General features: G+C 45.2%; 1 protein-coding gene across 1 annotated transcript; it reads left to right on the top strand.

The window, feature by feature from the left end:
* The first annotated feature begins 23346 nt into the window (after nt 1-23346).
* On the top strand, nt 23347-45711 carry TBC1D21 (TBC1 domain family member 21). The gene is made up of 11 exons (XM_087877925.1): nt 23347-23613; nt 27220-27327; nt 31648-31751; nt 32829-32923; nt 36502-36612; nt 38893-38993; nt 39112-39208; nt 40136-40233; nt 43081-43197; nt 44401-44490; nt 45471-45711. The coding sequence occupies exons 1-11, from the start codon at nt 23521-23523 to the stop codon at nt 45513-45515; spliced, it is 1059 nt and encodes a 352-aa protein (XP_087734051.1). The 5' UTR covers nt 23347-23520; the 3' UTR covers nt 45516-45711.
* The last annotated feature ends 25423 nt before the right edge of the window (nt 45712-71134 follow it).

Consider the following 71134-nt stretch of genomic DNA (forward strand, 5'->3'; position numbering starts at 1 on the left):
CCCACCGTCAATCAGTCCAAGTTTGCAGGCTCTCAAAGGAACCCACAATTCTGGCAAGTACCAAACAAGGCAATCTAAACAGCATCGGAAATTCTGCCTGGCTGAAAACAAGAATGAAAGACTGAGCTAGCTAAACGTTGGTTATGCATGCAAGGAAGCAGGCCTAAACAGCCACCTCTCCTGCTCTTTGCAAGCTGCTTTGATCTTTACTTTGTTGTTACTATGGTGACAGCTCAAAAATACAGAATTGCATGTCATGGTTTACTGTAAGTGACAATGTTTTATCTCTGTTGCAACGCTGAACACAGATGCTGCCCGTCCAGGCGCATCTACAAATCCAAAAATCGTATAAAAACAGGGAACACACCACCAGTTCTGCTCTTTTTCCTGCTATCTACCTTGTGCCAAAAGTTAAGGCTCCTCAACCTATTTTATTTATTTTATTTTATTTATTAGTTTGTCAAACATGTACAAGATAGCAGGCATAAATATGAACATGGACATGAACGAAGGAAATGAGTACGAATAAATGGGGACAGTAGGACAGGGACGGAAGGCACGCTGGTGCGCTTATGCACTTTACGGATCTCTTAGGAATGGGGCGAGGTCCACAGTAGACAGTTTGAGGTTGAAGCTGTGGGGGTTTGAAGATGTGACAATGGAGTCCGGTAGAGCATTCCAGGCGTTGACCACTCTGTTGCTGAAGTCGTATTTTCTGCAATCGAGTTTGGAGCAGTTTACCTTGAGTTTCTATCGATTGTTTGACCGTGTATTACTGAGGTTGAAGCTGAAGAAGTCGTTGACAGGTAAGATGTTGTAGCAGATAATTTTGTGTACTATGCTTAGGTCAGACCGTAGGCAGCATAGTTCCTGGTTGTTCAGGCCCAAAATTTCAAGTCTGGTGGCATAAGGGATTCTATTGTGAGTAGAGGCGTGGAGTACTCTTCTCGTGAAATACCTCTGGACCCGCTCAATTGTACTAATGTTCGATATGCAGTGTGGATTCCAGGCAGACGAGCTGTATCCGAGAATTGGTCTGGCAAAGGTTTTGTATGCCCTAGTTAACAATACAATGTTACCGGAGAAGAAGTTTTGCAAAATTAGATTAACTCACTTACTTACTCTGAGATTCATACAACACTTTGACCTAGAGTAAAGGGAGTTTGAGTAGTTTCTGCCTCAGCCCAGGATCCAATTTTAGTGATCAAGTCATCTAATTATGGGGTCCTTGGTGTTCTCTGTTGATGTTACCTACTGTAGTTAGGTAATGAAATGTCTCCAAGCTCAGAACTGACAATGACCCCACAGTCGTTCTCCTCTTCCTCTCCTCCTCCTCCTCATCATCATAAACCTACTCCCTTCTAGCTCTGATTGTGTTCCTTAGCTATGTCAATGAAACAACCCAGCTCAGAGAGCACCAAGGACCCCTCAGTTCAACTTTGATCTACAAATAATCTCTTGTATGGGTACCATTCTTATAAGAATTTATCCCACCAGAAAAACACCTTGGGCCAGCTTGAAGTTCACCTCTTTGGACTTCCATTTAGAGTCCATCCATCTTCCCGGAGATAGTTGCTGTTTTAAAATGAGTTCTGAAAACTGCCCACTACTCACTCACTTCAGAGAATCCCCCCCCCCCAATCATGCATGTCAAGAACTTCCAACCTTCATGTCCAAGTCATGAACTCATGTGAGACTGCCCAAGGTATCAAGGATATGCACATTCAGAAAGCCAGCAAATACTCAAAGGGAAGGAACTCTTAGAAGCACGGCATTCCATTCCAGTGAACGAGAATATTTGGAGCTGACGGTTGAAATGAGGGCTCCTTGGTGCTCTCTGAATTGGGTTGTTTTCTTGCAAACGTTTCATTACCCAACTAGGTAACCTTATCAATACTAGAAGGGAGTGATGTTTGAGGAGGAGGATTGCGGGGTCCTTGGTGCTTTCTGGACTGCCTCCATAATGCACAGATCCACCTAGGAGTTCCCCTCCTCCAGCCACATTGAGGGGATCCTCCCAGAAAAGGAGCAAGATTGTCCCTTCAACCAGAAGAAGGCCTTGCTCCAAAGAAGAAGATTCCCCCCACCCCCCAAAGAAATGGATTGATTTGAAACGAGCCTTCAATGTGAGGCTTCCAAGAACTGATCTGATGTCCTTTCCTCCCTGTGGCTGATGTTCCCTTTTCACAAATGATCTCCCTCCTCGTAGAAGGAGATAAGAGACAGAGCTTCTTGCAAAACTGTTATGTTCTACTGCTAGGGTGTTCCAACTCCCCTTTCTGCTCCTATTAGTAATCGCTGAAGAGACGCGGTGCCCCCCAGCTACCATGTGTCCTCAGACGCACCCAGTGTGTTCACTCCATTACCCAAGAGATCACGTGTCCTTGGGATTGAGAATCTCTCTCTCTCTCTCCTCACACTGGCAGGGTGTGTGTTTAAAGGCTTCCATTCCCAGAAGCAGCTTTCACTGCTGTCAATTACTTCCTCCTAAACTGGCAATAGACATACAAGGAGGAGGAGAGGAGAATATGGGTCCTCGAGGCCCTTTGGTTGCCCTGGGAAAGAGGCCAGCCAGCTTCTTGTTCGTTCATTCAAACATCATTTCAAAACTCCCATTCATGGGTCAGGTTTCTGTTCCTTTCTCCTCCCCAACCCAGTGAAGGTCTTCTGTCTATTCTATTTTTTTCAAAAAGGATGTCACAGACCTCGAAAGCATCCAGTTGGGAAGCAACCAAAATGGTTGATGGTTCGCTTCTTTTTCTTCCTCTTTGTCTTGCAAATCCAAAGTTAGAGAGTACTTTACTTATTTCTTTGCTTCCTTCCTTGCTTCCTTCCTGGCTTCCTTCCTTCCTTCCTTCCTTCCTTCCTTCCTTCCTTCCTTCCTTCCTTCCTTCCTGGCTTTCTTGCTTGCTTGCCTCCTTCCTTCCTGGCTTCCTTGCTTGCTTGCTTGCTTCCCTTCCTTCCTTTCTTCCATCCTTGCCTCCTTCCTTCCTTCCTTCCTTCCTTCCTTCCTTCCTTCCTTCCTTCCTTCCTTCCTGGCTTCCTTGCTTGCTTGCCTCCTTCCTTCCTTCCTTCCTTCCTTCCTTCCTTCCTTCCTTCCTTCCTTCCTTCCCACCTTCCTTCCTGGCTTCCTTCCTTGCTTCCTTGCCTCTTTCCTTACTTCCTTGCTTCCTTGCTTCCTGGCTTCCTGGCTTTCTTCCTGGCTTCTTTGCTTGCTTGCTTCCTTCCTTCCTTCCTTCCCTTCCCTTCCCTTCCTTCCTTCCCCCTTTGTCTCTTTTCCTTTCTTGTTTGTTTCCTTCCTTTCTTCCTTGCTTGCTTGCTTTTCCTTGTTTCCTTGCTTGCTTGCTTGCTTGCTTGATTTGAAGGTTTTGGGAAAGGGGAAGGGAGAAGAATAATTACACTGAGAAACATACGAAGTGCCTTAAAATGTAGGCATATGCTAGATTAAGGAAACGGAGTAATTTACCTTTTTCCTCCTTCCTTTCTCATATGATGCCGTCAGGATTTAGAATCATGCAACGGAATGAGTCACCGCACAACTGTCATTGTTTATTCATCCCCGGCTTATCTTCCAAAATTAAATGTGGTTTTACCTGAATGGGAATCCAGAACTGTGAACCAGAGAACACCTCCTGGAAGAAAGCAATGACAGCCCACCTCGGGAAGGTTGCCAAGAAAACTGGCATCAGTGTATCGTGCCGTCTCAAGGACTCCATCCCAATTCCAGGGAAACGCAACCTCTGACAAAGGAATCGATTTGGCAGATTAGAAAAAGGCGATTCATTAGATAATGCATGTATTTATGGAGTCTAGGGCCACAGGGGTCAGATGGTAGCACGATCCTATTCCTCCACTCTGCAAACCCTACTCCCTTCTAGCACTGATGAAGTTATGGGCCTTTGAGGTAAAGGTAAAGGTCCCCCTCGCACATATGTGCTAGTCGTTCCTGACTCTAGGGGGCGGTGCTCATCTTTGTTTCAAAGCCGAAGAGCCAGCGCTGTCCGAAGACGTCTCCATGGTCAGGCGGCCGGCATGACTCAACGCCAAAGGCACACGGAATGCTGTTACCTTCCCTTCCATTTCTTCTCCGCAGACATTTTCCATAGTCATGTGGCCAGGATGGCTATATGCCAAAGGTGCGTTGTTACACTGTCACCTTCCCATCAGAATTGTACCTATTTATCTAATCGCATATGCATGCCTTCGAACTGCTAGGCTGGCCCATCCTACACCCGCATCCTGCAAGTTCGTGCACTCACGATGGGAGATGTGCATGACACAACTGTGTACTCCAGTTCTTTGAACAACTCCTGTGCAGAGGAAGTGTCCACTCCTGAGTCAAATCCATCATCCTATCCAGCTCATCATTCATCAAACTGGACTTGATCGTGGAGCTATGGATCCTTGACATCTTCATGGTCGCTGACCACCAGATGAGAGAGGCCTGGGATTCCAAAATCATGAAGTACCGACGTCCTGACTCCCATCACAGACCTCTGTTGCTGGACCATAGCTTCTGCTTCTGTTTCGGTACACCATCTGCCCTTCATCTTGTAGGATGTAGTCACACCTAAGGCAGGGCTGGAATTCAGGGTCTCCCCATTTCTAGCCCAAGGCTTTTAACCACTTACACCAAACTGCTCCTCGCTATGGCCTTTGCAGTGTTATATATCAGATGCCACTTTTGAACATATTCCACAACTGCACTCTGGAGAAAAAGTACATACAGTTTCCATTGAAGCCTGTAACTTATTGGATTTTATCTGAGATGGTTATCCTGAGAGACGCATGGAACAGAAAAGGAATTAATCGAAGCAGGAAATTTAGAAAGAAGGAGGGGGATGTTTTTTAAGAGGCTGCGTAAAAGAGACACGCAGGATAGATCAATGAGGAAGAAAAGGAAGACACAGAAAGACGATCAGGCAGGGAACTAAGTGGAAAGAGATGAAAGAATGTTGAAAATTAAACCCGCTTAAATGAGCAAAAATCGAAGAGCAGAAGGCATTGCAAATTCTGCTAATAGTTGCGAGCTGAGGAGGAACTAATATTTATGGTAAACTCCCAATATGTATAAGTGGTTTGCATTCTACCAAACCAAGTTTGCCTCGTTCCTACAGGGAAATGAATAATTCGGCAAGCAAATATTTTGATCATTCTGTTCCTGAGTGGAAGTGGAAACTCACCTGAGAATATATAAACCAGGGAGGAGTGTTAAAATTCCCTGCTTGCATCGAATTAGTACATTTGTAGGGTTTGTTTATTTTGCTCACATGGCTGAGATTTCTCTTCCCCGAGATCTCACACGTGATGAAATCCCTTAAGGTCCACTGGATCTACTTACTCCCAAATGTCTTTTCAAGGACACTTTAAGAAGCTCCTTAGTGATAAAGCCAGATAGGTTAAAGAACTGGTTAAATGCTTGCTAGGATCCAGACTGGTCCCAGAAATTGCATAACCATTACTGCAAAATTGTACTTTACATCTCGTTACATAAGTTGCATGCAAATTCAAGAACTGTGGTGGTGCAGTGGTTAGAATGCAGTATTGCAGGCTAACTCTGCCCGACTGCCAGCAGTTGGATCTTGACCGGCTCAAAGTTGATTCAGCCTTCCATCCTTCTTAGGTTGGTAAAATGAGGACCCAGATTGTTGGGGGCAAGAGGCTGACTCTGTAAACCACTTAGCAAGGGCTGTAAAGCACTGTAAAGCGGTATATAAGTCTAAGTGCTATTGATACTGCCCTTCCTTCCTTCCTTCCTTTCTTCCTTCCTTCCTTCCTTCCTTCCCTCCCTCCCTCCCTCCCTCCCTCCCAGTGGTTAGAATGCAGCATTGCAGGCAAACTCTGCCCACAGCAAGCAGTTCGATCCTAACCGGCTCAAGGTTGACTCAGCCTACCATCCTTCCAAGGTGGGTAAAATGAGGATCCAGATTGTTGGGGGCGATAGGCTGACTCTGTAAACCACTTAACGAGGGCTGTAAAGCACTGTAAAGCGGTATATAAGTCTAAGTGCTATTGCTGTTGCTATTGTTGAGAAGCAGCGTGGTGGCCTAGAGGTAAATATGTTCGCTTCCCACTCGGAAGGTTGGGATTTCAATCCTAGGTAACGACAATGGTTTCTCTATCAGGGCACAAAAAGAAAATATCTGCCGTGAACTCTGTGTAGGTGTCAGGAAGGGCATCCGGCCAGTAAATGCTCGGCTCCATTCAATTACCCCAACTGCACTCTGAATTTTATAGAAAAGAAAGAGAAAGAAAAAAAAAAATCAGAGCCAACGTGCTGAAAAAAATTAACAATGAGACTTTAGTGATATAGCTAATATTTATCCCGGCCTCCTGATTTCTATTCTGGCCAGAAGGAAAAGAGAATTAATACCACTCTTTCAAATTACCGCCTTTGTGATTCTCTTCCTTACCATCTCATCGGCACAGATCAGGCTGTGTTCCCTTTCAAATTCTTTCTCTCTTTTCGATTGTTATTTTGTACTTTTATTTTTTTCTTAAAATTTAATAACGTTAGCTTTCTTTAAAAAAAAAAAGATTGTTTTCCGTGAGCAATACTTTAAAAGTGCAACAGGAGCTGGGGGAAAAAAAAAACACTTACAGGTTTTTAATGGGGAAAAAAAAAAAGCAGAATAAAAGGCAGATTGCAAAATTCTTCCCCCAGCCCAGAACACTAAATATCTCATTGTCTTTTTTCCTTTTTCTTCTTCTTTTTGCATCCTTACTAAAATTCCTCCGGCGAGTCTTCAGCCACCCAGAAATTCCCCACTCTCTCACAAAAATACAGTTTAGATTTATTGCCAGGCTATCAGGTGCTAAAAAAGAAATAGCTCTCACCCATTTTTTTTTTTTTTAAAAAGAGGCAGTTTCCAGAACTCATATTTGAGAGGAGGAGGTGGAGGGGAGCGGGGGAAACCTGTCCAACTAGAAAGAAATTGTTTTGTTTTTATTTCCAGGTGTGCTTTGTAGCCCTGTGCAATAGCTGCAAAGCTCAAAACTTAATCATCTGTTTAGTGATCACATTTTCAGTGCAAAGTGCAGAAGGGGATTAAAAAAATAAAATAAACATGCAATCTATTTCAAAGCATATTTTTTTAAAAGCAGGTAAAATTGATTCCCCTCTAAATAGGTTTACATTTCAAGCAATTATTATTAGTAGTAGTATTATTACAGTTGGCCATGCGGTCAGCCAGATGTTTAGATCGAATTTGGCATGTTTGACAAGGACCTGGAATAGGCAGATGTGGTTGTTTGATGGTGTTAAAAGTTACCCTTGCAGAATGTAAGCTGTTCTGGGTAAAGCTGCCTTTTGCAATTGACCGATGGTGATTTTGTCAATGACGATGGCGTTTTAAGTGGTGCGCCAGATGTTTGGGGATTTGTTGTGGTCCGCCAACAGCCTGTGGAGCTGGCAGCAGAGTCAGACAGTGAGGAGGCTGGGGAGGACAATGGGCCAGTCCTGGAGGCTGGGGAAGGCCCAGATGAGGGCTCTGCGTCGGAGGCAGAGATGGGGCCAGGGCCATCTGGGAGCGATGTGCGGACTCCAGAGCCTCCAGAGGCGGATAGCAGAGAGGCAGAGGAACAGGAGGAAGGAGGCAGGAGGAACAGCGGGAAGGCAAGAGCAGCTAAAGCAAAAAGGACGACTCGGGAGTAAGGCCAGGAGATGATTGGCCCGTCCCAGAAGGCTTAAAAGAGCAGCAAAGGCTCTTGGGATTTTTGTAGGAAAGCAACGTTGCTACATTTGTTTCTTGTCAGTGTCTCTTGCTTCTGAACTTTTGCCAAGAAAGGCCTTTGGCAGGGTGCCAAAGTAGACAAAGGTTGGTGATAAGGCCAAAGGACTGTTTACAAAGAATTTGTTTTGGACTTAATTTGGACTAAGCTGAGAATGAAGTCATTCTCAGCTGTTCTAATAAAATATGTTTGTTTAGGACTGATTGTGTCTGGTAATAACTACTTGGGCCTAGGTCACAACAGGATTGTTATTACTGTTGGTCACCACAGTCGGACAGATTTTAGACTGAATCTGCCCTTTTAATGCCACCTTTCGAATTCTTCCCAAGGACCTGGAACAGGCAGAAGTGGTTGTTTGATAGTGTTAAAGGTACAATTCATTGCAGGATGTAAGCTGCTCCAAGTCAAGCTGCCTTTCACAATTGACCGGTGATGATTTTTGCCAATGTCACCCGATTTTATTTATTTTTTTGCAAATGATGGCCACCATTCAACACAGCTTTAAATGAATATTATTGACATCTGTGGCCCTCTCTCATCCTTTCAATGCAATTTTATTTTTAAAATGGATAATTGAAAATTTTCATATACAGGTAGTCCACGACCTGGTAGTCAACCAATAGAACAGAAGTTGCCTTCAGAAGTTGTGGGACCTTCATCACTTGAGATGTCACTGCATTTTTGTATTTACCAGATGAGCTCATATTTTTGGACTTTCAGACTTACCGTAGCTTGCCAAGTTTCTTATCTTTAAGCTAACTGCGCATGTCTACATTCCTTCATTTTCTTCTAACTTTCTTTGTTCTCCTGCCAGGAAAGAGGTCCGGCAGGAACGTTGCCAAGATGTAACCAACTAGGCTAGTGAGATGTTTTATTTTCTTTATAACAAATAAATGAGTTTTTCTTAGAAAACATATCTTCGGGTTTTATTTTCTTAGGTATACACAAGGAAAATGCCACGATTCACCTCTAACTCAGGCAATTACCCCAGGAAGGTAACGGGGCTGATTGCCACTCTGACATGAGACTTTCAAGAAGAGATTGGACTGCCATTTATCAGAAATGGTGTAAGGTCTCCTGCTTGGGCGGGGGGTTGGACTAGATGACCTACAAGGTCCCTCCCAACTCTGTTAATCTATTAAATATACTTCAGCCCGACACGGGATCCCCCAGAAACGGAGCAAGGGCTTCCATCTTTTGCGAGGTTGTTCTCTCTCCAGAATGTCAACCCCTCCAGATGAGGCCGGCCTTTTAAAGAGGCCTGATGGGTTTTATCATCGGCAGGTCTCACAGGTCATCCTCTTCTTCCAGTCCATAAAAACAAGCGCTTCAGAGCTCTCGGGAAGGTGAAAAGTCTGAATAAATGCACTCCTGGCTTTCTCGCTTGGCCTTTCTGATCTCTAGTTGCCCGTCTTGTAGAGTTCACACATACTCACCCAGCCCTGCCGCCTTTGGGGAAATGCAAATGGGAGAAGAGCGAGATAATTAATTCTACAAGCCCTCAAATCTCCTTGAGTCACCTCCTGGGATGCGAAGAAAAAAAGTAGAAAAGCTTCACAAAAACGTCTTTTCTCCTCCACCCACCCACCCACCCACCCACCTCTCTTTTTCCCCCCAACAGGCCAGGAACACGTGGGGAGACCAGAGGTATCATCCCCCAAAATAGATCCTTCAACATACGCTGGGAAATTCCAGCCCAGGTTTAATTGCAGTTAATGATGATTAAAGGCATTTAATGATCTACAGTGACGGTGGCTCTAGACAGGGGCTCATTAAGATATCTTTACTCCTTTTTTTTTTTTCTTTCTTTCTTTTTTTTTTTTTTTTGCAGAGCGATGATTTATTCATAAGCCTATTTTTCATCAATATTTATTTGGAAGGGTTGTTTATGGCGACTGCGTAATAACTGCAAATGCTCGGCTCGGAAATTAATTTGCCTGCCGAGAGTCAGGCGTTCCCATTCGGGGGGCACAAAAGTACCGGGCTCTTTAGAAGCTGGAGTTTAAGTTTTTTTGTCGAAGGCGTTCAGGTCATGAGGCTCTGGGATTGTTAAGCTACTTTTAGAATTAAGCTCATTAACTCCCCCCCTCCCTTTTAAATATATATATATATATTGGGAGAGAGAGTCCGCTTTCTGCACTCTAGATTTGCTTCTCAAAGCATGCATGGAGAACTCACATACATCTAAGGTTGCCCAGTTCGGCTGAGAATCCTACCTTCATTTAGGTTCTCTGGAGCAAGGTAGGCACAGGAAATGTTCCAGAAAAAAGAAGCCAAGGAGATTCTTAAATGAGCTAGCTGTCAATCACACGGGAGCAAACTCCACTCCCTTCTAGAGCTGATGATGTTAGCTAGTTGGATAATGAAATGTCTGCAAGGAAAGCAGCAAGCTCAGAGAGCACCAAGGAACCCAAAGTTTTACTCCTCCTCCTCCTCCTCCTCCTCCTCCTCCTCTGTCACTGCGTTTTTGTATTTACCAGATGAGTGATTATTTTTGGACTTTCAGACTTACCGTAGCTTGCCAAGTTTCTTATCAGTAAGCTAACTGCGCATGTCCACATTCCTTCATGTTCTTCTTACTTTCTTTGTTCTCCTGCCAGGAGAGGTCCGGCCGCAGAGAGGTGGCTGGCAGGAATGTTGCCAAAATGTAATTAATTAGACTAGTGAGATGTTTTATTTTCTTTATAACAAATAAATGAGTTTTTCTTAGAAAACATATCTTCAGGTTTATTTTCTTAAGTATGCTTCAAGGAAAAACCTCGATTCATCCTCTAAATCAAGGTGCGATTACCCAAAAGCAGAATGGAATTAATTAGCACCCTGACACCTGGTAGCAGAGGATGGTTTCGATCCATCGACCTTTAAATCAAGGTGCGATTACCCAAAAGCAGAATGGGATTAATTAGCACCTGACATCCTCCTCCTCCTCCTCCTCCTCCTCCTCTTCCTCCTCCTCCTCCTCCTCCCCCTCCTCCTGCTTTTCACAAACCCCACTCCCTTCTAGCGTTGATGGTGTTACCTAGTTGGGTCATGAAATATCAGCAAGAAAATACCACACCCAGAGAGCAAAGTCCAGTTTCCTTTTGAAAATGCACCTTTGGGACAACCATGATCTGGATAATGGAGAATCTCCATAGACATTCATATGGATTAATTATATGCCATCAAGTTGGTAATGGAGCTCTTAGCAACCACACAGACAGGTTTTCTCCATGACGTTTTCACCTGATCCTTCAGCTCTTCCATCAATGGACTGAATTCTTGCTCTTGGACATCCTCTTCTCTTTCCTTCCACCTGTCTCACCATTAGAGCTTTTTATGGAGAGCTTGATATGTCTAAAGCCTGGCCCTCCGTGCCTTAAGTGAGAACGGGGTTGATTTGTTTAGTGATCCATTGCTTTGTTTTTTTGGCTCTGTCTAGTGTCAATATGGAGGGATAGAATCAAGATCAAGTGTTAATACCGCTTTATAATGCCTTGGTAAGGCCACACCTGGAGTACTGCATCCAGTTTTGGTCGCACGATGTAAAGAAGATGTGGAGACTCTAGAAAGAATGCAGAGAAGAGCCACAAAGAGGATTAGGGGACTGGAGGCTAAAACATATGAAGAACAGTTACAGGAACTGGGTATGTCTAGTTTAGTGAAAAGAAGGACTAGGGGAGACATGAGAGCAATCTTCCAATATCTCAGAGGCTGCCACAAAGAAGAGGGATAAAGCTATTCTCCAAAGCACCTGAGAGTAGGACAAGAAGCAGTGGGTGGAAACTAATCAAGGAGAGAAGCAACTTAGAACTAAGGAGAAACTTCCTGACAGTGAGAACAATTAATTAGTGGAACAACTTGCCTGCAGAAGTTGTGAATGCTCCAACACTGGAAGTTTTTAAGAAGCTCTTGGATAACCGTTTGTCTGAAGTGGTGTAGGGTTTCCTGCCTAAGCATGGGGTTGGACTAGAAGACCTCTAAGGTCCCTTCCAACTCTGTGATTCTATTCTAATACTACTCCTATCCTGCTTCAAAGGAAGGAACCCCTCTGGAATGGAGAAGACCTATCCTTCGATAGGCATGCATCGTTTTGCAACTGCAGCAAACTTGCACCTTGGCTGGGTAGCTTCACTCTGAAACCCTCTCGACCTTGTCCTAATTTCCTTGTGAATTGGTCTGTCTGCATTGTGCGAGATCCAATTAGAAAGGGATCTTTCTGAGCAATCTTTCAGCCTAGGGGGCTTTCCGGTTCTTGGTTTCTTCCATCCTGATGTGTTTATTGTGTATTTGGAGCATTTAAGTGGCCATTTTTCATACGTCAAAATGTTCGGTGATGATCCATCAACGATCCCCCAATGGGGAACGTTTCTGGGCCACGATGATGAATAGCAATTTACTGGGTTTATTATTCTCCAGTGAAATGATGTCACTTACTGAGAGAGAATTCACCATGGCCCAAGCGGGCATGAAAAAACACAACCTCTACCAGCATTTTTCTCCAAACGTTTCTCACCTTGCTTATTTATTTAATCAAGGAGAGAAGCAACCTAGAACTAAGGAGAAATTTCCTGACAGTGAGAACAATGAATCAGTGGAAGGACTTATTTCTAGAAGTTGTTTAAGAGTTGTGGACTTCAACTCCCAGAATTCCCCAGCCAGCATGGTGTAGACTTTGGTGTAGGGTCTCCTGCTTGACCAGGGGGTTGGACTAAGATTCTTACGTCAAGACCCCTGAGCATTTGGTTCCAGTTTAGGAGATATCAGGAGGTTCATAGATATTAATAACATTTGGGTTGTGTGGCACTGCTTGGACATTTAGAAGGAAGGAGCTGACATGTTGGCTAACGCCATGCTCCTGAAGTGTCATATAGCAGCATCAAACTCACAATCACAAATTGCTGACAAATTTAATTTTGTCAGCAACCCAAGGACCCTGCCAATTAGTCACTGGCAAGAACAGCAGCTTGTCAAAAATTAATATGTTGCACTCCTACGTTTGCAAAACATATTCTTCCGTTGGAAGAGGCCTGCTCTATCTATCTATCTATAAAATTTTGGAAATGGATAGCCCTTTGTGGCATGGATCTAGGCCAGGGGGTCTCCAACCTTGGCAACTTTAAGACTTGTGGACTTCAACTCCCAGAGTTCCTCAGCCAGCTGGCTGGAAGTCCACAAGTCTTAAAGTTGCTAAGGTTGGAGACCCCTGATCTAGGCTGACCGAGGAACCATGTCACCCCAATGGGATTGGTCTGCCCCACCTGGGCCAGCAGAAATGGCATGCTGTGGAACATGTCAATCAATAAATTTTGACTGGCAGGGTCCAAGAGAAGAGCCTTTTTTTGGCTGTGGGATGTCATCTCCCTCCAAAGTGAGATCTGCTCCCATTCTTCTGACTTTCCATAAGGGCCTGAAGACCTGACTCTGCCTATTGGCTTGGGGCACCAATGGGGGGATTATCATGCTGAAGGTGGTTGGTGGATTAAGAGAAAATCCCGCCTTACCCCCAGACATCCTGTCCCTTCCCTGCCCATCTTTCAAATGTCAGTTATGATTCATTCCACGGTCAGCCAGATGTTTATTACACAGTCAGCCAGATGTTCAGACTGGGTTGAGCATTTTTATCATCCTATCAAGCCTTTCCCAAGGACCTGGATAGGTGGATGTTGATGCTTTGTGGTGGTGTGATTTATTGTTTTATCGTAGAAGAGAGGCACTACCTAGAACTAAGGAGAAATGTTGTGACAGTTAGAACAATTAATCAGTGGAACAACTTGCCTCCAGAAGTTGTGAGTGCTCCAACACTGGAAGTTTTTAAGAAGAGATTGGACAACCATTTGTCTGAAGTGGTATAGGGTTTCCTGCCTGAGCAAGGGGTTAGATTAGAACAGGGGTCTCCAACCTTGGCCACTTTAAGACTTGTGGACTTCAACTCCCAGAATTCCTCAGTCAGCTGGCTGAGGAATTCTGGGAGTTGAAGTCCACAAGTTTTAAAGTGGCCAAGGTTGGAGACCCCTAAACTAGAAGACTTCCAAAGCCCCTCCCAGCTCTGTTATTCTATTAATGCTTGTAAGCTGCCCAGAGTCACCTTTCGATGAGAAGGGGAAGCACAGAAATCTAATCAACAAACACATAAGATTAGCCACGAGTGGTTTTAAAAGACTGTGCTAAAAATATAGATCACGGGGAGGGAATTTTCTAAGAAACTATCTAGCTAATTGCATCTCTAACATCTTCCGAGTTAGAGATGTTATTGGTAGCTCTGTTGGGATCGTAGCGCAGGCTTCTATCGGGATCAATGCATTCATCTGTTTCTTCCAATGCTTTCTGGTGCCTAAATTTGCTCAGAACCTTTATTCTCCTCCTTTGAATTCCATTTTAATTAAGAGAAATGTTAATTAAAGCAAGTCAGCTCAACTTGAGTTTGGTATTTTTCTCCCATTACATCCTCGCGTTGATAAAAAGATTGCTGGGGGGAAAAAAAACTGTCTTGACTTGATCGTTGGAGGCATTGGCCCAACATTCATCTGGACTGGGAGTATTCAGCCGCCCAGAGTCCCTTGGGAGTTGGGTGGCATAGAAATGCGACAAAAATAAATAAATAAATAAATTACGTTTAATTGATCCACAAATCATTTTAAAAGAAGAAGGAAAAGTAAAGTTTAACAATCCACAGCTGTCACTCTTTTTATTTTGTACGTTAAGAAAATGCCGATGTTCTTTGCAATAAATCAGTTTCTACTTTTTTTTCTGCACAACTACAGTGAATATTGCTTATTTTCCTATAACATGCCTTTTTTTTTTGCCCACCAAGCCACACCCACCAAGCCATACCACGCCCACCAAGCCACGCCCACAGAACCGGTAGTAAAAAAAATTGAATTTCACCACTGCCTTAAAGTCAAAGCAAGCAACAAGTGATATGTTAACTCTATAATATCTGGGGAGTTGAAGAGGTGATCCATAACCTTTCCCATCCCAGAGTAGGCAGGAAAATAATAATAATGGGGAGGAAAAAACCCAGGCTCTTATTTATTTTAAACTTTATTGGAAAGGCAACCGAAAAGGATATATGAAAAATCACCTGTTCGCCCTCAGACAAAGACACATGAGCTCGCAAAATGACTGCGGAGATTTATTGAACGTCTGCTGCTGTGCAGAAAGCCGAGAATTTCCATAAAACTCCATTTATTGATATGTATCCCCTTGTCAGTCTTTTGTCTTCTTTAGACTTTCGCTTTCTGTGATTCTTTTACAAGAGAATTTTGTTTTCATTATGAGAAATGATTGTTCGGTTTTCGCCTTGAATTGAGTCTCCGGTGTGATGGTTCTGGCCGTGTTGCTCTTGAAAATATTATCAATACTCAAGCAAATTAGCTGCCGAGAATTCATGGTTATGGGATAGCCTGTTTCCTAGGCAGTTATGCGTTCATCCGTGGAGAATCCCCATATTAAAGAAAGGCATAAACTAGAGTTTGTGACTCAAACATGCTCGGTCAAATTTTTCAGAAAAAAAAAATGACTAAGTAGTGGATTTAATCAACCAGTAGAAGCTCCTTGTTAAGCAATTCTTTCTAGCAAGAATTTGAGAGGGAATGTTTGCACAATATATTTTTCTCAATTCCAGAGGAGGAGGAGGGGCAGGGGGGAAGGAGGGGGAAGGAGGGAGGAGGAAGGAGAAGGAAGAGGAGGAGGAGGAGGAGGAGGAGGAGGAGGAGGAGGAGGAGGAGGAAGAAGAAGAAGAGGAGGAGGAGGAGGAGGAGGAGGAGGAGGAGGAGGAGGAGGAGAGGAGGAGGAGGAGAAGGAGGAGGAGAAGAAGAAGAGGAGGAGGAGAAGAAGAGGAGGAGGAAGAAGAAGAAGAGGAGGAGGAGGAGGAGGAGACAAAGAGGAGGAGGAGGAGAGAAGGAGGAGGAAGAAGAAAAGGAGGAGGAGGAGGAGGAGGAGGAGGAAGAAGAAGAAAAAGAGGACTGTTCTGTCATAACAATCTTCTGCCATCACTACCAGTCTCACAACTTCCTTGGGTAAGAAATTTCAGTATCAAATAGAAGAGAAAGAGGACATAATGGTATAACTTGGTCTTGAGGAAACCCACAACCCCTGAATCTTTAAAACCATTAGACTAGCCACAGAGTTGATCTACAACCTCTTCAATGGAGTGGATTCCTTTTTTTTTTAATAAGAAAAGAGGGTTCATAAAGTGATCACGTTGCTAAGATCAATAATGTCTCCGAAGCCTTGGGGGCATCGTAAAGACGAACATATCTACAATACATGAGTTTACATGGGATAGTAGAGTCCTCTTTAGATCAGCCTTCTCTGAATTTTGGCAAGCTCAACCCGGCTTGTCCTACCACATTTGCTGTTTGACATCCTACTGGATTAGAAATGGCTCTGTCTTGTTTCAATGACTAGACTTGGTGATTTACGTTGGCTTCTGCCCGGTGGTGAAATTCAAATTTTTTTACTACTGGTTCCATGGGCGTGGCTTGGTGGGCATGATGTGGCTTGGTGAGCATGGCTTGGTGGGCATGGCAGGGGAAGGATACTGCAAAATCTCCATTCCCACCCCATTCTGGGGCCAGCCAGAGGTGGTATTTGCCAGTTCTCCGAACTACTCAAAATTTCCGGTACCAGTTCTCCGAACTGCTCAAAATTTCTGCTACCAGTTCGCCAGAACCTGTCAGAACCTGCTGGATTTCACCCCTGCTTCTGCCTTTTGATAACCTGGGCCATGTAACGCAGCGGGTGTCATATGCCAAAAGGTTCCTGGGCAACTTTTCCTCTCCTTTGATCTGTGACCCCCTTCCTCACCCCAAAGAGGTGACAAAGTCCCTAAATCCTGAAAGAGACATCAGCTGTGTGGCCTTACCAAGGCCTTATAAAGTGATATTAACACTTCCCGTGATCTTGATTCTATCCCTCCGTTTAGTCCTTTTAGTATTTTTTTTTTTAAATTTGATTTATATGCCGCCCTTCTCCAGAGACTCAGGGCGGCTTACAATGCGTTAAGCAATAGCCTTCATACTTTTGTATATTTATACAAAGTCAGCTTATTGCCCACACAATCTGGGTCCTCATTTTACCCACCTTAGAAAGGATGGAAGGCTGAGTCGACCTTGAGCCTGGCGAGATTCGAACTTACAGTAATTGCAGACAGCTGGTGTTAATCACAATGCTATCAGTCCACTGAGCCACCAGGCCCATTGTGTTTTCATAACAAACGCATGGAGGAGACCGCGCCTGGAGTTACGTTTTCCGAAAGGGATGCTAAGAGAGGATAAAGCCAAAGAGAAACGGGGATGAATTCGAAGCGACTCCAGCAGTTTGATAAATTCAACGGAGGAACGATGGGAAACAAAAAGAGACCTTGGTGGCGCAGCGGACTAAAGTGCTGTTAAGTAGCACCAGCTGCCTGCAATTATTGCAAGTTCAAATCTCACCAGGCTCAAGGTTGACTCAGCCTTCCATCCTTTCGAGGTAGGTAAAATGAGGACCCGGATTGTGGGGGCAATAAGCTGACTTTGTATAAAAAAGAACACCGCTTAGGGGGGGCCAAAAGCCCTACTAAGCAGGTATATACAAAAGTATGAAGGCTATTGCTTAACGCATTGTAAGCCGCCCTGAGTCTCCGGAGAAGGGCGGCATATAAATCAAACCAATAAATAAATAAACATTTTTTTTTCCCCAGCCCAGATTAAAATCGACAGCAGGGGTGGGGGGTAAAAAGTTGAAGTTGCCTCGTTCAGCTTGTTTCACAAGCCACGTATAAAAACTTTCCAAGCTTCACGTTCCGGAGCCAAGGTATTAGGTATTCTTAATCTTTCCTAATTAATTAATTAATGTATGCATCGGATGAAGCAACCAAACGGATTACGAAGCAACCGGCAACCAACAAGAGAACAGAAACAGATACCGGCATCTCTTGTTTTATTGGGCTTCGTTTTATTGCGTTTACACATATGGCTTTCTTTTTCTTTTCTTTTCTTTTTTTTTTTAACAAGTCCCTTCACCAGCCGGGAAGATTAAGACTGGCGAAAGGCTCAGGGGATGATTAGCATGTTTTAGCAATCAAGTATTTTTTAATTAAGGTATGTACTATTGTTGTTTTTTTAGGCCTAATGCTATTGTAGGCTGAGTTGACTACAGCATAAAGCAGATATAAGTTTTACATGCACTGGAAAACCAGAGGGTGGGAGGGAATGTGATGTTTACTTTATGGCAGTGGTCCGGAACTGAACTCTCGACATCCCTGAGATAGCTCTGCACTGAATATTTCTATGTATGTAATGAATTAATAGAAGGAACCACCTAGGAAGCAGCAGCCTAGACAGCTCATGTCTCTTCCTATATTTGTACAAAATGTACCCCCAGAATTACCATTTGGAAGACTATAGAGAAATTGTTATTTAAGAGTAATATGTATTTGTCTTTTCCCTTCCTTCCTTCCTTCCTTCCTTCCTTCCTTCCTTCCTTCCTTCCTTCCTCCTTCCTTCCTTCCCCCCTCTTATTCCTCTCTATTTCCTTCCACTTCCTTCCTATTTCTTTCCTTCTCTCATTCCTTTCTTCCTTCCATCCATCTATCCATCTATCCATCTTTTCCTATCTTCCTTCCTTTTTCCCTCCCTTCTTCCTATCTCTCTCCACTTACATTTCTTCCTGTTTCTCTTTCCTTCCTTCCTTCCTTCCTTCTTTCCTTCCTTCCTTCTCTCTCTCTCCTCCTTCATCTTCCTTTTCCCCCTTTCCTTCCTCCCTCCCTCCCTCCGTCCCTTTGTCCCTTCCTTACTTTGCCCCCTCTTATTCCTCTCTATTTCCCTCCACTTCCTTCTGATTTCTTTCCTTCCTTCCCTCCTTCCTTCCCTCCTTCCTGGCCAAGACACTTCCAATTTTACGTGGGAGAAGACCCGAATAACCAAAGACCTACATACAAACACCCGCGAAAACCTGAGAAAACATATATATATATATCTCACCCTGGTCACCTCCCGCCTGGACTATTGCAATGCTCTCTACATGGGGCTCCCCTTGAGGAGCACCCGGAGGCTCCAACTGGCGCAGAGTGCGGCCGCGCGGGTGGTAATGGGAGCGACATGGCGCTCCCATGTAACACCTCTCCTGCGCGAGCTGCACTGGCTCCCGGTGGTCTTCCGGGTGCGCTTCAAGGTTTTGGTTACCACCTTTAAAGCGCTCCATGGCTTAGGACCTGGTTATCTACGGGACCGCCTACTACCACCAATAGCCTCCCACCGGCCAGTACGCTCTCATAGAGAGGGACTCCTCCGGGTGCCGTCAGCCAAACAATGTCGGCTGGCGACCCCTAGGGGGAGAGCCTTCTCTGTGGGGGCACCTACTATCTGGAATGAGCTCCCCCCAGAGATACGAAGGATCCCGGATCTGCGCACCTTCCGCCGCGCTGTGAAGACCTTTTTATTCCATCAGGCGGGCTTGGCCTAATCTCTTCCCTTTTTAAATATGTAAATTTTAACCTGTTTTTAAATTATTGGGGTGTTTTAATCTGTCTGGGCCAAAATGATTTAATTTGATTTTATCTGGTTTTTTAAATTTTTTGTATCTATGTTATTTTATTGTTTGGCTGTTCACCGCCCTGAGTCCTTCGGGAGTAGGGCGGTATACAAATTAAATAAAACAAACAAACATAAAATAAACCCTGGCTCCACACAATTCCCCCCTCCCAGTTTCCCACAGTAGTAAATGCGGCAGGCCTGAAGAGCCAATTAAAAGATGGCTTCCAGGCCTGACACAAGGATTGTCTATGGAGATTCTCAGTCAGAGTTGAAGAAGCTTCTTGGATGAGAAGCGAAACCTCTTCAAAGAAAAACAAGAAAGTCTACTTGCCTCTTGAAAAAAAAAAACACCTTCGGGACAACCAAGGATTATATTAGCTTTTTTTGGCTGCCGCCACAAACTGCTGGTTCATATTTAAGGGATCGTCCACTAGGACTCTGAAGGACCATTCCAGATTGTCTCTGCTAATCCGCGACATTAAAATCATACTGTTCTTACTAACCTCCCTACAAACAGCAGCCAGGAACATTTGCCAACGAGTAGATCTGTTGATTGGAGTAGCAGATGGTGACAGGAGGTAGGTCTGTGTCACACCAGTTGTCCTCATTCTTCATGCCTGGTTTTTATGCTTTATGAGAGCCTTGCCCAAATCCAAGCTGGTACAGATTAAGTCACTTAATCTGCTCATTGTATTCAGGGAAATTCATTCTACTCTAGCCCCAAAAGAGACAACCTTAGCTATCTTATAGAGATAAAGCTTTGTTAGAGGTTGTCACACACTTACAAGAAAGATTAATCACAATTACTTTGAAGTAAATATCCTTCAACCCAGCACTTAATACTGGCTGGCTTATGAAAATCCCATCCATCAGTACACATCGAATTAACTATAGTATTATTAACTGTTGCCAGCTAACTTAAACAAATATTGTGAAATAGCTTTGATGTATCACAACAATTTCATCACCGGTTAAGTGGTTGTATTTCTAATCGAAGGATCTTGATCTGCCAACCTATTACTTAGTTTCATCCTTGAGGTTCTACAGGACTTCCAATTTATGCCTTTCCCTGGAGCTGGTGTCTTTTATTTGGTGGAGTTCACCTAATAAATTAAGCCATGGTTTGTCTTGACTTGGCCTAAGGTCAAATCCTGACCCAAATCATCCAACAGGCTAAACTGGGACCAAGCCAATCAGAGTCTGGTTTACAAACCCAGTGCAAATAACTTGGATAGAGCAATGATTTGGTTTTATTTAATGACATTTCTTATTATCCAGGACCCCAATTCATGATTTTTCCTGTTAGAAGGGATGGGAGATCAAAACCTACGCCTTTCCTTCCTTTCTCCCTCCCCCATCTTCCTTCCTTCCTTTCTTCCTTCCTTCTTTTCTTCCATCCATCCATCCATCCATCCATCCATCCATCCATTCATCATCATCTTCTTTTAATGATCCCATAATCCCTCACAGGGTGGTATCAAGGCAAGTGAATGGAGCTAGCAGAGTGTTTACTGGCCGGGTGCCCTTCCTATCACCAATGTGGAGTTTCGTTCTGCAGATATATTCTCATTGTGCCCAGACAGAGAAATATCTGCCTCTATCTAGGATTGAACTCACAGCTGCTGATTGTGAGGCGAGAACTCCACCTCTACGCCACTGCACTGCACCAATCCATCCTTCCTTCCTTCCTTCCTTCCTTCCTTCCTTCCTTCCTTCCTTCCTTCCTTCCATCTCTCATCTCTCCCTTGCCTCTCCTTCCTTCCTTTCCTTCTTTCCTTTCTTCCTTCTTTCCTTCCTTCCTTCCTTCCATCTCTCATCTCTCCCTTGCCTCTCCTTCCTTCCTTCCTTTCCTTCCTTTCCTTGTTTCCTTCCTTCCTTCCTTCCTTCCTTCCTTCCTTCCATCTCTCATCTCTCCCTTGCCTCTCCTTCCTTCCTTTCCTTCTTTCCTTTCTTCCTTCTTTCCTTTCTCCCTTCCATGCATTCATCCATCTCTCCTCTCTCTCTTGTCTCTCCTTCCTTCCTTCTTCCCTTCTTCTCTTCCTTCCTTCCTTCCCTCCCTCTCTTTCTCCCATCATCCTGGTCCAAAAGTAGCAACTAGAGCAGGGATCAGCAACTTGGGGCTCTGGAGCCGTATGTGGCTCTTTCAGCCTTCTGCTGCAGCTCCCTGTCCCTCAAAATATGCGTCACAATTGCCAATGTGTGACATCCGCCGGCAAGCGATTTATTGAGCTTTTCAACCCCCGCTAGGCCAACCATGGATTAAATCCAAGAAAAGAAAAGTTTCAGAAGAAAACAGAATGTTTAATTCAACTACATATGTTAGTTTTGTGACCGCTCAAGAAATAGCCAGGCACGGGAAGGGTTTTGTGGCTCCCGGTGTTTTCTTTTCTGTGGGAAACGGGTCCAAATGGCTCTTTGAGTGTTTAAGGTTGCAGACCCCTGAACTAGAGTAAAGCAACGCATCTCAACCTTGTCAGCTTTAAGGTGGATGGCTGGGGAATTCTGGGAGTTGAAGTCCACCCGTCTGAAAGTTGTCAAAATTGGAAAAACTCTGCAGTTGGGAATCTAGACGGCTACCCTGTTTTGCTGTCTTGAAACATGCATCGCAAGCAAAGTGCCTTCTTTTTTCCATCAAAGTTTCATATTTTGAATGGGTCTGTTTCCTGAGCCTTCCTTGTCCATTAACTCTCCCTAGAGTTTGAAGGGTTATGTTCTCCACAGTTGTCCCACCTTGTTGTTCCTCACCTTTCATACTTTCCAATCCATTTGCAGCTTGTGGGGGTTTCGTTTGTTTGTTTGTTTCTTTTTTTAGCAAAGAAAAACTCTGTTTTATTCACATCTGCTTGAAATCCACATGAGGGCATTCAGAGCTGACCTTCACGGCTACACCAAAGGCATCTACCCAAACCTAGATTTTTACATCAGATCAGTGGTGGGATTTTACCAGTTCAGCCCGGTTCGGGCAAGCCGGTAGAGACGATGGTGAGCTGAGAATGAACCGGTTCTCTCTGATGGTTAGCTTGGCCATCCTGCCCGCCCCTATGTTATACATACTTTATGTTTGGTCATTTTTAGCCCAGCTGAAAGGTGTGGCAGAGTGAATTGCTACGTCTCATCTGTTCCGTAATACACTGCGCTTGGCATGCGTGCAAGAAGAGCGTGCGCAAAGAGCATGAATGAAGCGAACTGGTGGTAACATCGGTTGAAACCCACCACTGCATCAGATCCACTTTGGAATACAAGAACTATTTCTTTCTTTCTTTCTTTCTTTCTTTCTTTCTTTCTTTCTTTCTTTCTTTCTTTCTTTCTTTTTCCTTCTTTTTTTTTTTTTTATTTGATTTATATGCTGCCCTTCTCCGAAGACTCAGGGCGGCTTACAATGTGCTCAGCAATAGCCTTCATCCTTTTGTATATTTATACAAAGTCAGCTTATTGCCCCCACAAACTGGGTCCTCATTTCACCTACCTTAGAAAGGATAGAAGGCTGAGTCAACCTTGAGCTGGCGAGATTCGAACCCTGCAGTAATTGCAGGCAGCTGGTCTTAAGCAGCTTAATAACAGGGTGACTTAAACCCCTGTACTAACAAGGCTCTTTTTTTCTTTCTTTCTTTCTTTCTCCCTTCCTTCCTTCCTTCCTTCCTTCCTTCCTTCCTTCCTTCCTTCATTTATTTATTTATTTATTTATTTATGGCATGCGTAAGTGCACCAGCGTGCCTACCCTCCCTGTCCTACTATTCCTTTTTACTTACTCTTTCCATGTATTCAAATTATGTTTATACTTTTACCGGTTATCTTATATATGCTTGACAAAATAAATAAAATAAATAAACAAAGGAGCACTGATGATGTTCCCTAGTTGGGTAATGAAACGTCTGCGAGAAAACAAGCAAGCTCAGAGAGCACCAAGGAGCCCCTCAAACCAACACATTTCACACACACATTGTGCAAATGCAACCCTAGGGCTTCAATGGAGCTGCTAGCTTGGTTGAGCAAACGTAGACCATCAGTTTCCAAGGTTGCAAGTCAACTTGATTCTAGAGCTCCCAAGTCCAACCAATTTCTTTCTTCAACCACCTGGTTTTTCCATTATGACCTGATGTCTTTGTGACCTCACAGCGCTACAGAAGCCTACTTGCATTCTGGAAACAGAAGACACTCAGCCTCATCTATCCATGGGCTGTTTGCTGGTTGGAAAGAGGGAGAGAAGCTTAAAAGGGAACCTAACTTCTTTGAAGGTAGAAAGGGACTGCAGATCTTGCTAAGCCTGGACGAGCATGAACATTGAGTGATGAAGCAGAGGATGGACAGTGAAAGGTTTAAAAGCCCCACCTCATCTGAAGAAGAACTTAAAAGATCCAGTGCATCCATCTCAACGTTATTAGTAAGTCGTTGTCTTTAATCTTGAGTACTACGCAAAAGCACATCATGGCCTCCAACAACTCAGAAGAAGATCCCATGGAACCTTCTCCCATTCTTCTTTTTGAAGTCCCCATCAGAATAACAGAATAACAAGAGTTGGAAGGGGCCTCGTGGGTCTTCTAATCCAAGCCCCCTCCTCAAGCCAGAAACCCTATAGCGTTTCAGACAAATATCGTATTTTTCGGAGTATAAGACGCACTTTTTTTCCCCTCCTAAAAGAGGCTGAAAATTTGGGTGCATCTTATACTCCGAATGTAGCCCTGCCCACCAGTGGTGAAATGTAAAATTTGTTACTACCGGTTCTGTGGGGGTGGCTTGGTGGGGGGTAATGTGACTGGGTGGGCATGACCAACATTTTTTTTAAATCCCCATTCCCTCCCCACTCCAGGGGAAGGATACTGCAAAATCTCCATTCCCTCCCCACTCCAGAGGAAGGATACTGCAAAATCCCCATTCCCTCCCCACTCCAGGGGAAGGATACTGCAAAATCTCCATTCTCTCCCCACTCCAGGGGAAGGATACTGCAAAATCCCCATTCCCTCCCCCACTCCAGGGGAAGGATATTGCAAAATCCCCATTCCCTCCCCACTCTGGGGCCAGCCAGAGGTGGTATTTGCCGGTTCTCTGAACTACTCAAAATTTCCGCTACCGGTTCTCCTGAACCTGTCAGAACCTGCTGGATTTCACCCGTGGCACAGAAGCATCATGTGCGTGCAGTAGCAATGGGTTTTGAAACCTGCCCCTGTGGAGTACTCACAACTTCTGGAGGCCAGATCGGATCAGACTTCCCTGTGCCATTATTATTCTAGAAAGCAAAGTGGTGGCTACCGAAATTCTTTCTCAGCAGGCTTCGTCACGTTCTCCATTTCCACACCAACGTTTCTTTCTCCAACCCCCAAACGATTCCTGCGCCTTAAAATTGAATCCCATTATTTCTTGTTTTCGGTTCCAGGAGCTGCAGACCTTCTGTGATTCTAATGAGATTTGCTTAAATGGCCCCCTCTACCTGATCCCATCGATTTTATTCCCTCAAGTTCCTCTCATCAGGTTATTTGTAACTAATTATACATTCAATCTATGTCGACCCCCGGTAACTGAAACTCAAGTACAAAATATCTCGCCGCTCGGGTTTTCCGATTGGAAAATTCATTGCTATAGAAAAGGCGACGAATGAGAAACAAGATGCCCATTGCCAGAATTGATGCTCGCGCACAATGCAGTCACATGTAGGGGTGTATGTGTGTGTATACAATTATTGGAAGAAATGTCCATCTGGGTTCAGTTCCAAGTGGGGAGAAAGACACTGGACACATGGTGGCTGTTTGGAAAGATGGTTTAATGGTGGACAGGACCACATGGTTTTGAGGTCCTGGGCAAAATCAGCACATGGGTGAGAGAGAGTCAGTGGTGGGATTCAGCCGGTTCGCACCACTTCGGGTGAACCGGTTGTTAACTTTCTGAGCAGTTTGGCAAACTGGTTATTGGAATAAATCATTAGGGCAGAGAACCAGTTGTTAAATTACTTGAATCCCATCACTGGAAAGAGATATAGATTTATACCCTCTGTTGGGCCCCGCTTTGGAGCTTCCTGTTCCTGTGTAAAAAATGTACTCTGATTGGTTGTCAAACTCCCAGGGGGCCATGCAGGGGTAACTTTGTAGGTTGTCTATTGAGTCCCAGGCTGAGTGATGATGTAATGAAGAGGGTTTTAGGCAATTCCCATTATGGCTGAGGGCTAATCCTACCTTTGTTGGATCTTGGGCAGAACTGGGTTTCAGCAGGTTCGGACCAGTTCTGGAGAACCGGTAGCGGATATTTTGAGCAGTTCGGAGAACCGGCAAATACCACCTCTGGCTGGCCCCGGAATGGGGTAGGAATGGAGATTTTGCAGTATCCTTCCCCTGGGGTGGGGTGGGAATGGAGATTTTGCAGTTTCCAATTAAAAAATTTTTTAATTGGGTGAATTTTATGGGTAATGGGGTTTTAAATTGGAGAAGCCTAAGATAATTTAATTCTGTTTTAATGTATTTTAATATTTGTATGGTGTGTTTTTAATTCTGGCTGTTCACCGCCCCGAGTCCTTCGGGAGAGGGGGCGGTATAAAAATTTAATTAATAATAATAATAATAATAATAATAATAATAATAATAATAATAAAGTATCCTTCCCCTGCCATGTCCACCAAGCCACACCCACAGAACTGGTAGTAAACAAATTTGGATTTCACCACTGCTCTGGTCACGACCATAATTCCTTCCATAACTTTGGTTGAAACCCGATTTGGTCGTGACCCGAACCTAATTTTTGGAACTTTGGCGCTTACAAAAAAAAAAAAAAAAAGGCTCCGAAGGGGAAATCGGCCGCAGAAAAAAAAATATGAATTTTTTTGGGCGGAACCCGATTTGATTATGGTCAGAAGCATTTGTGACCAGAGGTTCTACTGTATCTCCTCGTAGCTCAAAGCTGGTTTGTTTGTTCTAAAAGTGCCTATCTGGTGTTTGTTTGTTTTTTTAAGGCAGCCTGTTCTATTATTCATAATTTGCAGCTTCTGAATGACCTTAAAGGGGAAATAAGTCACTTTAGAACATAAGGTTTATTGAGTATTTGTCAGTTGTGGGGAATTTCCATATTAAAGTCAGAAGATTTCATTGCAGCAGGTTGCAACTTGTGGGAACATCTAACTTTTAATATGCGAAGGGATGTTTCATGGGTGAGGAAGATCTGTTTGAAGATTCCTTTGATTTTAATGATCTAATGGTGCTAGGGCTTTGGTATCTGCTTATTCACCCTCTAAGGAGGCTTACCTGGGGGCCAAAATGGGGCACCTGGGGACTCCTGGAAGGGGAGGGGCAGAGCCAGCCAGCAATTTAAATACCGGTTCACACGAACCAGCCCGAACCGGCTGAATCCCACCACCGTCTCTAACTGAAAAGGAGAGGACACCTTCGGAGAATGTCCAAACTCTCTTCTCTTAGAGTACTCATTTCATGGTTCTGTGACCTGTAATAAAGAATTCATGTATTTATTCACCAGTAAGATCCCCGACAAGCAATAACACAACACAAATATCAAAATATTTCTCTGAAAGAAGCCACACTGTCTCTGTGGGAAGGTTAAGACCTAAAGATTGGATCTAAATTGTGCTACATTTTGATTTTGGAGCCATAGAACATAGAATAATACCGTAGATTTGGAAGGGTCTTTGGAGGTCTTCTAGTCCAACCCCATGCTCAAGCAGGAGACCCCATACCATTTCAGACAGATGGTTGTCCAGTCTCTTTTTGAAAGCCTCCAGTGATGGAGCACCCCCAGCTTCTGAAGACGAGCTATTCCATTGGCTGGTTGCTCTAATCATTGGAAAATTTCTCCTTAGATCTAGGTTGCTTCTCTCCTTGGTTAGTTTCCATCCATTGTTGTTTCTTGTCTTGCCTTTTGGTACTTTGGAAAATAGTTTGACCCCCACCTTTGTAGGAGCCCCTCAAATATTGGAAGGCTGCAATCGTGTCTCCCCTCATCCTTCTTTTCATCTAACTGAACCTCCACCTTATCTGATTTTCATTCAATTCAGAAAATCAAGAAACTGCCCATCGATGCGACCGAATGGGAAAGCTATTTTGACGAGAGCGGGCAGATTCTCAAGTCACGAAACTATGTGGCTTCCCAAATTTTGGAGAAGGTGAGTGTCCTTGAAGAACGATGAAGAAGATGGGGGTTGTGGGACCTCAAGAAGATAAAATGCCCATCTTGATTGTCTTCTTACAATTGGCTCTATTTTTATCCAACCCCAGCTGTATCCCAGCATGGTTATTTTTCAAGAGTCAGTTCCCACAACCAGTCTGGCTGTTGTCCAGGCCACATGGGAAATGTAGTCCACAAACCCCTGGAGAATATCAGATGTGGGATATCTGATTCCTAGTTTACCATCTGAAGGAGCTAATTTAAGATGACATTTTCCTGGGGTGGGAAAAGGGGTGGGGCTGCTGGAGGTTCGCAGGGGTTCGGCAGAACCTCTAGCTAAGATTCTGTGCAGTTCGGAGAACCCCCAAATCCCACTTCTGGCTGGCCCTGCCCACCCCACCCCACTCCACCCCTCCCAGGAGTCCCCATGCAGTCTGTTTTGAATGCAGGTAAGTGCAGGGTGCGTGCGGAGGCTCGGGGAGGGCGAAAAATGGGCCAGTGGAAAAACAGGGTCTCCAGAGCCTGGGGACGCCGTCTTTGCCCTCCCAGAGGCTCAAGGAAAGCCTCCGGAGCCCAGGGAGCAGTGGTGGGTTGTCCCCGGTTCGGACCGGTTCGTAAGAACTGGTAGTAAAACTGGTGGGAGGCTCCGCCCACCAAGCCAGACATCATCAGGAAGCTTCTGTGCATGTGTGCGTGGTCCCGTTGCGAACTGGTAGAAAAGGTAAGTAGAACCCACCTCTGCCGCCCACTGACCTGGACCTCATCATAGGCTACCGGCGCATGCGCAGAAGCTTGCGCAGAAGCATGGGCACGATGCGAACCGGTAGTAAAGATAAATAGAACCCACCCCTGCAAAAACACTCCCGACTGTGGTGCAAGTGGCTGACTAGGCCACGCCTACCATGGCCACGCCCACTCAGCAACCAGGCAGAGAACCCCTTGCTAAAAATTTTGACGCCCACCCCTGGGTAGGAACTCTGGTATGAAAATCCCCTTTCTTGTGGATTCGTCCTATTTTTCTGCACGGGGAACAAAATGTTTGACTGACACAATGGGCCAAGAATCAAGTAGGAATCCAGCTGTCTCCCAACACCTAATTCATGCAAAACACAATAGTTCTCCTTCCCCAAACATCCTTCTCCTGTTCAAAGGTGAGGTTGCCATGGAGATCAGATGCCTGGGCAACTTTAGAGGAGGGGAAAAAAATTCCATCCCCGGAGTTCTTTTCAGTGGTGGTACCAAGTAGATTTCTCCAGCCAATTTGAGGTCAGGAGAATTTGTTTGTCGATAGATAATAATCCCGGGGACTGAGACACAAGGTCGATTGTGAATGCAGAATTTCAGGTAGGGACAATAGTTGCCGCAGCTTAATTGTCCACATTTTCATTTGAAGGAGCAGGATCATTTTTTAATTGCAAAAGTCCCTTTTATGCATTGCCAAGGATAATTCATTTTCGTCCCATTTATCTTCTCTTCGCATCAGAGCCACCCACAGCCTAGATAGATGGGGAATAATACTGTACAAGACAATAGCCTGGGGAAACGATTGAAGGGCCGTACAGAAGTACCCTTAATAAAAGGAAGTAAATAAAGGAAGAAGTTAAAATGTGATTCACGGTCAAATTACCATTTTGTGTGTGTGTGGGGGGGGGGAAGCTGTATGCCTAGACATGCCATGGAAGCTTTTATTATTTTCTAAAACAAGAACACCTCCTTCTCGCCACTCTAAAAGAAAAAGAAAAGGCTGAAATAAACGACTTAATACTGTAGTGGGAAAGAAAAGGGGCCATAGTAGATAAATATTAAACTCTGAGAACTGCAATTGCAGTCTTATATTGTTATGGAATGATGAGACCAAACAACATTCCTGGGTCAGCCAGAGACAGTTTTTATTGCGCAAGGTTCAGAGCCAGATTTGTACCTGAAACTTTGAACAAGGAAAGAGCTCTGATACCTCTGTTTTTATACATTTCTAAGACAAAGGATTCATATGCATTGTCCATATATGGTTAACATGAGATCATGCATTTTCCATGTATGGTTAACATGAGATCATGCATTTTCCATATATGGTTAACATACACTTGTTATATGATAATTGACACATTTCCTAATTACTAAACCATTAGTAAACAGGTAAACAGTAAACAGGCCCATTTTTCACCCTCCATAGGCTCCAGAAGCTTCCTTGGAGCCCGGGGAGGGCAAAAACGGCCTCCCACCCACCCACCCTGAGGCCCTCCAGAGGCCGGAAACAACCCATTTCCCAACTTCCAGTGGGACCGGAAGGCCCATTTTTTGCCCTTCCCCAGGCTCCAGAACTTTTCTAGGAGCCTGGGGAGGGTGAAAACAGCCATCCCCATCCCTCTGGAGGCCCTCCGGAGGCCAGAAACAGCCCATTTTCTGACTTCCGGTGGCCCCGAAGGCCCGAAAATCAGCTGGACGGCGCACGCATGCGTCCTGGAGCCGAGCTATGGCAACGCTCACCTGTGGTCACACATGCCATAGGTTCGCCGTCACAGTCCTAGAGTCGTTTTATTTTATTTTAAAAGAAAACATAAAATCGCCAAGTTCTTCCACATCCATGTCTCTATTCTGGAACCCCTACAGCAAGTGCCCCTGGCAGTAAGCAGAAGTTCTGTTTGCCAGTTTTTAAGCCGGCTGCTGTTTTTCCTGGCAAAGTGGCTTGATTGCTTCCTGAAGTTTAATTAGGCTTTGGCACTTAGAATTCCATTTTTGGAGAAAGCCATGACGTTAGCTATGGCTGCTCTCTTCCTCCGAGCATCCTTTGAAGGTTTTCATCAAGCCAGATATTTTCGTCAGGCTGGTTATGAGCAAATGGTCGCCTTCCCAAACCCTGGAACTTTTGACAAACTTCCTCCAGGCTTGTCAAAACTCCCAGAATCCTGAGGATAGAATAATAGAATAACAGAGTTGGAAGGCACCTTGGAGGTCTTCTAGTCCAACCCCCTGCTTAGGCAGGAAACCCTACACCATTTCAGACAAATGATTATCCAATCGCTTCTTAAAAACTTCCAGTGTCGGAGCATACACAACTTCTGGTGGCAAGCTGTTCCACTGATTAATTGTTCTCATTGTCAGTAAATTTCTCCTTAGTTCTAAGTTGCTTCTCTCCTTGATGAGTTTCCACCCATTGCTTCTTGTCCTGCCCTCAAGTGCTTTGGAGAACAGCTTAACTCCCTCTTCTTTAGGGCTGCCCCTGAGATATCGGAACACTGTTATCCTGTCACCCCTAGTCCTTCTTTTCATCAAACTAGACATATCGTATTTTTCGGAGAATAAGACGCACCTTTTTCCTCCAAAAAAGAGGGTGAAAATCTGGGTGCGTCTTATACTCCGAATGTAAACTCCGCCCAGCTTCTCAAACGGAGGTTTCAGAGGCTGAAAAAAGCATCAGAAACGAAGCTTCAGAAAAGAAGCCCCCAAACAGAGCTTCAGATGCTTTCTTTCTGAAGCTCTGTTTCGGAGGCTTTCAGAGGCAGGATTTTTTTTTCCCCTGAAACAGAGTTTCAGAAGTTTCAGAGGCAGAAAAAAAAGCAAGGCACAGAGCTGACAACCAAGGAACCTGTTGCTAAAATTCACCTTTGGGAACAGCTGATTGGGGGTATTCCGGGAGGCGGATCCACCCGCCAATCAGCTGTTTTCTTATTTTCCTCCCCAAAAACTAAGGTGTGTCTTATACTCTGGTGCATCCTATACTCCGAAAAATACGGTACCCAATTCCTGCAACCGTTCTTCATATGTTTTAGCCTCCAGTCACCTAATCATCTTGGTTGCTCTTTTCTGCACTCTTTCTAGAGTCTACACATCTTCTTTATATCGTGGCAACCAAAACTGAATGCAGGATTCCAAGTGTGGCCTTACCAAGGCATTATAAAGTGGTATAATTCCCAACAGTCTAAGCCTGCATGGACCAAAGTTGGAATTCTAGGAAATGTAGTCCCTGCATCTCTGGAAGGGACCAGGTCGGAGAAACTGAGCATAGATCAGGGGTGAAATCCAGCAGGTTCTGACCAGTTCTAGAGAACCGGTAGCAGAAATATTGAGCAGTTTAGAGAACCGGCAAACACCACCTCTGGCTGGTCCCAGAGTGGGGAGGGAATGGGGATTTTGCAGTATCCTTCCCCTACCATGCCCACAAAGCTACACCCACAAAGCCACACTAAGCCCACCGAGTCTAGCCCACAGAACCAGTACTAAAAAAAATTGGATTTCCCCGCTGGCATAGATCCTTCAAAGGAAGAGAAAGTCAGACATTTTATTTTATTTTATTTTGAAAATGTTGTTTTTCTTGCAGGGGTTGGATCTTTCTGTGAGATCAGAAGCTTGGAAATTCCTCACCGGCTACTATCCGTGGAAGAGTTCCTATGATGAGAGGCTCACAACCGACAGCATGAGACGGTGTGTAAATTAAGTCCTGATGTGGGTAGTGCTCATTTTATGCTGCTCAGCTACTTCCAGATCCATTAAGGTGACTTGCGCAGAATTCTCAGCTAGCATGATGATTGATCCACAATCATTGTCATTTAACGACCCCAAAATCCCTTGCGGGGTAGAATCTGGGCAACTGGAATGGAGCTAGCAGAGTGTTTTACTGGCCGGATGCCTTTCCTGTCACCAATGCGGAGTTTTGTTCAGCGGATAAATTCTCAGTGTGCCCAGCAAGAGAAACATCTGCCTCTACCTAGGATCGAACTCACAGCCTCCTGGTTGCGAGGCAAGAGCTCCATCTCTAGGCCACTGTGCCACTCTATGGGGAACCACCATGGAAGCTAGGAATTCTGATACTTGTGTCGGATACATGCAATGAACACTTGTGTTGCTGCAGAGAGTCTCCTCCTTTGAGGTCTTTTTGTGTGGGTCGGAGGGGGCCAGAAATTCCGACTCGGGCTCTGCTTCAGCCTCCTGGTGTGGGGCTTTGGGCAAAGGCTGGAGGGAAGAGCTGCTGATGGCGAAGAGCCGGAGGGCCTCGTTCCAGTGGGACTGCCTCATGGCCTGGAACTGGCTGACCATCTCAGCCCGCTGAGCCTCCAGGTGCCGGTACCTGGCCTTGCACTCCCGCAGGTCTTCCCTCTGCTTGGAAAGCCTATGCTCCTAGTCCTCAGTGAGGTACTTCTGTTGAGCCTCCTTCTCAGTCAGATCCAATTTGAACTGAGCCAGCAGTTTTGCCAACTCTTTCTCATGGAGGCTGCTTAGCTCCAACAACTGCTTCCTGTTGCTTCCTAAGGAGCCCAGGCGGGGAGGTGAGGAGTGGCTGGGATGGGAGGGGCAAGCAGAGGCCGGCGGGGCGCCCCACGACGTGAGTGACATTGATTTGGCCACACCCACCAGTCACATGACCATCTAGCCACGCCCACCCAATCGGTCATTAGGCGGATCGTATTAGTGGTCCACGGGATTTAAAATTATGAATGTAGTGGTCCCTGAGGTCCGAAAGGTTGGTGACCCCCTGATGGATGTCTTCCTTCCCCTTTGCAGGAAAAGCTATGAATCTCTGTGCAACATGTACACCAAGATCGAGCCGTTGCTGGAAACAGAGCATCGAGACTTCACGGAAGTCCAGAATATTATACGTAGGTATCCAAAAAGGCTTAGGAGAAGGATGCAGACAGAATTGGTGGTGGATCTCCTTATAAGAAGATACATTTCAGGAGGGGAAAAAAAATAAGAAACATGGACTTAAAATTCGTGCCTGTTCTAGATGTCTATGGAGATTCTCAGTCATCCGGGACATGGTTTTCCCAAAAGATGTTTTTTTCAAAAGGCACCAATTTAAAATGTTTGGCTTCTCCATTTAGCTTCCAGTTAAATGACTAAAAAAACCAAAGGGGGAAAGGGGCAATATTTTTGGCAGCCCAACCTGTACCCATTCTGCAACACCATTCATATATCCTCTTCTCCAGCCATTCTTTAAAACTGGTCCCCGTGTGCTCCCTCAGTTGCCTTGATACTTGCTAAGCACTCACTCCTAGCCTGAAAGTTGTATTGTTCTAGAAGGAGATCAATAATCCCCAAAGAGAGACAGATGAGAGGATTTAAAAAGACAAGAGGAAGAAAAAAGGAAGGAAGAAAAAGAGAGAGGGGTGCGATAGGAGAGAGGGAAAGAGAGGGAGGGAGGAGAGAGAAAGGAAGGAGAGAGAGAGAGAGGAGAGAGGGGGAAAGAGGGGGTAGAGGGAGGAGAGGGAGGAGAGAGAGAGGGAAGAGAGAGAGAGGAGAGAGAGGGAGGAGAGAGAGAGGGAAGAGAGAGAGGAGAGAGAGGAGGAGAGAGGGAGGAGAGAGAAAGGAAGGAGAGAGAGAGAGGAGAGGGGGGGAAAGAGGGGGTAGAGGGAGGAGAGGGAGGAGAGAGAGGGAGGAGAGAGAGAGGGAAGAGAGAGAGGAGAGAGAGGAGGAGAGAGGGAGGAGAGGGAGAGGAGAGGGAGGAGAGACAGAGGAGAGAGAGGGAGGAGAGGGGAGAGAGAGGAGAGGGAGGGAGGAGAGGGGAGAGAGAGGAGAGGGAGGGAGGAGAGGGGAGAGAGAGGAGAGAGAGGGAGGAGAGAGAGAGGGAAGAGAGAGAGGAGAGAGAGGAGGAGAGAGGGAGGAGAGAGAAAGGAAGGAGAGAGAGAGAGGAGAGGGGGGGAAAGAGGGGGTAGAGGGAGGAGAGGGAGGAGAGAGAGGGAGGAGAGAGAGAGGGAAGAGAGAGAGGAGAGAGAGGAGGAGAGAGGGAGGAGAGGGAGAGGAGAGGGAGGAGAGACAGAGGAGAGAGAGGGAGGAGAGGGGAGAGAGAGGAGAGGGAGGGAGGAGAGGGGAGAGAGAGGAGAGGGAGGGAGGAGAGGGGAGAGAGAGGAGAGAGAGGGAGGAGAGAGAGAGGGAAGAGAGAGAGGAGAGAGAGGAGGAGAGAGGGAGGAGAGAGAAAGGAAGGAGAGAGAGAGAGGAGAGGGGGGGAAAGAGGGGGTAGAGGGAGGAGAGGGAGGAGAGAGAGGGAGGAGAGAGAGAGGGAAGAGAGAGAGGAGAGAGAGGAGGAGAGAGGGAGGAGAGGGAGAGGAGAGGGAGGAGAGACAGAGGAGAGAGAGGGAGGAGAGGGGAGAGAGAGGAGAGGGAGGGAGGAGAGGGGAGAGAGAGGAGAGGGAGGGAGGAGAGGGGAGAGAGAGGAGAGAGAGGGAGGAGAGAGAGAGAGAGAGAGAAGATGTAATTTTAAAAGAGCCAAATGGAAAAACACCTAAGAATCCATCTTCTCACGTTGGACAGGAAAGCCTTGATGGATTATTATAATTTTATTCAGATCCCCTTTTCTGTCTTTTCCCAGCTGTCTAACAAAAAGAATATTAAACGATACAGCAAAATTAAGGCTACAGATCAATGAAACGGACATAAATCAAGGCGAGGCAGACTCGAGAAAGATTTACAACTGAGATGGGACGCAGGCCAAAGCCTTTCAGATATAATAGATATTCTCTCTTGCTCGAATATTCTTTAAACAGGTCACATCCTGGGGAAATGTTCCCCTTTATGGCCCCGTTTTCTTCCCCAGAATTGGAATCAAAAGAGATCATTGTCCTACTCTTATGACAATGTGGGGGAAAGTAGAAAGTTAGATTGTGCCGCTTTCCGGCCTTACACGCTTCCAAACCCACTTGGGAATGTAGTCTCTCTCAACGTCTTCATTTCGGAGGTTGAAATATGTGGCTTTGTTTTAAATTGCCTGGCTGTTTGGGTTCTTTTATTATTATTTTACTTCCTCCTAACGATCAATTTCAGCCTTCAGTGAGGACCTGTTTAACTTTGAGAGGGGTTACTAAATTAAGAGGTGCCAATGAGCTCTTCAGTAGCTCTACGAGGAGCAACAGTGAGGCTTAATTCAAGGAGCACCGTAGAATGAATAACCCATTGCTCTTACTTGGGAGTAGGGATTTCTTTCCAGGTTCTCTTGACTGGATTTTGAGATTCTGTTGTTATTGTTGTCCCTTCCTTCCTTCCTTCCTTCCTTCCTTCCTTCCTTCCTTCCTTCCTTCCCTCTTTCTCTTTCTTTCTTTCTTTCTTTCTTTCTTCTTCTCCCTCCAGTCTCCTTCCTACCTTCCTTCCCGCCTTTCCTTCCTTCCTCTCTTCCTCCCCCTCCCTCTTGCCTTCTTTTTCCTCTTTCTTTCCATCCTTCCTCCTCCCTCTCTCCTTTCTTTCTTTCTTTCTTTCTTTCTTTCTTTCTTTCTTTCTTCTTTCCTCCCTCCCTCCTTTCTCCTTCCTTCCCTTTCTTTCCTTCCTCTCTTCCTCCCCTCCCTTTTTCCTTTTTCCTTTCTTTCCTTCCTTTCCTCCTACCTTCCTTACTCCTTTCTTTCTTCTTCTTCCTCCCTCCCTTCTCTTTCCTTCCTTCCTTCTTCTTTCTTCCCCTTCCCCTCCCCTTTCCTTCTTTTTCCTCTTTCCTTCCTTCCTTCCTTCCTTCCTCCTCCCTCTTTCCTTTCTTTCTTTTTTTCCTCCCTCCTTTCTCCTTCCTTCCTTCCCTCCTTTCCTTCCTTCCTTCCTTCCTTAATTCCTTCCTTCCTTCCCCTTCTTTTCCTTTTGCACTCGACTTGGGTCTGTCCTCCAAACCTTTTTCCATCATACCGATTTTAAAAAGTATAACCTGACTGGAGCCATGCCAAGGGATTTGAAGGTGGGCTAAGAATCTGCCTATAAATAAATCAGGGCCTGCTTCTGACTGCACCATCCACATAAATAAGTCAACAACGAGAAGGTGGGGAGCCATCCAGATGGAAGGAAACAAGAAGAAGTAGGAGAAAAAGAGGGTGACATGGGGGAATATCTTGCTAAGGTTCCTTAACCCATCGCAGAAAAGAATCCTGGGATATTTTGTAAGGCACAAGGAGATATTTTATCCTTGGAAGATGGAGAGCAGAATGTTCTGCAGATAAAAAGGCCTTTTGTACTGTGTTTGCATGAAGGAAGGGACATCAACGGACATCAGATGTTTAGATACACATCACGAGATCAGAGTCAGCAACTGAACTTATTGTCTGACCTTCCAGCATCAACCGGAGCGTAAATCATTACAGTTAGGATGAACGCCAAGTTCTGGCTTGGAGAAAATTGGCAAACTTGGAAGGGATCTAGTAGGCCTCTTCGTCCTTCGACACTCAGTTTGCTTCCGGCAATACCTCCTGATCCTCCTCTCTTTTCTCCGCAGAGTCTGATGTTCAACGGCTTTACATCAAAGATGCCCAGGGCAACCCTCTGGTTGATAAGAAGCAACTGGAGAAGATTCTCCTGCTGAATTATGTCTGCAACCTGAACGCTGGTAAGAGGAGAATGGAAGGGAAGGGAAGGGAAGGGAAGGGAAGGGAAGGGAAGGGAATAGAATGGAATAGAATAGAATAGAATAGAATAGAATAGAATAGAATAGAATAGAATAGAATAGAATAGAATAGAATAGAATAGAATAACAGAGTTGGAAGGGGCCTTGGAGGTCCAGAGGGGTTCCTTCCTTTGAAGCAGGATAGGTGGTGTATTAGAATAGAATCACAGAGTTGGAAGGGACCTTGGAGGTCTTCTAGTCCAACCCCCTGCTTAGGCAGGAAACCCTAGACCATTGCAGACAAATGGTTATCCAATCTCTTCTTAAAAACTTCCAGTGTTGGAGCATCCACAACTTCTGGAGGCAAGTTGTTCCACTGATTAACTGTTATAATTGTCAGGAAATTCCTCCTTAGTTCTAAATTGCTTCTCTCCTTGATGAGTTTCCACCCATTGTTTCTTCTCCTGCCCTCAGGGGCTTTGGAGAATAGCTTGACTCCCTCTTCTTTGGGGCAGCCCCTGAGATATTGGAAGACTGCTATCCTGTCTCCCCTGATCCTTCTTAAAGAGTCCCTCGGGAGTTGGGCGGCATAGAAATGCGATAAATTAAATTAAATTAAATTAAATTAAACTAGACATACCCAGTTCCTGCAACCGTTCTTTATATGTTTTAGCCTCCAGTCCCCTAATCATCTTTGTTGCTCTTTTCTGCACTTTCTAGAGTAGCAACTCAAAACAGTAGAAATGGCAAAGGATCGTTGCCAAAGCTCTTGTCTGTTGGGTCACAAAGAGTCAGAAGGGATCAAACAAGCAGACATGCAGATTTTTGCAATATTGATCACCCTTACATTAAATCCCTAAGTTTACCCTGTAACAGTTTTTTCCAGGGGTGAAATCCAGCAGGTTCAGACAGCTTCTGGAGAACCGGTAGCAGAATTTTTGAGTAGTTCAGAGAACCGGCAAATACCACCTCTGCCTGGCCCGAGTGAGGTGGGAATGGAGATTTTGCAGTATCCTTCTCCTGCTATGCCCACCAAGCCACACCCACCAAGCCACACCCCACCCACCAAGCCACACCCACAGAACCGGTAGTAAAAAAAATTGGATTTCACCACTGGTTTTTTCCAACCCAAATGCATTTGTTTGCTCTCCTTAAAGTGGCTGTTTTTAGGTGCTATTGAAGCTTTCTCGAACAATTACATCTTTAATTAAAAGCTTCCCGTTTTCAAATCCTTTGATTGTTTTTGGTTCATGAGAATTGTCTCATGGAGGCTAAGACCATTAGCCAATCAGGCTTAGTTCGGGTAAGTTTTCTGCAGAGTCCCTCGTTTAGGCATTTCAAAACTAGACTTATGTGTTTCTGCAACAATAAGTGAATTTTCTAACATCTAGCCAGCCATCTAAGTATCATTTCCTATAAACTTCTGTTTTGATTCCATTTCCAGTTGGTTGCAGAAAATCGATGCCTCAACAATGTTAAAGGCCCTAGGAGATATATAGGCAAATCCTACCGTTCTGAGAACTTTTTGAGACATTCCCAGAACAGTAAATTTTCCAAATAGCCAGGTTTTTCTGCAGATGCATCTACCAGTTCTGGGGAACGAAATGTTGGGTGTTTCCACTGAGAAAGACCAAGGGTCAAACTAATTCAGCGGATATCTACGAAAAGAGAATCTCCAAAGCTGGTAGAAATAATGAGGTGTCAGTTTTGAAGTATGAAGATCTAGATTCTTCTGAAAACAAGTTTCTCAATCACTTTCCCATCTCCCTCCCTCTCTCTCTTTTCTCTCTCTCTCTCCCCCTCCTTCTTTCCTTCTCTCTCTCTCTCTTTCCCTCCCCCTCCCTCCCCCTCCTTCCTTCTCTCTTTCTCTCTTTCTTTCTCTCTCTCTCTTTCCCTCCCTCCCTTCCTCCTTCCTCCTTTCTCTTTCTCTCTCTCCCACTCCCCCTCTTCTCTCCTTCCTTCTCTCTCTCTCTTTCCCTCCCTCCCTTCCTCCTTCCTTCTTTCTCTTTCTCTTTCTCTCCTCTCTCCTCTCCTCCCTTCTCTCTCTTTCTTTCTCTCTCTTTCCCTCCCTCCCTCCCTTCCTCCTTCCCTCTCTCTCTTTTCTCTCTCTCTCTCCCCTCCTTCTTTCCTTCTCTCTCTCTCTCTTTCCCTCCCTCCCTTCCTCCTTCTTTCTCTCTTTCTCTTTCTCTTCTCTCTCCTCTCTCCTCCCTTCTCTCTCTCTTTCTCTCTCTCTCTCTCTCTCCCTCCCCCCTCCCTCCATCACCCCCTCTCTGTGTCTTGTAGAATACCAACAAGGTTTCCACGAAATGCTTCTTCTCTTCAGGCTGCTTGTCGAAAAGGAGCACGAGATCTATTGGCTGTTCCAGTTTTTCCTACAAAAAACGGTGAGCTGGTGTCTTTTTGCTATTGCCGTAATTGTGACATTATTTGCTTTGGTTGGGTTCTCCAAGGTCTTTGCATTCCTTGATCAAGTTCCCTTTCCTCGAATGTTTTCTTTCTCAGGAGAACAGCTGCATCATAAATGTTGGGGTGCAGAAGAACCTGGTCATGCTGAAAGCCTTGATTACATTTATGGATCCAATCTTTGCAAAACACCTGGGTAAGTTTTTGCAGCTTGACGGAGTTAGATCAGATGCTGTGTCCTGGTCTGCCCAAGAGTGGAAAAGCCAGAAGATGGCCAGAGATCTCTAGGCAGAGATTTAGTTCATTCATTTATGCACTTCTTTAGAGAATTTATATGGCTGCCCATCTTGAATGCATAACCCTGAGTGGTGGGAGGGAAGGCACAAGAGAAGGAAAGAAAGGGTGGAGGGAGGGAAAGGGAAGAGGAGAGGAGGGGAGGGGAGGGAAAGGGAAGAGGAGAGGAGGGGAGGGGAGGGGAAGGGAGGAGAGGAGAGGAGAGGAGAGGAGAGGAGAGGAGAGGAGAGGAGAGAAGAGAAGAGAAGAGAAGAGAAGAGAAGAGAAGAGAAGAGAAGAGAAGAGAAGAGAAGAGAAGAGAAGAGAAGGAATGGAAAATATGAAATGGAATGAAATGGAAGGGAAGGGAAGGGAAGGGAAGGGAAGGGAAGGGAAGAGAAGAGAAGAGAAGAGAAGAGAAGAGAAGAGAAGAGAAGAGAAGAGAAGAGAAGGAATGGAAAATATGAAATGGAATGAAAGGGAAGGGAAGGGAAGGGAAAAGAAGAGAAGAGAAGAGAAGAGAAGAGAAGAGAAGAGAAGAGAAGAGAAGAGAAGAGAAGAGAAGAGAAGAGAAGAGAAGAGAAAAAAGCTTTAAGGCACACAATGTATTTTTCTTTCATCCTAGAAATTTGTAAAAGCGCTTTTAAACAGCCAAGATCAGCACAGCACAACACTGGCAAAATCTTAAGGGTTCATTACCCTTATCTTCCAATTTTCTTCCAGGCGTCAAAAGGGCATGAATAGAATTTCTTCTTCCTGACTCTTTTGGTATTGGAAGACTTTCTCCACAGGACATGAGTCTTTTGTGTGTGTGATGTGTGTGCATTTTATTTATTTTTTTTCCCCCCAGAATCAAAAGGCCAAGTGGTGTCGTCATTGTTTCCTTGGTTCTGTCTCTTTTTCCAGCGTGTCTTCAAGTCTTTTGAGGACGTCTGGAGACTGTGGGAGGTACGTATTTCCTGATACAGAATCCAGCAAAAAAAAGTTGAACACTAATCAATATCTTTTTGGTAGCAGTCAGAACAAAACTAAGTGTAAAGGAGGTCTTCTTTCCCCCCACCCTAAATTTAATCCATAGTAAACTAAGGAAATAAAATACAAATCATTACGGTAAAAGTAAACTTTGAATCAAGTCAACTCAGGGGTGAAATCTACTTACCTTCCCTACCGGTTCAGAAATGCACATGCACACGTCACGTGTGATTTGGGACCCTCTGCGCATGCTTCTGCGCATGTACAGCAAAAACTTCTGCACATGCACAGATCACCAATGATGACATCGTGCCGGGTGGGCGGAGCCTCCCGCCAGTTCTACTACCGGTTCTATAGAACCGGACAGAACCGGGAGCAACCCACCACTGGCCAAAGGGGCACAGAATGGTGTTACCTTCCCACTGAAGCGGGAGTATTTATCCACACACAATTTGCCTGCTTTCGAACTGCTAGGTGGGCAGGAGCCGGAGCAAGGAACGGAGCTCACCCCTTCATGCGGGTCTCAAACCCAGGCTGTCCGATTTCCAGTTGACAAGCTCGGGGTCTTTAAACCGCTAAGCTATCACATCCAGGGTGGGTTCTACTTACCTTTACTACCAGTTCGCAATGGGAGCGCACACATGTGCAGAAGCTTCTGCACATGCGCAGATCACCCTTGATGACGTCAGGGCAGGTGGGCAGAGCCTCCCAACGGTTTTACTACCGGTTCTATAGAACCGGACAGAACCGGGAGCACTGCGTCACATCCCTAAGTGGGTTTGTTTCCCTGAACGGATTTTGTAGAAACCGTTGGCCCAATTCTTCGGCCCAGAAACACCTGGGAAGCTTTCAAAAGGCCGTTTCTGTCCTCAAACTCTCCTCAAAAAGAGATCTACAAGAGGAAAGCGGTTCAGAGATCTTGGCACTCTTGGTGCCAGAGATGAGCTCATTCCAGCTGCTAGGGTCAAAGAATAACATTTTGGAACGGGCCCAGGAAATTACATCAAAGGATTGAATTGTTTCTTCTTAGAAACCAAATGAGGGGTGTGTGGGGTTTTTTTGGGGTGGGGGGAGACTTCCTGTTGTGAGGCTCTCTTTTTTTTTTCATGCCCAGCTGAGATTTTTATGAATTAAAGCAAACATTTGAGAAGGTCCTAAACTTTCTTGGCGTTCCTTCCCAAGACAGCTGAATTCTGGGGGAAAGACACTCTAGTTCTGTTAAAGTCTCACCTCTTGGAATTTGGTACACGCTCTCAGAAGACCGATAATGTTTGCATCTTTGCCACCTAGCTGGGTTTAGAGTGCTTTTCAGTGTCGCTCAAAAGACCAATAAGCATCTCACTTCAAAACTTAAAACAACAGCAGCAATCGTTCAGACAGATTTGTACGGTGTCTGGATTTAGGGGGGAGGGAAGGGGGGGGGAAAAAAACCCTACCCACTCACTGCAGAGCCCAAATCAAATTTTATTGACAGAATCTCTTCCAAGTGTTTCATTGATTCTCTAGGCAAATATGAGAGCACCGAGCAGTGTCCAGATGTTGACATCAGCGCCTGCCTAATGCCATTTCCAGCATCTGAGAGCAGCTAGTTAGATTCCTTCCTTTCTTTCTTCCTTCCCCCTTCTCTCTCTCTCCCTCCCTCCCTCTCTCTCTCCCCCTCTCTCCCTCTTTCTTTCAACTCTGTTATCGCACTCACAAAAAGTTCTCTTTTTAAAAATTTCAAACTAACTACAGTTCCTTGTAACAACTGAATTTGGGAACGTGTCCTTTCTCTCTCCCTCTCTCCCTCCCTCCCTCTCTCTCTCTCCTTCACTCTCCTCCCTCTCTCTCTTCTTCCCTCTCTCTCTCCTTCTCTCTCCGTCCCTTCCTCTCTTCTTCCCTATCTCTCTCCTTCTCTCTCTCTCCCTCCCTCCCTCTCTCTCCCTCTCTCTCTCTTTCTCTCTCTCCTTCTCTCTCCCTCTCTCTCTCCTTCACTCTCTCTCCTTCTCTCTCTCTCCCTCCCTCTCTCTTTCTCCCTCTCTCTCCCTCTCTCTCTCCCTCCCTCCCTCCCTCTCGCCCTCTCCTCCCTCCCGCCTCATCTCTTTCTCCCTCCCACTCTCTCTCTCTCTCTCCCTCCCTCCCTCTCTCTCATTCTTTTTCTACTGGCTATCAAGGGGGCCCTTAACAAGGACTAGAACAATGACTATAGCAAGATTCCCAACCAGCCCAAGCTGATGTTCTTTGGTTGTTCCTACTCTGGTTCTGTCCTGTTGTCACTGCACGTAGCTTTTCTTATTTCATTGAATATTTGCAAAGGTTGAGCATCACCATGCTTGATCTTCTTGAGAAGAAGGTTGTCAAAACCAGATTTTTGCCAGTAATTATAATGGCAAGAGATGCAACAGCTCCATTTCTTTTCTTTTCTTTTCTTTTTTTGTTTTCTTTTTTTGCAATTGCTGCATTGAGAGAAATGCCAGCTAGATGATATTCATCTTCTCCTCCTCCTCTTTTTCTTCTTCTTCTTCTTCTTCTTCTTCTTCTTCTTCTTCTTCTTCTTCTTCTTCTTCTTCTTCTTCTTCTTCTTCTTCTCCTTCTCCTCCTCCTCCTCCTCCTCCTCCTCCTCCTCCTCCTCCTCCTCCTCCTCCTCCTTCTCCTCCTCCTCCTCCTCTTCCTCCTCCTCCTTCTCCTCCTTTTTTTTCTGAGGTCAAGTTCCTAGATATTTCTCTTTCACCACCTAAAATTAGATTACAGGAATGGAAAGAAGCCTAAGTAGTAAGCATGGATTACAGAAGGAATCCTCCAACATTAATTTACTCCATCTAATAATTTGTGTTGAACTCCAAGGTGTTTCTCACAGGACATCCCTGTAGAAACTTCCAGGTGATTATCGCTTACACAATGCTGCAGATGGTGAGAGACCAGATCCTCAGAGAAGACCTGGAAGGAGATGACATTTTAATGGTAAATCAGATTAATACGTGAGAGAAACATTTCAAACACAGGGTGAATATCCCTGAATTGCCCCCATTGAAAGCTACTTATGAAAACTATGGATTGTATGCAATTATGAAGGCCAGGATAAAAGGGGGGAAAAAACTACAAGCCACACTTGGTAAATTACTATATTTTAAGCTTGTCAAAAACACAATGCACAGTCTCGTTCCAGAACTCACGTTGTAGCTTACAAAAACTAGTCTTTCCGAGAGTTGTTGAAAAGGAATCTGCAGGATTTGTAGGTGTAATCTTTGTACGTGTGAGGATGGGTCATAAATCACTTTATTCAGTGCTGTTTGGACACTAAATGAAGGGTTGCAAGTTGACAACTACTTGGATAAAATTAGTCATTACTGTCGCCATCAACACCATTCTTGTCCATCAATTATATATCCATCTACGTGTTGTGGTGTTGTGGCCTATCAGCAGCCTGTGCAGTTAGTAGCTGAGTCTGACAGTGAGGAGGCTGGTGTGGTGCTGCGCCAGCAGCCTGTGCAGCTGGCGCTCGAGTCAGACAGTGAGGAGGCTGGAGACGATGTGGTGCCAGAGGCGGGGATTCAGCCAGGGCCTTCAGAACCTCCAGAAGCTTCCATAAGTGAAGAGGAAGAAGAGGGGGAGCCTCTTCTCGATGCACGAGCGTGTAGAGCTGTTAAAAGGCAGGAGTGGCTCCTCAGGAGGAAGTCTCCTCGAGAGTAAGGCTTGGGGCTAATTGGCCACTCCCCTAGCCTATTTAAGGAAGGACGACAACTGATGCAGTTTGCAGGAAACAACTTTGTTCATATTCCTTCGCGTCTTGATTCCAGAAACGTTTGATTCGGCTCTTGTTTCTCTCTTGTTAGTTTTCCTGCAAATTGCTTCTGGGCATTCTGCCAACCACAGTAAGATTACGATTATCTGACATACTGTGCCTCAGAATTGAGCTATTCTTCTTTGGATTCTTGCCGGCTGTTAATGAAGTTAAATTAACAGCCCTTGTTCAGAAAAGGCTGATTTAAACTATGTTCGAACAACTACTAAGAAAGCTCATTAGTAGTCCTTAATTAGCAAACTAAGGTTTGTACGGACTTCGTGTGTGCTGCGTTCTTTGGGGTCCGTAGCTGGGGCAGAATTTGAACCCTGGCGTTCTACAGTGTGAGATGGCTGATGTTGTCCCCTGTCTTCTCCAAACAGCTGTGCCATTGCATTGTAGACCTTGATGCAGATGACCTGATCGCCAGAGCCTGTAACATATATGAAGTCTTCCTGAAACATGAAGACAAGGTAAAGAATTCCATAATTGTCCCATGTAGCAGGGATTTGGAAGGAATAATCTTTATGACTCAGCATGCAAGAAGAACATTCTCACCATGACACTTAACCAAATACACATGGGGCATTAGATTCCATACCAGTGGTGGGTTGCCCCCACTTCGGACCGGTTCTATAGAATGCAAGTAGAAAAATAGGGACCACCTTTGGTGGGAAGCTAACAGCGTTCCGTGCGCCTTTGGCGTTGAGTCATGCCAGCCACATGACCACGGAGACGTCTTCGGACAGCGCTGGCTCTTCGGCTTTGAAACGGAGATGAGCACTGTCCCCTAGAGTCGGGAATGACTAGCTCATATGTGCGAGGGGAACCTTTACCTTATCATGTCATATCATATCAATCAGGAAGTGTGGTTCAGACCAAAGGATGGCCTTCCAGGTTCTTGGCCAAAATATATGAGTAGGGAATATTCATCACCCTTGGGAGATGCGAACAAAATCCTTTCAGCTATTTATGAATGTTCTATCAAAAGGTTCCCCTGATCATAATAATCCTGGTGACTCTTTCCCTTCCTTCCTCTCCATAAAGGTAAAAGGTAAAGGTTCGCCTCACACATGCATGCTATTCGTTCCCGACTCTAGGGGGCAGTGCTCATCTCTGTTTCAAAGCCGAAGAGCCAGCGCTGTCCGAAGACGTCTCCGTGGTCATGTGGCTGGCATGACTCAATGCCAAAGGCGCACGGAACGCTGTTACTTCCCCACCAAAGGTGGTCCCTATTTTTCTACTTGCATTTTTTACCTGCTTTCGAACTGCTAGGTTGGCAGAAGCTGGGACAAGTCACGGGAGCTCACCCCCTTATGCAGCACTAGGGATTCGAACGGCTGAACTGCCGACCTTTCGATCGACAAGCTCAGCGTCTTAGCCACCAAGCCACCGCATCCCCCGGTTCCTCTCCATACAAGGTGATTTTTTTTTTTTTCCTCTTTCTTCTCAGGTTCCAGAAGATCTCAAGGAATTTTTCAGTCAGGCTTCGCAATAAAGAGGCCAGGCTATAAATCAAGAGGCTGCTACAGCCAAAGCAGCATGAGCGTTACAGACGAGATAGAATTGGAAAGTAGAAACATCGTAAATACTGTTCACCTAAAACTGGATTCACCAAATTAGATTATGTGAGGTTAGGGCAGAATGCCTTATATCTGTCCGCAAACTACCCATAAAAGGTGTTGAAAATTTGATGGAGCAGCTTTACAGTTTCTGATTCCTGCAAAGCAGGGGTGGACAACCTGTTGATGGACAGGGGCCCTAACATTTGGCGGAAAACATTTCATTTAGGTGAAGCCACAATGCACAGGGGGGGGGGGGGAGGATGCTGCATTATACATAAGAGAAGCAAGAATTCGTGGAGGGTTTTTTTTTTTTTTTTTTTTCATTTCTTTTTGGAGATCAAGGGCTTTTTTCTGGGTTATTAACCTATTTTAAAAGACCCATGGCCGTCTTTGTGACACAAACACGAATAAGAAACAGAGACTTCAGGTTTTCGATCAAGAATTGGATTCACCCAGGAGTGAAATGCTCCCCAGTTCGGACCGGATCGCCCGATCCGGTAGCGATGGCGGCGGGTGGCCGGGCTATCAATGTAAAGATTTTAATTGGTTTTAAATGTGGGATTTTAAATTTGGGGGTTTTATAATTGAGCCAATTATTTAATAATTTTAATTATTTTTAAATTTTGTCTGTCTTGGTGCTTTTAATCAGGCTGTACACCGCCCTGAGTCCTTTGGGAGAAGGGCGGTATAGAAATAAAATTAATTAATTAATTAATTAATTAATCAATCAATCAATCCCACGCAGGCACAAATGAAGCTTTGTGTGCTTGCCTGGAGCTTTGGCGGCCCAGTTCCCAGTGGGCCACGGCCCAGTAGAAGCCTGTGGCCCAAGGAATCGGAGACCCCCTGAACTAGACTTACCCAATTCCCGCAATCTTTCTTCGTATATTTTAGCCTCCAGTCCTCTAATCATCCTTGTTGCTCTTTTCTGAACTCTTTCCAGAGTCTCAACAGTCCAGGGTGGGTTGGTAGAGATGAGAGAGGTGGGGTTGGGGGGGAAAAAACCCTTCATAATTAAAATGATTTTCAACACCGAAAGAGGAATCCAACATCCTAATCCAAGCCTTTACATGAAAGGCTGCCACTGTGAACAAAGAGTGCCAGCTCTGCCACTGCCTATTAGAATCATCTTGATTCTATGCACACGGGACTGCCCACAGAATCTAATAACTGGCACAGAATTTTAATTGCTGGACTTCCTCACTCGATGGTCTGTTTCTTGAACGTCGCCTGATCGTTCTGAAATTGCATTTAGAAGGCGGGGAGGGAAATCCTCTTCAAAAGAATCTATTGGCGCTTCGTAGCTCATTCTTCTGTCTCGGTACCCCCCGCCCTCTCCCAGCCATGTGTGACCTTCAGTACCACAATTCAGGGGCATCTCCTCCGAAAAGTTTTGGGGGGCGGGGGGGAAATCTTCTCTGGAGTAACAGACTAATATGCCAAAATTCAGATTCAAGGATCTCTATGGAATTTAAACTAAGATGTTAACGGGAATTCAAGGTGGTTTGATTTGCAGATAAGCTGTGATTTGCTTAACCCTGAAATATAGAATAAGCCACACTTTGGCCATGATTCGTGGTTTGGAAGTCACAATCCCTGGGCGTGTGAGCCCAAATCTTTGCCTAATTTTAAAATGAATTACAGTAAGAGAGATTAATGGGTTCCCTCTTTCTTTCAACTCTGTCATTGCACTCACAAAAAGTTCTCTTTTTTTTAAAGTTTCAAGCTAACTACAGTTCCTTGTAACAACTGAATTTGGGAACATGATCTCTCTCTCTCTCTCTCTCTCTCTCTCTCTCTCTCTCTCTCTCTCTCTCTCTCTCTCTCTCTGTCTCTCTCTCTCTCTCTCTCTCTCCCTCCTTCTAACTCTCCCTCCCTTCCTCCCTCTCTTTCCTTCATTATCTTTTCCCTCCATCCAAAATATAAAACCAAGAACAAAATATGCATTAATCACATTCAGAGGATTTATGGAACTTAATAAAATGTACATCATCACAGTTTGTGACAAATAAATAACACTTCATAAAACTGCCACTTGAAGAATTAATCAGCATTGCAAGAATCAACTCTCCCCTTTAAGCAGAAATGCTTAGGAGGAAGGTGGAAGGGGGGAGGGCTCAGAAAGGGTCTTAAAGACCAGTAAAGGAGAATATTTGTAGTTCAGGGTTGAAACGAGGGGCTTTGGTGCTCTCTGATATTGGTTGTTTTCTTGTGGACGTTTCATGACCCAACTAGGTAACATCATCAGTGCTAGAAAGGAGTGCAGGTATAGAGTGAAGGAGGAGGACCATAGAGTCCTTGGTGCTCTCTGAACTTGGTGGTTTTCTTGCAGATCAAGTTCAGACCTTTATTGTCAGAGTACAACGTGTGTACTATGAGATTGGCTGAGCCTCCCTTTGTGCACCCCTCCAACACAATACAATATTCAACTCACAATACAACTTGCCTCGGCAGTGCAAGAGGGACGGTATAGTGCCTTGTTATTGTTGTTGTGTTGAACACAACACAACTCACAGTGAAAGACGAAAAAAATGCTTCATTACCCAACTAGATAACATCCTCAGTGCTACATACTGCACTAGATACCTGCACCAAACCCCACTCCCTTGTAAGACTGATGATGTTACCTAGTTGAGTTCATGAAACGTCTTTAAGAAAACCACCAAACTCAGAGAGCACCGAGGACCCCAGAGTCCTCCTCCTCCTTCGCTCCATGTCCCCACTCCCTTCTAGCACTGATGATGTTATCTGGTTGGGTCTCGAAACGTCCACAAGAAAACAATCAAGCTCAGAGAGCACCAAGGACCCTTCCAGATCTTCAAAAGACCCTTGAATGAGACCACTGTGAAGGAAGAAGCATTGGCTGAGGAACCAATGTTGCTAGGAGAATCTCTCTCTCTCCCAAGAACTCAACCCCACCCAGAGATTCATGTACCAAATCAACTTCTTTTTTTAGAAAAAAAAATATTTATTGATTTTACAACAACACAACACAACATATAAAACACAAACACATGATATGTGTTTCTTTTTACATCTCAGTTTCGTTCCTCTTACTTTCTACCAAATACATTCCCCATTTTTCCCATCCTTTATTATCATTATCTTTATCGTCCCTTTATTTTTAATTTTCTTCATTTACAATATTTTACACATTTGTCACCTCCTTCTCTCCATTGTTTATTCACATTTACTTTCCCTAATCTCGAGCCAATCATACCACTTATTCCATACTTGATGGTATTCTGCACCTTCCTTTTCTTTTCTTATTTCTTTCATTAATTTATCCATCTCTGCACAGTCGAGGATTGTCTTAATTATTACTTCCTCTGTTGGGTTCTTTTCACTTTTCTTTGTGCGTAGACTATCCTTGCCGCTGTAATTATATGCAGAATCAAATATCTAATTTCTTTGCTGTAAGTTCTATTCAATATCCCCAGTAAAAACGTTTCGGGTTTCCAATCCACATTATAGCCAATTATCTCTCCTATCCAACTTCTAATTTTAATCCAATATTTTTTCGCATTGGGACATGTCCACCAGAGATGATAATATGTTCCGGGGACTTTTTTACATTTCCAACAATTTGGAGAATTGTTCGGAGACACCAAATCAACTTCTGAACATGTCTCAGATATACAACTTAGACAAGACACCTCTTCCGAAAGCCTGCCAACCTTCCATTCTAAGCAAGGTCGGGAACCAGGAAGCCCTAGGACAGTGATGGCTAACGTTTTCTGACTGAGTGCCCAAAGCGCACATGTGCGCCCCTGAATCTGCGCGTGCCCGAACCCCCAAAATGCAATGCACTCACGGGATCTGCTCATGCGCTCCCCCTGTGCATGCGCGCACAGCCCCTGCATGGATCTGTTGTGGTCCGCCAGCAGCCTGCGGAGCTGGCAGCAGAGTTGGACAGTGAGGAGGCTGGGGAGGACCATGGGCCAGTCCTGGAGGCTGGGGAAGGCCCGGATGAGGGCTCTGAGTCGGAGGCAGAGATGAGCCAGGGCCATCTGGGATTGATGTGCGGACTCCAGAGCCTCCAGAGGCTGACAGCAGAGAGGCAGAGGAACAGGAGGAGCCTGTTCCTAGTGCCCGCATGCAAAGAGCTGCCAGAAGGCAAGAGCAGCTAAAGCAAAAAGGACGACTCAGGAGTAAGGCCAAGAGATGATTGGCCCCTCCCATAAGGCTTAAAAGACCAGCAACAGCTCTTGGGCTCTTTGTCAGAAAACAACGTTGATAGATTTGTTTCTTGCCTTGCTGCATGTATTAATAAAACAAAATAAATATTTCTTGTCGGCGTCTTCTGCTCCTGAACTTTTGCCAAGAAAAGCCTTTGGCACATTGCTAAAGTAGACCAAAGTTGGTGATAAGGCTGAAGAATTGTGTTATGAAGAATTTGTTTTGAATTAATTTGGACTACGCTGAGAATGAGTCAATTCTCAGCTGTTCTAATAAAGTCTGTTTGTTTAGAACTGATTGCGTCTGATAGTACCTACTTGGGCCTGGGTCACAACAGCACCCCCTGTACATAAGTGCGTGCCCCCCGCACGCATCCCGCCTCCCTCCCCACCCCACACGCACCCCGCTCCCTGCACATGCATGGCAGAGACGCGAAGACCAGCTGGCCGGCAGGAGGTGCATACTCGTGCACAGCAGAGCTGAACTGGGGCAATAGCTCATGCGCCATCAGAGAGAGTGCTAAGTGCCATCTCTGGCACGCATCCCATAGGTTTGCCATCGTGGCCCTAGGAGTCTTGGAACATCCTTTAATGTGTTGAGAGTATCATAACAGAAATCTGAAAGTCTGCCAAAGCTCCTCTTTACCTCCACTTATCCTTCGCCCAATCAAGGCAGAATGTTCTGAGTCTCTCTCTTAAACTTTGTATTCTCCGCAACTAAGATCCTTTGTTGGGAATGGCTCCATATTTTTTTCAGATGGAGACGCTCGGGGGCTAAACGTTCCCTTGGAAATCAGGATCTTCATCTCGGGGACTTTGTTTCCCTGAGAACTAAGGAGCACCGAAAGAGGATGGGTAAAAATCCTCTGCTTTCTCTCCGCAAAGGTTTTAGCCAGACGGCAGACAAATGTTGGGAACTTAAATCTATTTATTTGCATATGTGTTTATTGCATTTTTATCCACTGCATCTGGTAACTTTCAACAACTCACCTATACAGAAAACATGTATAAGTCTCTATCTTCCTCCCTCCCTCCCTCCCTCCCTCCCTCCCTCCCTCCCTCCCTCCCTCTCTATCTATCTATCTATCTATCTATCTATCTATCTATCTATCTATCTATCTCACCGCTCTCTCTCTGCTCTCTATATCATCCATCCATCCATCCATCCATCCATATCTATCTATCTATCCATCCATCCATCCATCCAGCTATCTATCTATCTATCATCTATCTATCTATCTATCTATCTATCATCTATCTATCTATCTATCTCACCGCTCTCTCTCTGCTCTCTATATCCATCCATCCATATCTATCTATCTATCTATCTATCTATCTATCTATCTATCTATCTATCTATCTCACCGCTCTCTCTCTGCTCTCTATATCCATCCATCCATATCTATCTATCTATCTATCTATCTATCTATCTATCTATCTATCTATCTATCTATCTCACCGCTCTCTCTCTGCTCTCTATATCCATCCATCTATATCTATCTATCTATCTATCTATCTATCTATCTATCTATCTATCTATCATCTATCCATCCAGCTATCTATCTATCATCTATCTATCATCTAGCTAGCTCTCTAGCTAGCTCTATTTCTATCTATCTCTGCTGGCACTTCCCTGAAAGGAAATTGGTTATCCTAAACAAGACTACTAAAGTCAAGATAAAGGAATAACAGAATAACATAGTTGGAAAGGACGAGGGTCTTCTCGTCCCCCTATACCATTTTAATCAGACTTGCAGGATTCTGTTACTATAGCCAACATCCATAAAGGCAGGGATGGTCTTGATTTCTTGGTTTGGCCAACATAGTGCAGCGGCCTATATATCTCCTCTTTGAATACACCCCCCTCTTATACACATGTGAAGTAAAGAGGTGTCTGCTTGAGTGTTTTGCAAATGCCTGCTGCTTGTTTTTGACTTAAATCATGTTTTAACCCCTTGTTAATTTGGTAAGAGATTTGGATATCTCTATCAAGGATATCTTGGTTACTCTCTACATAGGTGAGACTGAAGCAGTTACTCTCTGTCTTACAATCTACCTCACAAAATTATCCTCCAGTATGTCTACCTGTCTTTGCTAGCAATAAACCTCATATACACCTCATTGAGATCCTGGAGCAAAGATGAGATGCAAATGGAATACCCATTTAAAATGCAGGCAATTAATAAGCTAAGTCGATAGAAAGAGGTTGGACTAAAGAGCTGTCTCTGAAGTCCTTTGGAGTTTTGCTTTGTTTTTTTAAGAACTTTTGCTATTATCTGTTGATTTATGTTGTGTTTTTAAAAGGGATTTTTGCTGACAAATTATTTTAATTTGCTGTGGCTTTAAGAGTTTTCTGTTTTAATGGATGTGGGTTTTTAAATGTATTTGCGTAACCGTCTGAGGACTCAAACAAGTGGGGGAAAGCAGATTGATCTTTTTGAAAACATTATTTTAAAAAAGAAGGGGGGGGGAAGCAGTGGGAAAAATAACATTGACGTCCAAAGTGTGCTGCCAAATTTTCTGTCCCTTTGGGAGTGGAATGCTCACAATCAATTCTTCCATCCTTCCCCAGCCTGCCCTTCTTGCTATAACCCAGGTGACTGCAATAAAGACATTAAGGATTTGTGGCAGGTGACCAGGCTAAGCCCGAGGAAGAGGTCAAACGTGTCACAAGTCACAAGTCCCTGCGCACTCACAAGAGATCTAAATTCAGCCTGCCTTGATTGCCTTTCTTATCTCCCGCTCATTTCTCTTGACTGTTAGTTGGTCAGATTCTTGTAGAGAGTTTAAGGTTGTAATAAATCTTTATACTCATTTGAACTGCCTGGATCTCTTGATTTCCCTAGTGCTTGTCATATCTCTCATCTATCTCTCATCCATCCATCGATCCATCCATCCATCCATCTATTGTAGGAGATGAACAGGCTGAGCCCGAGGGAGGGGTCAAACATGTCATAAGTCAAGAATCCCTGTGCAACCACAAGAGAACTAAGTCCAGCCCATCTTGAATGCCTTTCTTATCTCCGGCTCATTTCTCTTGACTGTTAGTTGGTCAGATTCTTGTAGAGAGCTTAAGGTTGTAATAAATCTTTATACTCATTTGAACTGCCTGGATCTCTTGATTTCCCCAGTGCTTGACATCTCTCTCGCTTGTTCTCTCTCTCTCATCTATCTCTCATCCATCCATCTGTCCATCCATCTATTGTAGATGACCGGGCTGAGCCTGAGGGAGGGATCAAACATGTCATAAGTCATGAGTCCCTGTGCACCCACAAGAGATCTAAATCCAGCCCTCCTTGAATGCCTTTCTTATCTCCCGCTCATTTCCCTTGATCGCTAGTTGGCCAGATTCTTGTAAGGAGCTTGCTATAAATCTTTATGCTCATTTGAACTGCCTGAATCTCCTGTTTTCCCTGGCGCTTGACATGCTTAGTGCAAACTGGCAGGTCATTCACTTGGGTATTAGAGTCCTGACGCCCAAACTCAAAGAATTGAGAAGAAGTAAAACGGGATCCTTGGAGATACTAAGGTAAATAAAGATAGACACTCAATGAAGTGGTGTGAAGCTTCTAGCAATTAGGAGTAAAACCAAGGAAGGTTGTCTATTCCAAAGGAAATGAAATCTGCAAGAGGAAAGATGGTTGATATTTTTGGTTGATACTTTTTTCAGCTGGATTTCCCTTGGTGGGCATCACAAGAACTTCCACACTCGGACCAAGACATCCATCATCGTAAGCGCTGTCCTTGTAAACCCTCTTGGAGAATTTATTTTTTTTCCCTAGAGAAATCTGGTTGATTTCCTCCAATTTCTCCATTCTCGAAGCAAACTGTGGCAAGCTCCAGCAGCAACTTCAGACGTTAGGATGCATTGCAAAAATTGGACGGGGGTACGGCACGAACTGCCTCCAATCTAAAAATTCCAATTAGCCTGGGAAATTGAGTTGGCTTGATTTTCTAAATTGATTGGAGGAGGGGAGGGGGAAAAGGAGGTTTCTAATTCAAAAAGATGTGGAAACGTGGCTATTTCAAAGTGCATCACATAATGCTAAGTTGGCACTTTCCCGCTTTCCATAGGTTACTCGGATTGTGCAAGAATCCGATTTAGAAACTCCATCAATTTTCTCCACTATCTCTGCACAACTTGATAAGCAGGTATGCATGGGGCTTAAAGTTATAGAACTAACTTTGAGTTGGCCCCTTATTCCAGCTCTCTGAGTTACAGAAGTAAACATAGTGTGAAGACCCATATTATTTTGTACGGTCACAGTTGTGGTGACTAGAAACAGTGGAAATAGTGTTAAAGGTAAAGGTAAAGCTTCCCCTCACACATATTTGCTAGTGATTCCTGACTCTAGGGGGCGGGGCTCATCGTTTCAAAGCCAAAGAGCCAGCGCTGTCCGAAGACGTCTCTTTGGTCATGTGGCCAGCATGACTCAACGCCAAAGGTGCACCGAATGCTGTTCCCTTCCCACCAAAGGTGGTCCCTGTTTTTCTACTTGCATTTTTTATGTGCTTTCGAACTGCTAGGTTGGCGGAAGCTGGGACAAGTAACAGGAGCTCACCCCATTACGCGGCACTAGGGATTCAAACCTATGCATAGAAATATCTTCTATGCATAGGTAAAGATAAAGGTTTCCCTGTCCAGTTGTCTCTTACTCTCATCTCCATTTCTTGGCCGAGGAAGCCAGCGTTGTCCGAAGACACTTTCTGTGGTCACATGGCCAGCATGACTATACACCAAAGGTGCATGGAAGCTATTACCTTCCCATCAAAGTGGTACCTATTTATCTACTCACATTTGCATGGTTTCAAACAGCTAGATTGGCATTAGCTGGAGCAAAGAACAGGAGTTCACCCCATCATACAGCACTGGGGTCTTGAACCTGGACAAGCTCAACATCTTTAACCACTGAGCCATCACGCCTCCAATATTTTCTAGGCAGATCCAACATCTTCTAGGCAACGATGCTTAAGCAATGGAAAAATTCTGATTGGTAAACTATTTGTCTTTCCCTCTGTATTTTGACAATAAGTAGTCCTCAAATTACAACCATCCATTTGCAATGCAGGCCTCATTCCATCACAGTGTTCTATCCACCCAGAGGAGTAAATGAACAGGCACCCCTTCCTTTCAAGTTCTTTAAAAACTCCTCTCATTAAATCCATTGCCTAGGGAGGCCAAACAGACAGAGAAGTAGATTTTAATTACAAAGGTCAAGAAGGAGAAGAAGCGGCACAGAGTTTGCAAATACATTCGTTTTGACTTTTGCGAATGAAATTGGTGCTATAAATATTGACTCATCCCATCCCAAATATTTCTCATGCTCTGGGTATAGGGTGGGCCATTTACAGAGGTGGGATTCAGCCGGTTCTGTCCGGTTCGGGAAACCGGTAGGAGCTGGTTTTATGTCGTTGTTTTCCTGGCTTTTTTAATTCTTTTCATGGCTCAATTGTTTGTTGCAAACCACCCAAAAGTTGTGTTCCAAAGAGGGCTGCTGTACCAGTCCATCGAATAAAGAAAAGACTTTGGGGGTAAATAGGAGCATTTCAGAAGATCGCATAAAACTAGTCCATAGCAAAATATTGGTTTGTTTCTTATCTCTAATTCCAAGCCACCACTTGACATTTTAGTAGCTCAGCCATTGCAAAGCAAACGGGTCAGCTTAAGTACTTACTTTTGCTTGGAAGTCAAGGACACTCAAGTGAACCAATTCAGTCTAGAAGTGTGAAGATTATTCGAGTTAATTACAGGCTCTCCTAGGCTGGGCTGCACGTTCTGAATTGGATAATCAAGAAAGGAAAAATGATTCCTGATGCAAAATGACCCCAAGTGTGTATTGTGTGTGAGAGAGAAAAAGAGAGGGGAGAGAAAGAGAGAGAGGGGGGGGGAGGGAGGGAGGGAGGGAGGGAGGGAAGGAGGGAGGAAGAGAGACTGAAAGAAAGAGAAAGAAAGAAAGAGAAAGAGAAAGAGAAAGAAAGAGAAAGAGAAAGAGAAAGAGAAAGAGAAAGAGAAAGAGAAAGAGAAAGAGAAAGAGAAAGGGAGGGAGAGAGAAAGAGAGAGGGAGAGTGAAAGAGAGAAAGAGAGAGGGAAAGAGAGAAAGAGAGGGAGGGAGAAAGAGGGAGGGAGAGAGAAAGGGAGAGAGAAAAGGAGGGAGGAAGAGAGAGTGAAAGAGAAGGAGAGAGAGGGAGGGAGGGAGGAAGAGAAACTGAAAGAGAGAAAGAAAGAAAGAGAAAGAGAAAGAGAAAGAGAAAGAGAGGGAGGGGAAGGGAGAAAGAGAGAGGGAGAGGGAGAGTGAAAGAGAAAGGGAAAGAGAGAGAAAGGGAGGGAGGGAGGGAGGGAGGAAGAGAGAGAGAGAAAGAGAGAGAGAGAGAAAGGGAGGGTGGGAGAAAGAGAGACAGAGAGAGAGAGAGAGAAGGAGAGAGAGAGAGAAAGAGAGAGAAAGAGGGAGGGAGAAAGAGAGAGGGAGGGAGGGAGAGAGAGTGAGAGAAAGAGAGAGAGAAAGAGAAAGAGAAAGAAAGAGAGAGAAAGAGAGAGGGAGGGAGGAAGAGAGAGTGAAAGAGAGAAAGAAAGTGAAAGAGAGAGGGAGAAAGAAAGAGAGAGGGAGAGAGAGAGATTCTGAACGCTGATCCCAATAGGAAGTTATCACTCAAAGGGGGGGAGGCTGAGCAATCCATCACAAAGAGACCCACCATCTATTATATGCACCACATTACTTGATGTAAGTACATCTCATAATATATTGCCGAGCAATACCAAATGATGTATAAAGATTTGTTGCCGTTTGCTTACAGCGTGGGTATAATTAATCTGCTGTTCCAGCTTTCTTTTTTTTTTTAATTCAGTTCCTCCCTTTCTTGGAATCTTGAGAATTCCCATGGAATTTGGGGATTCCTCAGACCTGTGCTATGCTCTCCCCAAGGCAGGAATGTCAAAAAATATCCCACCCCCCCAAAAAAAGAATAACCCAGAGTGAAAACAATACTGAAGCCGAGCAGAGTAATTGAAGGGATTCTCCTAAACCAGATGGGAAGCTAAGAATGGAAGGACAGGCAATGAGATGGAACTTCTCAACTGGACCTCCTTGTAATGGATCTCTGACTTTGGCTGGTCTGATGTTCATGGTCTTCTCTTTGAGTCAGATACCATTGTTCATTCTGATGGACAAGTATTCTCTTTGGAATCTTCTTTTAGAAGAGAATTGTGTGGAATGCTTTGAAGTCAAGTGCGATGTTCTTGCGTTAGCAATTCCTTGAGAGCTAGTTTGGGATAGTGTAATCTTTCCCAGTAAGGGGACGTGGTGGCTCAGTGGCTAAGGTGCTGAGCTTGTCGATCAAAAGGTCGGCAGTTCAGTGGTTCGAATCCCTAGTGCCACGTAATGGGGTGAGCTCCCGTTCCTTGTCCCAGCTTCTGCCAACCTAGAAGTTCGAAAGCACATAAAAAATGCAAGTAGAAAAATAGGGACCACCTTTGGTGGGAAGGTAACAGCGTTCTGTGCACCTTTGGGGTTTAGTCATGCCGGCCACATGACCACGGAGACGTCTTCAGACAGCGCTGGCTCTTCAGCTTTGAAACGGAGATGAGCACTGCCCCCTAGAGTCGGGAACGACTAGCACATATGTGCGAGGAGAACCTTTACCTTTAATCTTTCTCAAGGATTGACCTAGTGGTGAAAACACTCGCCTGTCACTCAGAAGGTTGAGAGTTCAATCCTAGGTAGCGGCAGATGTTTCTCTCCAGGGCGCAAAGAAAAAATATCTGCTGTGAACTCCCTGTAGACATCAGGAAGGGCACTCAGCCAGTAAATGCTCAGCTCCATCCAGTCGCCCTGACTCTATCCCGATTACAGGGTTGTAAAAAAGAGAGTCTTTCCCAAGAATTCTGGGACTACATCTTAAAGTTGCCAAAGTTGAGAAAGACTGGTGGTTAAAGTTATCAGCAATAGCAATAGCACTTAGACTTATATATCACGTCACAGCACTTTATAGACCTCTCTGAGCAGTTTACGATGTCAGCATGTTGCCACCCCCCCCCCCCCAACAATCTTAATCCTCATTTTACCAACTTTGGAAGGATGGAAAGCTGAGTCAATCTTCAGACAGTCAGGATCGAACTGCAGTAGGCAGAGTTAGCCTGCAGTGCTGCATTCCAACCACTTTCCCACCATAGCTCTTTGGATAAAAAGCAGACTTGAGGACCAGGAGTTTTAGACCTCCTTTAGGTAATTGTGGCCATGTTGTGCAGCGCCTCTGCATGTGACTGCAGAGGAGGCCTAACCATCAGAACTTCAGCTGCGGTTCATAAGTCTCCTTTTGCAGGTTGGTTCAGAGGTGAAATCCAGCAGGTTCTGACAGGTTCTGGAGAACTGGTAGCAGAAATTTTGAGTAGTTTGGAGAACCGGTAGCGGAAATTTTGAGTAGTTTGGAGAACCAGTAATGGAAATTTTGAGCAGTTTGGAGAATTGGTAGCGGAAATTTTGAGTAGTTTGGAAAACCGGTAGTAGAAATTTTAAGTAGTTTGGAGAACCGGTAGCAGAAATTTTGAGCAGTTTGGAGAACCGGTAGCAGAAATTTTGAGCAGTTTGGAGAATTGGTAGCAGAAATTTTGAGTAGTTTGGAGAACCGGTAGCAGAAATTTTGAGCAGTTCGGAGAACCGGTAGCAGAAATTTTGAGCAGTTCGGAGAACCGGTAGCAGAAATTTTGAGCAGTTTGGAGAACTGGCAAATACCACCTCTGGCTGGCCCCAGAGTAGGTTGGGAATGGAGATTTTGCAATATCCTTCCCCCAGGAGTGGGGAGGGAATGGGGATTTTGCAGTATCCTTCCCCCAGGAGTGGGGTGGGAATGGAGATTTTGCAGTATCCTTCCCCTGCCATGCCCACCAAGCCACGCCCATTAAGCCACACCATCCCCACCAACCCACGCCCACAGAACTGGTAGTAAATATTTTGGATTTCGCCACAGGGTTTGTCGTAACCCTGAACTGTCGCTAAGCAACCGGTTGTAAGTCGAGAATTGCCTGCATGATCCTCTGTGTGTGTGTTTTTGTGTGTGTACCTGCACACATGTTCGGGGGGGAAAAACCCTGCTAACAGATGACTGTGGTGGAATTTCTATCTCCATGGCAGCAAACTGAATAGAGTGTGGCTGGCTCCTTTTGCAGGTAAACGCAAGATTGTTCTCCAACGAATTGGTTTCTGTTAATTACCCTTCGTTCCAGTTGAGATTTCTTAATGAGATCATCCTGTCAGAGCATCCTTTCGGAAAAAGAACCAGGCGGATTGGGGGAGGCGGGGTGTTATTATTTTTAATTCAAACGGGAGGAAGAACTAAGGTGTCTCATCTCTGCTAAAAGCTGTTAAGCAGAACTGAGCAACCTGTAACAGCTTCGGGACGGCTGATAAATGAACAGGTGTGAGACTGAGCAGGAAGGAGGGAAGCTGTTCCCTTTGGCTGGAATCTCAACGTTGTCGTTTTAATTCTGCAGAAAAGCGTGCAGGGCTGCCAAACACAGCTCCATCCTTTCCAAGCTGTAAGTCAGCCAACCCTGTTTTGACATCTACCAGCTGTGTAAGGACCGCTGGCTAAAGGCTGGACGGTTGGCCTGCTGGGTTTCCGAGCAGTCTTTATCAACTTTTGGCAAGTTGAAAGAAGGGTGGACTTCAACTCCCAGAATTCCCCAGCCAGCCATTGGCACCGTTTTAGGGATGATCAAAAACCATTCCAGACCACCAAGTGTTGGCTGCATAGAACGACGAATTTGGGGCCAATCGGTGGACAGACAGAAAACACAAATTGATCTGGATGTCAACAAAAATGTAGATTTGGATCAGAAGTAAGAAGAGGGGGGGGGGCGGGAAACAGGATATTACCAGCAGTAGCCAATAAGGAGAAACAAGGAAGAAGCTGCAAAGATCAGCTGATGGAGCAACACGCCACCCATGGAGAGAGCAGAAGAGAAAGAGGGAACGTCCACCGGTTTGATTCTGTTCTGACCTAGGCTTCCCCAGCAGCACGAAGCCAAGTCCTTGTCCGATAAATCCCTTTTATTTAATTTACAGTGAATTCCTCTCCAGTAGAATCTTTCCTCTCCTGCAGTCTTTCAAGATAGTTCACAATTACTGATCTTTATCAGGCTTGGGGAGTGGCCAGGCCAATATCTTTCAGACTCCGCAATACTTGGCAAGAACTAATTGTCTCCTGCAAACTCCACTCCCCTTTCGCTCCTCTTTTATTCCCTCTGGGAGGGGCCCTTCATCGTCCACCTGTGGCCTTACTGCTAAGTCGACCCTTGTTCTTTAGCTGTTCCCTTCGTCTGGCAACCCTGCTCATGCGCACACTGGGAACAGGATCCAGCTGTTCGTCTGCCTCACTGATGTCCGACTCCGAAGGCAGCTGATAACTGGCATATGTCCCTGGCCCCCTCTCTGCCTTCAACGTAGAGCCCTCATCAGAGCCTTCCCCAGACTCCAGGACTAGCTCATGTTCCTCCCCAACCTCCTCACTCTCCGAATCTGCTGCCAGATCCGCTGGCCACTGGTGGACCGCAACATTGTCCCCCAGTTTGATTCTTTTCATTTTAAGAGAGAGAGAGATGAGCAGCTGTGCCAAAACAGCCCCATCATTCTCATCGCTGCGATGCTCAAACTTTTGAAGGTCTCCAAATGCAACACCTTGAAGTATAATCAAATTTAGAGATCCCCTTCTGTGCTTCCCTCCTTTTCATCTGCACCCCGCCTTTGGTTTCCGCGGAGAAACGTTTCCAACATATTCTGCTCCTGCAGATAAGCCTTTGGCAAATACTAAACATTGCTTAAGTATCCCTGCTGGATACTCAGGTGTTAAAAGCCTCACGTGGGACCTTCTAACAAGCAGCAATCTTGGAGGAACACAATCTCCTGTGGTTGTGGGCTTTCGTCTGAAGGGGACCTTGGGAGAGGGAGCAATGGTTGATTCAGCAGTCATGGAATTAATCCCAAGAAATGCTGTGAGAAAGAAGAAGACGAGACAGAGGAGATAGTCACAGATCCATGTTTATTGGTTTATTCCAAGTCATAGAACTTGGAGGTCTTCTAGTCCAACCTTCTGCTCAAGGCAAGAGAATTTATACCATCCCAGACAAATGATTGTCCAATCTTTTCTTGAAAACCTCCAGCGATGAAGCACCCACAACTCCAGGAGGCAAGCTTTTCCATTGATTAATTGTTTTCACAGTCAGGAAATTCCTCCTTATTTCTCCCTCTTCCATTCATTGCTTCTCCTCCTGCCCTCAGGAGCTAAAAAGAATAAATCCAACTTTGGCTGGTGGCATCATTGAAGATGACAAGCACTGGCATCTGCTTAACATAGAATGCAATTCTTTTTCCAAGCTCAATTCTCATGATCACTTTAGCTGGATTTATTATGGGAAAACGGATGAGGTTAACAAGAACTCTGGCAAATATATTATATCTTACACAATAAAATAAATACGAGACCTTAGAATGAGGAGGCAATAGAGCAATTGAAGCAATGCCTGCCCTTGTAGGGAGAATGGACCAGAATGCAAGATCTCAAGGTGTCTATGGAGATTCTCAACCATCCAGGTCATGATTGTCCCCAAGATGCTTTTCCAAAAGACAACTGGCTTTTCTTGGGAGGTTTTCTTCTGAAATTGAAGAAGCTTCTTGGATGAGAAGCGAAATGTTTTCAAATGAACGTTGGAGAAACATCCTTTTGGGTTCAGTTCCAAGTGGGGAAAAAAGACAATGGATTCATGGAAGTTGCTTGGAAAGAAGGTTTATTGATGAACAGGATCACATGCCTTGAAGTCCTGGGCAGAAAAGGGCAGAGATGCTGAGAGTGCCTGAGTTTTATGCCTTCTGTTAGGCTTTTGACCTTGAGCTTGTATTCTGATTGATTGTCAGACTCCCATGGGGCCGTGCAGGGGCACCTCTGTTGGCTGTCCTGAGTCCCAAGCTTGGTTGACTCTTGCTGGATGATGATGTAATGAAAGGGAGTTGGGCAATTCTTATTATGGCTCTGCTTGAAGGAGGTAGATCTTCGTTTTGTAGAATAGACTGGCCCAGGCCTTAATGGGCCATTGACAAAGATGGAGGACCTGAGTTTCTGCCTCCCTTCTAGGAGAAATATTCTGCCCTTTTAATATTTCCTAAAGGGACGCGGTGGCTCAGTGGCTAAGATGCTGAGCTTGTCAATCAAAAGGTCAGCAGTTCAGTGGGTCAAATCCCTAGTGCCACGTAACGGGATGAGCTCCCATTACTTGTCCCAGCTTCTGCCAACCTAGCAGTTCGAAAGAACATAAAAAATGCAAGTAGAAAAACAGGGACCACCTTTGGTGGGAAGGTAACAGCGTTCCATGCATCTTTGGCATTGAATTATGCCGGTCACATGACCACAGAGATGTCTTCGGACAACGCTGGCTCTTCGGCTTTGAAACGGAGATGAGCACCGCCCTCTAGAGTCGGGAACGACTAGCACATATGTGCGAGGGGAACCTTTACCTTTACCTTTAATATTTCCTAAAATATCTCATTTTCCTAGGAGAGGGGTGGGTGTTAACCTCCGACAGGAAAAACCAAGAAAGTCCAATGGCGTTTTGGAAAAGCACCTCGGGGGACAAGATTTCAAGATCTATATATGACCCACGTTTACTGAAAGGACCAGCTCAGTTAAAATTAGGGCGATCGCTCCATTTCTCAACAGTAACTTGTCCTGTGGATGCGTCTGGTTTGGTAGAAAAGGACGATCTTGACGAAGATAAGAAAAATCCAGGCTTAGCCCCAGGAATTGACTTGTCTCACCTGAGCTCACCTGTGGGACCCCAGCAGACACCTTCTCTCTGTTCTTCCGGTCAAAAAGAAGATGTTCATCCAAATTAAAAGGCTGATTAGGTAGCTCAGTGGCTAAGATGCTGAGCTTGTTGATCAGAAAGATCAGTGGTTCAGCGGTTCGAATCCCTAGCACAGGTCTCCTGCGTGACCAGTGGGTTGGACTAGATGACCTCCAAGGCCCCTTCCAACTCTGTTGCGGTTAAAACCCGAATCCGTTTCCTCCAGAGTTCAAGTTTGAGCGAAGAGTCTTTCTGAAGTGTTGTCTCAGCAGAGGGAAAGAAAGGAAGAAAGAGTTATTAGCAATAGCAATCGGGATATGTTTCCCTAATTAGAGCATTGCGGATCCCGGGTGAGAGAAGAGGCCTAACCTCTCATTAATCTTGCAAATGTAAAGGGGGTGAGTCAGCCAACAGTTTTATCTTTAATAAAAGGTCAGGGTGTGACCCATCGAAGCCGGGTTTTAATGACTTCGGAAGGGTGAGCAACGGAGAAGTTAAAGTGTTTTCTCTTTCAGACAATCCATTCAGCTGTAACAGTGATGGCTAACCGTTTTGCCGTCGCGTGCCAAAAGCGGGGGTAGCGCGGGGGGTGCCCACACCCATAATTCAATGTGCCACATCCCCCACGCATGCACATGCGACACCCCCCCACTCTCCCCCCCCCCCCGCTTTTGGCACACGATGGCCCAGTGGTCCCAGTAGGCCCGTTTTTCACCCTCCCCAGCCTCCACAAGCTTTCTTGGAGCCTGGGAGGGTGAAAATGGCCTCCCCCCCCCCCGAGAGGCCCTCCGGAAGCTGGAAACGGCCTATTTCCTGACTTCCGGTGGGACTGGAAGGCCCATTTTTCACCCTCCCCAGGCTCCAGAGCTTTTCTAGGAGCCTGGGGAGGACAAAAATGGCCTTCCTCACCCCCCTAGCCGGCCCATTTCCTGACTTCCGGTGTGCCCAGAAGGCCTGAATATTAGCTGCATACAACCAGAGCTGAGCTAATGGTAATGCTCACGTGCCCACAGATATGGCTCCGTGTGCCATATCTGGCACGTTCGCCATCAGGTTCGCCATCACGGAGCTATAAAAAAAAACATTGAAAAAAATGTTGATCACGTGATTGTGGGGAATGCTGCAATGGTCATAAGTGCCGCTAAATGGTCCCTAAACAAATGCTTGTAAGTCAAGGACCCTCTATAAATAACAACAGGGTGCCGAGTTTAAAATGTGTTGCACGTACCTCTCCTCTTCTCGTACAAAGCTGCAATTTTTTTCCCCTTTTTTAATTCTTTTCAAAGCCTTTCAAAAGACCTTTTTTTTAAAATAATAATAATAATTCGGTTATGCAGAGAAACCACCCCTTCCATCATCCTTAAAAATGGCCCCGGTTTTGCATCCCAGCCCTGCGAGAGTTTCGGCATTTTTATCCCCCTCCCTTTGAGGGAAAAAAAAAGCATCCGATCGCAATCTCTTTTCCATCAAGTTGAACGAGAGCCGTCGGAAGGAAAGCACAAGAGACGTTTGAGGCATTATGTAAAAACGCGGGACTCAAACGAGGAGGAAGTGCCTCCACTTATAATACTGGGTTTTTTCCGCCTGGAGGGTCTTGCATTAAAATGATCTGAAATCGTCTGGCCGTTTAGCACGGCTCCTTCGCTCTAATTTTCCTCTGACAAATCTCAGGGCAGCTGAAGAAGTGAAGCTGATGCATGTTGCTCGGCTGAGGGGCAATTTCTTTTGATCAGCGGCTCCTTCAGAAAGCTCTGCAGGCTGGCATGACAGTGAAGGTGGAGGATCGTTCGCCGAGCTTCTGGGTTGGTGGTTTCTGAACGTTTCACTACCAGGCTGGGTAACAAGTTCAGGGGAGTTTAAGGGGAGGTCAGTCTTGGTGGTGTTCTGCTTATAAGGACTTTGTGTGGTCAATGGGTCTTGTGATGGGGAGGTCACATCAGATGAGGGTCAGGTGTGGGTTGTGTCAATGAGGGTCATGAGGAGTCTTGCAAAGGGTCAGATGTGGACCACCAGTGAAGTTCTTGTGATGGGTTCTTGTGATGGGTCAGGTGTGGGTTGGGTCAATGAGGGTCTTATAATGGATCAGGTATGGGTCGCCAGTGAAGTTCTTGTGATGGGTTCTTGTGATGGGTCAGGTGTGAACCACCAGTGAAGTTCTTGTGATGGGTTCTTGTGATGGGTCAGGTGTGGGTTGGGTCAATGAGGGTCTTGTGATGGGTCGTGTGGGTCACCAGTGAAGTTCTTGTGATGGGTCTTGTAATGTTTCAGGTGTGGATCAGCAGTGAAGTTCTTGTGATGGCTCTTCCGATGGGTCGGGTGTAGGCTATGTCAATGAGGGCCATGATGAGCCTTGCAATGGGTCAGCTGTGTGTCACAAGTGAGGGTCCTGTGATGACTCTTGTGATGGGTCAGGTGTAGATGGCGTCAATGAGTGGTGGCGCAGTGGTTAGAATGCAGTATTGCAAGCTATTTCTGCTGATTGCTGGCTGCCAGCAGTTCGGCAGTTCGATCCTGACCAGCTCAAGGTTGACTCATCTTTCCACCCTTCCGAGGTGGGTAAAATGAGGACCCAGATTGTTGGGGGCAAGAGGCTGATTCCGTAAACCACTTAGAGAGGGCTGTAAAAGCACTGTGAAGCGGTATATAAGTCTAAGGGCTACTGCTATTGCTAAACTGTTGTAATTTGAGGATTACCTGTGCTCAATTTCTCTTTTTTGGGAACAGAACCAGAATGGACAAAATTCTCTTGGAAGAGACAACTCTATTTAGAGATCAATTGTGGGTCCTAAGGTAAAAGTAAAGGTTCCCCTTACACGTATGTGCTAGTTGTTCCTGACTCTAGGGGGCGGTGCTCATCTCCGTTTCAAAGCCGAAGAACCAGCGCTGTCCGAAGACATCTCTGTGGTCATGTGGCCGGCATGACTCAATGCCAAAGGCGCACAGAAAATGCTGTTCCCTTCCCACCAAAGGGGGTCCCTATTTTTCTACTTGCATTTTTTTACCTGCTTTCGAACTGCTAGGTTGGCAGAAGTTGTGGGTCCTAGTGGGAGCTAAATTTGCACCTTCCTTCTGAGAAGCGGGACAAACTTCAACTATAATGGTTGCCTACTTTCATTTAATAACCATCAGAAGTTACAGCGGCACCCAAAAAAAAAACATGACTTACAACCGCTCCTCGCACTTGCGACCGTCATAGCAACCTCATCTCATATGATCAAAATTCAGTCCCTTGCCAGCCTGCCTGTATTGATGATGGTTGCAGCATCCCCTGAGGTCATGTGATTACCCTTTGGGATCTTCCCAGCCAGTTTCTTACTAGCAACGTCCATACAGGAAGCCAGTTTCACTTAACAACCGCATGATTCACCTTAACAACTGCAGCGATCTGGTTAACAGCCATGGCCCAAAAATTTTTAAAAAAGGAGTCAGAAAAATCAGGTATCTCATTCAACAACCGCCTTGCTTATAACAGCGGGAATTCTGGCCCCGATTCTGGTCGTTAAATCGAGGATGTCTTCGATCAGGAATCTTTTTCAGAACCCGTGGGGCGGTTCTCCTACCCGGGTTTATACTTAGCCAAATAGATGATCATCAATGGTAAGCTTAAAAGGGATCCTTTGTACTTTGGTGCAGTAGGACTGCAGAAAACAAGCAGGAAAGAGACTGAGTTGTGTACTGGGGCGGTGTTGGGGGGGGGGGAGGCGAGGAGAGAGAGAGTGCATGCGCAACTGTTGCCATAGCAACAAGACCCCCTTTCATTCCAGGAAGGTAATACAAATCAGAGTGTGATACGGTGATAGGGTTCTTGTGTTCTGGGAAATATCGTTGAGTGTTGTGTGTATTAGTGAAAATAATGTGCAAATGGCCTGCTGAAAAACAGCATCTATATTTCACGTTAAGAACGCACTTGCACACACGTAGGGATTTCTGCACCGGCGTTAGAAGCAGGACGTTTGCAAACGGATATTAGAAATGAACCCTTAAAAGGGTAGAAAAACGTGATAAATTTCTCCTTTGGGAAGAAGGTAACTCAGCTGAACTCTTCGCGCTGAAAGGCTCACCTGAAAAGTTGGAGTGGTTTCCTTGATGTTGGCTCGGTGTTTTTGCGTGAATCCATCCACTGTTCATTAATCTGTTTATGGTTTAAGGCATCTTCCCGGAGCCATGGTTAAAATGAACCATGGCTTAGCTCAGCTGAAACCTCTAGTTCTGATGGTCTGTGAGAATGGCCTTGGGAGACAGGAGGGAGATCTACGGACTAGTCAATGCTCAGATAAGAGGTCGCTAAGCCCACAGAAGAAATATGGGTCTGGCAAATATCTCAGAAAGAGCGTTCCCTAGTTTCTTGGGCTGGGGGGGTGAAAAGGCGTACTTTCAGATTTGATGCTGTTAATGTAGCTTTACAATAAAGTAGACTTAGTCCATCTGGTAGTATTTCCTGTCTGGACAACCTGATACGAGGAATTAGGAGGAAGAGCTGTAGACTAGGCAGTGGGTCAGATAAGAGGCAACTGAGCCACGAGAAGAAAAAGGGATGTGGTAAATATCTCAGTAAATAAAGTAAATATCTCAGTAAATATCTCAGGGACGCGGTGGCTCAGTGGCTAAGATTTTCAAACTCTCCTGCCTGAATTATCTTTCCCAGGCCCGCGAGTTAAGTCATTCTCTTTTTGCCGCACAGTTTCTGAAATCTGGGAGTTCGCTTGCGAGTCCCTAAAAGCTCTCCTGTGCAGCGATGTGAAAACTGACAAGCTTTCACTGCTTCCTTGCGAGTTGAACACACGCCCGATGTATCTCCTTCTATTTGGCGCGCATCTCCCCAAGGCAACACGGGCCAGCCTTCCCCCTCCGATGCCTGGGTAATTACCAGGAAAAAGACAGAACTCTCCCGAGTCGCCTCCATCGCTTTGCTATATGAACTCGATCTTCGGGCCGCAAGATGAGAACTCCCCATTTGCATTTCAGGGCAATTATTGCCCTTTGAAGCCGGGGAGGTCAAGGCAAGTCTTGAGCAGAAAATGTTTTATGCAACCTTTCCCCAGCATGCGAATTTCAGCCCGTCATCCAAGTGCTAAATTGTCTCCTTCTCGTCTCTGACAAACAGCCAAGAGGCTTCCTCCGTTCCACCTACAAGAGTGTTCTTTTTGCCTCCTATTGGGAGATACAGAACAGAATAACAGAGCTGGAAGGGACCCTGGAGGTCTTCTAGTCCAACCCCCTGCTTAGGAAGGAAAGCCTACACCACTTCAGACAAATGGTTATGCAACATCTTCTTTAAAACTTCCAATGTTGGAGGATTCGCAACTTCTGGAGGCAAGTTGTTCCACTGATTCATTGTTCTCACTGTCAGGAAATTTCACAGATCACATGCACAGATCACCAATGATGACGTCGTGCCGAGTGAGCGAAGCCTCCCGCCGGTTTTACTACCGGTTCTATAGAACCGGACAGAACCGGGAGCAAGCCACCACTGCTTCACTCACTTCCCTGGCTGTTTTTGTGCCTGCTTATCCAACAATCTTAGTAGCTGCAAAATTGAATGTATAAGGATTCCTGCCACGGGCAGAGGATTGGACTGGAAGACATCCAAGGTCCCTTCCAGCTCTATGATCCAATCATATCTGCATAACTCCAGGTGGTGACCAAACCATCCATCTAGGTTTTCTAAGCGAGCCCACCAACATAATTCCCTGAAGGGTTAATCCCCATTTGCCAAAGACTTAAGGGAGATCTGATAGCAGTCTTCCAATACTTAAAGGGAATACAAGGAAGAGGACATCAATTTATTTTCCAAAGCACCTGGAGGCAGGAGAAGAAGCAATGGGTGGAAGCTCCTCAAAGGGAGATCCAGCTTGGAAATAAGGAGAAATTTCCTGACAGTGAAAACAATTAATCAATGGAATAACTTGTCTTCTGGAGTTGTGGGTGCTCCATCATTGGAGATTGTCAAGAAAAGATTGGACAACCATTTGTTCAGAATGGTATAAGATCTCCTGCCTTGGGCTGGGGGTTGGATTAGAAGACCTCCAAGATCCCTTCTAACCCTAGGATTCCATTAAATAGATGGTTGGTTGGTTGGTTGGATGGATGGATGGATGGATGGATGGATGAATGAATGTCCCGAAGTTGTGGGTGCCCCATCACTGGAGATTGTCAAGAAAAGATTGGACAACCATTTGTTCAGAATGGTATAACATCTCCTGCCTTGGGCAAGGGGTTGGATTAGAAGATCTTCAAGATCCCTTCTAACCCTAGATTCCATTAAATAGATGGATGGATGGATGGATGGATGGATGGATGGATGGATGGATGGATGGATGAATGAATGAATGAATGAATGATGTCCCGAAGTTGTGGGTGCCCCATCACTGGAGATTGTCAAGAAAAGATTGGACAACCATTTGTTCAGAATGGTATAACATCTCCTGCCTTGGGCAAGGGGTTGGATTAGAAGACCTCCAAGATCCCTTCTAACCCTAGGATTCCATTAAATAGATGGTTGGTTGGTTGGATGGATGGATGGATGGATGGATGGATGAATGAATGTCCCGAAGTTGTGGGTGCCCCATCACTGGAGATTGTCAAGAAAAGATTGGACAACCATTTGTTCAGAATGGTATAACATCTCCTGCCTTGGGCAAGGGGTTGGATTAGAAGATCTTCAAGATCCCTTCTAACCCTAGGATTCCATTAAATAGATGGTTGGTTGGTTGGATGGATGGATGGATGGATGGATGGATGGATGGATGAATGAATGAATGAATGATGTCCCGAAGTTGTGGGTCCTCCATCACTGGAGATTGTCAAGAAAAGATTGGACAACCATTTGTCCAGAATGATATAACATCTCCTGCCTTGGGCAAGGGGTTGGATTAGAAGATCTTCAAGATCCCTTCTAACCCTAGGATTCCATTAAATAGATGGCTGCTGGTTGGTTGGTTGGTTGGATGGATGGATGGATGGATGTCTCGAAGTTGTGGGTCCTCCATCATTGGAGATTGTCAAGAAAAGACTGCACAACCATTTGTCCAGAGTGGTATAAGGTCTCCTGCCTTGGTCAAGGGGTTGGACTGGAAGATCTCCTCCAGCCCTGTGATTCTATGGTCTTTTTTTAGTTTCGGCACTGACGTGTTCCCTTCCTCTTTGAAGAACAGGAACTGTCTCCTGCCTGTCCCTAGTTGAAGCAAGTCAACTCTGTGATCCCCCGATTAATGCTCCATGAAACAGCCGCCGCGCCAACCGTCGGGACGAAGCGATGAGGAGGAAAGATGTACGGCATTAATCTGGACTCAGGTCACCTGGAAAGGAAGATTATACATTCGTCGTGGGATTAAGCAGCAGCTGCTGAATCGTAAAGGAAGGGCCCGATAAGCAAATATTAATTCTGGCTGTAATAATAGGGGAAACAGATTACTGAAGGATAAAGCTGCTCGTTCGAACGGCTCCCCTGCTGCAAAAGCCCACCCAGCAGGGAATCAATATTCACTCCGCTGAGAATGCTACAATTAACGCTACAAAGGTTTCTCCTCGGTTTCCCCATGTTTCGAAAAAGATCTGCAGCGTTGCCTTGCAGGGGAATAAATTAACACACACATACACACCAGTGATGAAATCCAATTTTTTTTTTTTTGCTACCGGTTCTGTGGGCGTGGCTTGGTGGGCATGGCAGGGGAAGGATACTGCAAAATCCCCATTCCCACCCCATTCCAGGGGGAAGGATATCGTAATATCCCCATTCCCTCCCCACTCCTGGGGGAAGGATCCTGCAAAATCTCCATTCCCACCCCACTCCTGGGGGAAGGATACTGCAAAATCTCCATTCCCTCCTCACTCCAAGGGAAAGATATTGCAAAATCTCCATTCCCTCCTCACTCCTGGGGGAAGGACATTGCAAAATCTCCAATCCCTCCTCACTCCTGGGGGAAGGATATTGCAATATCCCCATTCCCTCCCAACTCCAGGGGAAGGATACTGCAAAATCTCCATTCCCACCCCACTCCAAGGGAAGGATACTGCAAAATCTCCATTCCCTCCTCACTCCTGGGAGAAGGGCATTGCAAAATCTCCATTCTCTCCTCACTCCTGGGGGAAAGATATTGCAAGATCTCCATTCCCATCCCACTCCTGGGGCCAGCCAGAGGTGGTATTTGCTGGTTCTCCGAACTACTCAAAATTTCCACTACCGGTTCTCCAGAACCTGTCAGAACCTGCTGGATTCCACCCCTGATACACACATACACACACACCAGATGTGACCCAAGTAGAACAGCACCTCGTCTTCCTTAAGGGGTATAGAAACCTTGAATGTTTCTTGAAGGGCTTCCTCGTTCCACCATCTCTTAATGTACAGCTAGCCAGAATGCAACTGAAAAACCTGGGTTGGCATCTTCTAGTCCAGCTGTCCCCTCAAGCAGGAGACCCTATACTATTTCAGACAAATAGCCATCCGATCTTTTCTTAAAAGCTTCCAGTGTTGGAGCATTCACAACTTCTGGAGGCAAGTTGTCCCACTGATTAATTGTCCTCGCTGTCAGGAAATTCCTCC

This window comes from Pantherophis guttatus, chromosome 13 (genome assembly GCF_059756535.1).
Source record: "Pantherophis guttatus breed Tessera chromosome 13, ASM5975653v1, whole genome shotgun sequence".
In the NCBI taxonomy this organism is placed as follows: Eukaryota; Metazoa; Chordata; class Lepidosauria; order Squamata; family Colubridae; genus Pantherophis; species Pantherophis guttatus.

Coding starts and splice junctions, on each gene's coding strand:
- TBC1D21 (XM_087877925.1), top strand. CDS start 23,521: ATGAAGCAGAGGATGGACAGTGAAAGGTTTAAAAGCCCCACCTCATCT. Junction 27,328..31,647: donor CTTCCCAAATTTTGGAGAAG/GTGAGTGTCCTT, acceptor TTTTTCTTGCAG/GGGTTGGATCTTTCTGTGAG. Junction 39,209..40,135: donor AATCTTTGCAAAACACCTGG/GTAAGTTTTTGC, acceptor TTTTCCCCCCAG/AATCAAAAGGCCAAGTGGTG.